The 60,948-nt window shown below is 31.8% G+C and overlaps 5 protein-coding genes across 6 annotated transcripts; 4 read left to right on the top strand and 1 right to left on the bottom strand.

Annotated features, from left to right (window-relative positions):
• The first annotated feature begins 8,787 nt into the window (after positions 1-8,787).
• LOC112417094 (probable disease resistance protein At4g27220) lies at positions 8,788-14,251 on the top strand. Its single transcript, XM_024771993.2, has 4 exons — positions 8,788-8,880; positions 10,065-12,907; positions 13,405-13,653; positions 13,731-14,251. Exons 2-4 carry the CDS (start codon positions 10,853-10,855, stop codon positions 14,211-14,213), a joined length of 2,787 nt encoding a protein of 928 aa, XP_024627761.1. The 5' UTR covers positions 8,788-8,880; positions 10,065-10,852; the 3' UTR covers positions 14,214-14,251.
• On the top strand, positions 14,221-17,902 carry LOC25485773 (uncharacterized). Its single transcript, XM_024771998.2, has 4 exons — positions 14,221-14,454; positions 14,754-15,563; positions 16,511-17,251; positions 17,487-17,902. Exons 2-4 carry the CDS (start codon positions 14,781-14,783, stop codon positions 17,862-17,864), a joined length of 1,902 nt encoding a protein of 633 aa, XP_024627766.1. The 5' UTR covers positions 14,221-14,454; positions 14,754-14,780; the 3' UTR covers positions 17,865-17,902.
• On the top strand, positions 17,894-22,992 carry LOC120580581 (uncharacterized). Of its 2 annotated transcripts, none has more exons than XM_039834528.1 (4): positions 17,894-18,086; positions 18,220-18,921; positions 19,013-19,837; positions 22,746-22,992. In XM_039834528.1, the coding sequence occupies exons 1-4, from the start codon at positions 17,922-17,924 to the stop codon at positions 22,767-22,769; spliced, it is 1,716 nt and encodes a 571-aa protein (XP_039690462.1). In that variant the 5' UTR covers positions 17,894-17,921; the 3' UTR covers positions 22,770-22,992. The 2 variants fall into 2 exon arrangements, with proteins under 2 accessions (XP_039690462.1, XP_039690463.1); XM_039834529.1 differs by lacking the exon at positions 22,746-22,992 and adding an exon at positions 21,260-21,321.
• Positions 22,993-26,634: 3,642 nt separating this feature from the next.
• On the bottom strand, positions 26,635-28,544 carry LOC25485771 (cytochrome P450 71D11). Its single transcript, XM_013611629.3, has 2 exons — positions 27,590-28,544; positions 26,635-27,458 (listed from the first exon to the last, which is right to left on the bottom strand). The coding sequence occupies exons 1-2, from the start codon at positions 28,484-28,486 to the stop codon at positions 26,841-26,843; spliced, it is 1,515 nt and encodes a 504-aa protein (XP_013467083.1). The 5' UTR covers positions 28,487-28,544; the 3' UTR covers positions 26,635-26,840.
• Positions 28,545-40,047: 11,503 nt separating this feature from the next.
• Positions 40,048-45,610, top strand: LOC11421197 (serine/threonine-protein kinase 38-like). The gene is made up of 14 exons (XM_039834542.1): positions 40,048-40,197; positions 40,823-41,059; positions 41,230-41,404; positions 41,553-41,636; positions 41,716-41,957; positions 42,174-42,396; positions 42,786-42,865; positions 42,950-43,034; positions 43,438-43,566; positions 43,641-43,754; positions 43,873-43,920; positions 44,477-44,561; positions 45,152-45,205; positions 45,449-45,610. Exons 2-14 carry the CDS (start codon positions 40,851-40,853, stop codon positions 45,502-45,504), a joined length of 1,584 nt encoding a protein of 527 aa, XP_039690476.1. The 5' UTR covers positions 40,048-40,197; positions 40,823-40,850; the 3' UTR covers positions 45,505-45,610.
• The last annotated feature ends 15,338 nt before the right edge of the window (positions 45,611-60,948 follow it).

Below are 60,948 nucleotides of genomic sequence, written 5' to 3'. Positions count from 1 at the left end.
ATAGTCATAGATTTCAAAATTCCGCCTTATCGATACATACAAATTTGCTTTCGCGATATAAGCACATAAAATTCTCAACAAGTGCGGTGCAAATATTTACTGTGTTTTACATATAAAAAAAATTAATAAAGACACTACATTGATGTTGATATTTTAGAAATAGTCTCAAGTTTTTAAAATTGTATTATATTGACTTTCTTACGTCGGCATATATAAACACATAAATGAGTATTTAACGGGTTTTTGTATATAAACATTTAATAGAAAAATACATTAATGTGATAATTTTCATTCAAAATCTTTAAACATTTTGCAACAGTATTAATGTAATTATTTTTTGGGAAATGTTAACTAGTGTCTGGGACACTAATTAAAAAATTATAAAAAGAAATATATTTTTGAAAATTGTGCAGGTTACATTGTAAAACTTGAAAAAAAATATTTCTTTTAATTCCAATTTAATTTTTTTTACCTTTTTTAGTTGCATAACTAGTGCTTCAAAGATTCTCCTTCCGTCCCATATTATAAGTAAAAAAAAATAATTTCATACTTATTAAAAAAATTAAAACATACATCCTATGTCTCAAAATACATGTCCAATTTTTACAATGTGCACTATTCACTTGACTTACTTTGACCATACTTTTTTAACTAATGTTAAATACAAATATTAGCATGTAAGATGTTGTTTGATTTGTCTCGATAAATATTTTCAAATATTAAATTTTTATAATTTTTTACTTTAGATAATTAAATATATTACGGTTAAAATTGTGCATTGGCATATGTGAAGTGGTTGACTTGGACATGCATTTTGAAACGGAAGGAATAGTAGTTTGTAACATAGTTTCTTGTTTATCCTTGAAATAAGTTTTATAGGAAGATGTAAAAACAATTTTCATTGATTGTTGATTACAGAGAAAATGAAAAGGAGAGCAAATTGAATGCAGTTTGCATTTAATTTTTCTTTGGAAAAAATGATTTTTTGAAATAACATAATTAAATATGATAAAAGTTGTTTTTTTCCTTATAATTTGGAACAAAGAATATGAGTTTTTTTTGCTTATAATTTGGGATGGAAGGAGTATTGGTTAACATGACCCTTATTTTTTACACTCTCCGTCCCTGTATGTAAGTCCCTTTTGTTTTTTTGGCTTAATTGCACTTTTGACCCCCTATTTTTTCAAAAGTTGCGATTTTGGCCCCCTAACTAATTAAAATACAAAACAGCCCCCTATATATTGGATCTTTGGCAGTTTTGGCCTCCAAAGCTACTTTTGACTTAGTCTTCGCTGACGTGGCACCTACAATGGTCGACACATGGCACCTCACTTAAGGGATGTGGGTGCCACGTTAGCGAAAACTAAGTCAAAAGTGGTCTTGGGGGCCAAAACTGCCAAAGATCCAATACATAGGGGACTGTTTTGTATTTTACTTAGTTAGGGGGCAAAAATCGCAACTTTTGAAAAGATAGGGGGCCAAAAGTGCAATTAAGCCTTGTTTTTTTTTCTTCCACATTTCTTAAGAAAAGTTGTTAGTGTACTTAATGTGTCTATTTTGTGTGTTAATATTACCAAATAACCATTTGTTTGTATGTGTATTAAATGTGACATTTCATATTTCAAGACAAGTTAGTAATATTAATTAAAGGTATGTTTAGAAAAAAATAATACATGCATCTAATAATTTGAAAAGGGGTTTATATTTAAAGTCAAATAGATGCGTAAATACAAGGATGTAGGGAGTATATAATTACAACAATCTTCAGACAGTTTTTTCCTAGTAGATGGATAAAAAGGAAAGTAGTCATTAAATACATATGATTTACTACTTCCGTCCCTAAATATAGGAGCCTTTTGCAAAAATTGCGGAGATTAAGAAAGTTGGTTGTGGTATTAGGAATTGGATCCTCTCCTTCAAAATTGTCTCCTTCTCTCTCCTTCCATAATTCTTAGTCATCTGATCAATCTAATGGTACACAAACTAAAAGACAGAAAACAAAAATAAATAATAAAAAAAACACTGAAATTAATTGGGTGGGATATTGCAACTCTGCGAGAAGCTTCTTCATCTTCCTTTCCAGGGTCTCAATTCCTCCATTTCTATGTTTTCTCATTTCTGCACTCTCATCACTACAAACTTTATAATCGTAAGTTCATAATAGCTTGAATTTGGGATTGGTCTTATTGTGTCTGTGAATTCCATCTTTGGATAGGATAAATGATTTAAACATAGCCAATCAAACTCATGATCCCCGTATTTTTGAGTAGTTTTTGTGAGTGGGAGGTGCAACTAAGGGATTGACAGACAAGTGACTAACATGCCTTCATCTTTGAAATTAATTGTTGTCAATTTACCTTTTTTTCTCTCTCGGATCTTCATTTTTGTTGCAATTGCATTTTTACAAAACAATGGCTTCGATGATTGGTGGAATCACATTCAGATTTCTAGAATTGTTGATAGACACTAGCGGCGGAGTTAAGATTTGGTTTGAGTTATTTCAGATTTAGGGGTTTCCAACAACCAACAAAAGAAACCCTTGAGTTATTTTGTCTTTTAATTTGTACACCGTTAGATTAATCCAATGACTAAGAATTGCCGAAGGAGAGAGAATGAGACAATTTTGAAGGAGAGGATCCGTTCCCTTTCAACATAATACTTATTGTTGATGACCGGTGCTAGTCACAAAAAAAAAAAAACAAGTTACACTCCAGAATGACTAATATACCCTTTAACTAAAATAAAAATTTCAAATTAACTAAATTTACATTAACGTAAATTGAACATAAGTAAACTTAATTTACATTAACCTAAATTGAACATAAGTAAACTTAATTTACATTAACCTAGATTGAACGTAAGTAAACTGAATTTACAAACTTAATTTACATTAACCTAGATTGAACGTAAGTAAACTGAATTTACATTAACCTAGATTGAACGTAAGTAAACTTAATTTACATTAACCTAGATTGAACGTAAGTAAACTGAATTTACACTAACCTCTTATATACATACGTAAACTAAATTTACATTAACCTAAATTGAACATAAGTAAACTGAATTTACACTAACCTAAATTGAACATACGTAAACTTGAATTTACATTAACCTACATACGTAAACTACACTAATCCCTTTTATATACATACACGTTGTAACACCCCGTTTCCCAAAATCAATTTAATTATAATTATAAAATCAGAGTTCCACATTAAACGGCATGTCACACTACAAAATATAAATTCTTAAATAGATTAAAACTATTTAACAACATCCTTCATTAAACTGCAGCGGAAAATTCTTTAAATTAAACTCCATTATCCAAAATAATCTTGGCATTAAGCCACAACATAAAATATTTCATCGTTCATAGGGCTACAACAACATTAACCAAAATTTGATACATAGAATGAATTTAAACAATGAAATCCCATCCCACGTATCAGAGCCCTAGACACTTGAGCCACCACCAACTACTCAGGATCACCTGCAAGTTACCCATAGGAAGGGCAACATTTTCAAGCAGAAGGGGTGAGATTCACAACAAAATATAGATAAAGAATACATCAATTGAATCTAACACCCTATCATAATTCATCCACATATTATTAATTTCATAACATCATTTTTGCATATTATTAATAATATTAATTCATACACCTCTCAACAATATATGCAACTTATCACCACTCCACTAAGACTCCTCTAAACTCCCATGCATGTGGTACCATAAATCAGGGCCGTGACCCACACCGCTGTCGAATGGTTAAAGCATTCTCAACAGGACATAAGTCCTCACCACTACACCACTTTGAGTAACTAGTACTCCACCACTTTGAACGACTAAGCATTCCAGAGCCGAAGCTCTCCCACTGTTATGTTAATGCAACTAATCCCCATAGAGTATATCTACATACCAACCAACCTAGACATATACATATATATGATTCACCAACCAACTTACACCTTTAAGGGAATTTCATTATATACAACATACATCAGTCAGCCTCCAGGGAAATATATATCAGCATACAAGCCATGCAATAATTCAACAAAATACACAATCCAAACAACAACAGAAATTAACCAACCAAATACTGGGCAGCTTGCCTCGCGAGCTCATCTACTCGCTATGGCGAGCTCAGAAAAACGGGTACTCGCCATGGCGAGTTGGAGGCGAACTCGAGGCGAACAGAAATATGGTGCTCTCGGGAAAAATGACATTTTTCTCACTCAAACCTCAATTCTAAGCTCCCTAATCATCTTTTACACTTAAAACTTGCTCTAGTCCTCTTAAAAATCATCTAAGTACACGAAACTACCCAAAATACGGCTTATAACAACTTTTTCAAAATCCAGATTTTCACAAGGCTACTCGCCATGGCGAGCTGTATCACTCGCGAGGCGAGCCATGAAGTTGTTCACTCGCTATGGCGAGCAATGGCTACTCGCGAGGCGAGCGATGAACTCCTGTACGGGCAGAATGCAGGTTTTTCCCAAAAATCCCATTTTTCCTCAAATCACTCCCCAAATTAGTTTACAGATATGCAATGAAAGGTTTTATGCACCCAGAACCCATTTCTACCCTCAATTCTATGATTCCTACACCCAAAACTCCTTAATCAACAAAACCTAATTTCTCCCAAATCCTCACATAAACCTGTTAGAACACAATCAACATTCAGAATCTATATAATTGCGGTAAACCTCACCCTTACCTTAGAATTGCAGAAAAAAATACAGCAGCAAATGATTCCTAAGCTTCTCTCCCTTGCACTAGCTTTTCTCCCAAAACTTGTATGTTTTCACGTAAAACGTTTTCTCTGTTTTTCTTCTCTCCTTAACTCCCAAAGTGTAACCTCCCCCACTCCTTAATTAGCAAATAACTCCCTACTAACTATACTAATTATTTCATAACCCCCAAATTCTAATTAATCCTATTATCCTCCTATTTTAATTATTTAATAAAATAATCATATAATAAATATATATACACCACATAAATCACCAAAAATCAAATAAAAGACACCACACAATTAAAAATAATTAAATAAAAATTAGAGTGTTACACACGTAAACTTAATTTACATTAACCTAGATTGAACGTAAGTAAACTGAATTTACAAACTTAATTTACATTAACCTAGATTGAACGTAAGTAAACTGAGTTTACATTAACCTAGATTGAACATAAGTAAACTTAATGAACATAAGTAAACTTAATTTACATTAATCTAGATTGAACATAAGTAAACTGAATTTACACTAACCTCTTATATACATACGTAAACTAAATTTACATTAACCTAAATTGAACATAACTAAACTTAATTTATATTAACCTAAATTGAACGTAAGTAAACTGAATTTACACTAACCTAAATTGAACATACGTAAACTTGAATTTACATTAACCTACATACGTAAACTACACTAATCACTTGTATATACATACACGTAAACTTAATTTACACTAACCTCTCACTTAAAATCAAATTGACAGGCATATCTCATACCAAAACAAACAATAAACAAATAGAAACTCATCGAAAATGAAATTCATGAAATTCACTAACCTTTATGAATATAGTACAGATCAATAACAAAGATGTTGATTCAGATATTGATTGCACATCTATGGTGATTTGTGGATGAAAGGGGGTAAGGGTTCAAAATGATCATAAAAGATGGGTTTTTAAAAATTTACATGAAGAGGGCAATTTTGGTATTATTGTAAAATTTTAAATAAATTTTGATGTAAGTTGTTTTTTTTTTGGTGTGACTAGCACCAGTCATTGTTGATTGAGGAAAAAGATGCAAAATAAATAAGGATAAGTTGGTAAAGAAATAATTAGTGTATTTAAAAATATCAAAGGGGTCTTATAAAAAGGGACATTTTTTTTCTTTCCAAAATGATCTTATAATTAGGGACTGAGTACTATACACTTCATAACTGTTTCCCTTTTTACAATTTTGTCACGATTTTCAATTTTAGAAAGATATAAATCAGAGAGGGTTTGAAGTTTGCACCTTTCTTGAAATAAAGTTGCTACGAACTTGCACCTAACAAAACACTACACAATAAATTATGTTTATGGGATCAATTAATATTCTCACCAAGAAAATTAACGCGTAGAGTACGAGTATAAAAATGAGAATTCAAAAATTGTCACAAAATTATTGTATTAATATCATTTATTATATTTTTAGCCATTGAAATATTCTCTTATGTTTAAAATAATTTAGAATAATTCTTTGTACCAAAAAAAAAAATTAAAATAATTCTAACAACACTCTTTTTAACACTATCTTTAATATTATTGACTCTCTTATTAATTTAAATTATTGTAGATCTACACTTTGAAAATTGACTCGACACAAAATGGTGGATAATCATTGATTTCATGAAATAAAAGAATGAATACTCTCTTTTTAACATTATCTCTAATACTCATTCGTTTATTGATTTAAATCATTGTAAATCTACATTTTGTAAATTGAGTTCACACAAAGTGATGGACATACATTGATTTTATGCAATAAAATATTAAGTACTAGAGAAAGTGTTAAAAATTGAGTGTCGTTAGCATTACTGTTTTATTTATTAATTTTGATTGGAATATAGTATCAATTAATATTAATATTATACTTCATCCGTCCCTATATATAAACATCATTTGCCTCTAATAAAAGGGTGTTTATTCATATCCAGAAGTCCTAGCTCAACTAGCAAAATGCCGAAATTGTTAGGCCAGATGCCATGATCAGGGTTCGAACCCCGGTACCTCCACTTATGTGTGTGAGTTTATAATGGCTTTACCATTTCGTCTATCTAAAAAAAAAAAAGATGTTTATACATAGGGACGAAGCGACCACGTGATCAACCGCTAGATTAATTAATTAATTAATTTTTCCTGTAGAATTTTTATTGGGTTAATACCACTTGCAGTTGCAGACGATAACAGTGCTCCACCGATTGAATTGAGTTATTATGTTTTCAGCTCATATCCAAATATCCCTTTGCTCATTGTCTTTCACTTTTCATTCTTGAATTAATCTCTTACTATTTTTTGTTTTATTAATTTTCTTTCAGTTTTTTGCTATTTCCCATTCCTATTACAATACAAAAAAAAAAAAAAACCAAAACTCAAAAATAGTGAACGAAAGTTATCTCAAATATATTCTTGTTCATTTCAAAGATTGGAGTTTCTTCGACAAGTGGTACGCATTAATTTGTTTTCCTTCACTTATAGATAGTAAAATTTTGCAATTTGTGATTAAAGTTTGTTTTAATACTTTGTTGTTGTTGTTCTTTGCAGATCATTTAGTTTTTTCATTTCAAAGCCAATTTGTATCAGTCTTCGTAATCCAGCAGGTAAGAGGTCCATGCTCTTCAAAAATTATGAATAGGTCTAATAATAATATACCAATTAAACTTAATATAATTAAATGTTATCGGGACTTAACTCAATTGGTAGAAATGTTGCATAATATATACATGAATCTATGTTTGAATCTGATCACCCTACATTTTTTTTGAGGTAAGTTTTTAATCTCTAGAATATTTGATAAAATATTTAGTTAGGATTTGTTTCGTATTAAATGTGTTGTGAGTTCATGTAAAATAAATGAATTTTAGTATTTTTAACGTAATTTTTTTATTTTATTGGGTGACGTAAATCAACAATTGAGGGTGTGTTAAAAAAGTGAGTCTTTGGTCTGAGTTGGGATTGTATCCATTTTTTTTTTTTTATTATATAGTTTCGAAAGTTTTGAAAATGTATTATATAAAATATTAGACCCATCAAATATAGAGGTGTAAGTGGTTTGGATAAAATTGACGAAACCGAAAGTTCAAACCGAACTAAATTGAAAATATATCCATCCTTATCTGGATTGGTTCAAAATCGAATCGAACCAATCAAAACCGATCTTGTCAATAACTAAATAATTGTGACCATGGAAATTAATTGGATTTAAGAGGGTTTGAAGTTGCAAAGTATAACTAACTAACAATAAGTCAATAACTATATTTATGGGAGTAGGTGTATTACGTACAAAGTACAACTAATTAAATTAATTTACTCCTCCGTCTCATTATACTATTTGTCTTTTAAAATTTGTATACGGTTTTAAAGAAAATAATTAGTTGAGTTGATATATCGTAATGGTAAAAAATATAATATTTATTAAAATATCCTTATTAATTGTAGTTAGTGAAGTAGTTAAGTGAAGTGAAATTCAATAAATATCTACTAAAATATCATTTTTTTTTGAAGAGACTAAATTAACCCATCCAAATTGACATCAGAGAGAATCGAATCTGAGATTTTGAGGAGGAGGATACTCCCAGGTCCTAAGCCAATTACCACTAGACCAACCTAAGTGGGGCAACTATAATTATTTTAAAGGGGCAATTATTTTGAGACAAATCCCTCAAAAAAAAGTTATTTTAAGACAAAGAAAAATTGGCAAAGAGATAATTAAAATGAGACCGATTGAATATTATGTTACTCTTCCTAAGCATGCATCTACTAAACAGTCTAGTCCAAATCCTAAAACCCACATCAGAGATTTTGAGCTGAAACAAAAAAGAGCTTTGCACATTGTCTTTTAGATTTGACACTAGTTTGTTTGTTTTTTTTATTTTTTATTTTTAAATAAACTAGTGTCAAATCCTAACACCAAAACTGAAAAATAGCGATGGAAATTTATCTCATATATTTTGCAATTTTTTTATTGAAGTTTGTTTTAATATTTTTTTGTTTTCGTTCTTTTCAAATCATTCAGTTTTAAAGGTTATCTCATATATTCTGTTCATTTCAATGGTTGGAGTATCTTCCTTCCAAAAAAAAAAGGTTGGAGTGTCTTGAACAAGTAAGTACGCATTTTTTGTTTGTTTTGAAAAGGCATTAATTTGTTCTTCTTCACTAATAGTTTGTAATTTAAGAGGGTTCATGTTCTTCAAACATGGCCATGGCCAACACGCCTAATGATCTTTCTTTTTTGTAATTTAATAATGTATTCTCGACGCGTAACCGTTGTAACTAAGTTTTTATACCAATTAACGAAAAACTCACATTAACAATTATAACAACGTTGCATGCCCAAACCTGAGTTCGAACTCGATCATTTTTCTTTTTTACTTACCGAATTTAGTATCTTTAACCATATTAATATCTTTCAAACATGGGTCCGCTACTTATTCTCTAGTCGACAATAATTCATCTAGTTTTTTTTGTTAGAGGGTTTGTCTACCTCTCAAACGGACTACTCTAGAAATCACATCTATGTGAGCTCTAAAGTCACATAGATTGTGGTTATCCAATCTATGTGACTACTAGAAAACATTTTCTTGATCTCTAAAATGAATTATATTTATCTCTCAAAAATAAAATGCTTAGGACAAAATATTGAGTTCAGAGTATTACAAAGGAACATAATTATCCAAGAACCCAAAAAAAACAATTAGCACATTGTACATGGGATAAAAACAACACCTTAAAACTTAATTCGGTTTTTTTTTATTTTTTATATAGATAAAAAGTAATTTAATCTTTTTATAAAAATACAAGTCTTAAATTTTTTATTGGTTACCCATGATTGTAATGAAATTCAATTAAACAGTCTACATTTTTTAATTCTAACCAAAGCATGTGTTAATCACCTGATTATTAATGAAATGCTATAAACATCTTTTATTCAAATAAAGAGAGTAATGTGTTAATGTCCTCACATTTCCAACACATTTCCAAATGTTACCCTTGTTCAGGGCCGTTCCTATGAAATTTGTGGTCCGATTCTCAAAATAAAGAGAGGCCCATAAGAAAAAACTCAATTTTTTTTTAAAGAGAAAACAATGTTTATAACGTTTGTTTTGTTTTATTTTTTACGAAAATAATTATAATTTTGTTGTTAGAGCTTTGTTATTTTATACTATAAGTTTGGGCCCCCAAATTTTGGAGGCCCGGTTATGTAGAGCTGCTTGCACCTCCCAGGATCCGGCCCTGTTGTTTCTTTTGCCCTCATCCATAAATAGTATCTTTTACTTTTACTTTCAGATTTTGACTCAAGTCATAAGGAAGAAGAGAAGAAAAGAAAATCAATGGAAATCTTAATTTCTGTTGTTGGAAAAATAGCAGAATATACAGTTGTGCCTATCGGACGTCTAGCAAGTTACTTAATATTCTACAAAGATAACTTCAAGACATTAAACAATCATGTTGGAGACCTTGAGGCTGCAAGAGAAAGAGTGAACCATTCAGTTGCAAGTGAAAGGGGAAATGGTAGAGAAATTGAAAAAGATGTTCTGAATTGGTTGGAGAAAGTGGACGGGGTCATTAAAGAGGCGAATCAGCTTCAAAACGATCCTCGCCGTCCCAATGGTGGGTGCTCAGCATTGTCGTTCCCTAACTTGGTTTTACGTCATCAACTAAGTAGGAATGCCACAAAAATTGCAACAGATGTTGTTCAAGTTCAAGGAAAAGGGATTTTTGATCAAGTTGGTTACCTTCCCCCTCTAGATGTAGTAGCCTCATTCCCAACAAGAGATGGTGAAAAGTATGACACAAGGGAGTCGCTTACGGAGGACATTGTGACGGCTTTAGCAGACCCTACTTCACGCAATATTGGGCTCTGTGGGTTGGGTGGGGTCGGCAAGACCACTCTAGTGGAGAAAGTTGCTCAAATAGCCAAGCAACGTAAGTTGTTCGATAATGTGGTTAAGACAGAAGTATCGAAAAATCCAGACATCAAATTAATTCAAGAGCAGATTGCAGATTTTTTGAATCTATAATTCAAAGAGACGACTATTCTTGGCAAAGCACAACGCCTAAGACAGAGAATCAAGATGGAGAAAAGTATCCTTATCATTCTAGATAATGTATGGACCAAACTTGATTTGAAAATAGTGGGGATTCCATTTGGTGATGAACATAAAGGTTGTAAATTGTTGATGACAAGTAGAGATCAAGATGTGTTGTTTCAAATGGATGTTCCAAAGGATTTCTCTTTCAAAGTTGAACTTATGAGTGAAAACGAGACATGGAGCTTGTTTCAATTTATGCTTGGGGATGTGGTCAATGATAGCAATTTGAAAGGTATACCATTTCAAGTTGCCCAAAAATGTGCAGGTTTGCCTCTCAGGGTAGTGACGGTAGCGGGTGCAATGAAAAATAAAAGGGATATCCGGTCTTGGAAAAATGCATTCAGACAATTACAAAGTAATGATCATACAGATCAGATGGATTCCGAAACTTATTCTGCTTTGGAATTAAGCTACAGCTCATTGCAAAGTGATGAAATGAGGGCTCTCTTCTTACTTTTTGCATCACTGCCAGGTAATGATATCGAATACTTTCTCCAAGTTGCAATGGGATTAGACATATTGAAGCATACAGTGGATGATGCAAGAAACAAACTTTACACAATAATCAAATCTTTGGAGGCGACTTGTCTTCTGCTTGAAGTTAAAACAGATGCAAAGATCCAAATGCATGACTTTGTTCGTGATTTTGCTATCTCCATAGCATGTAGGGACAAACATTTATTTATAAGAAAACAATTTGATGAGAAATGGCCAACCAAGGATTTTTTGAAAAGGTGCACGCAGATCGTTCTCGATAGGTGTTATATGCAAGAGCTTCCTGAAACGATTGATTGTCCAAACATTAAGCTTTTCTATTTTTGCAATAACAATCAATCTTTAGAAATCCCTGATACCTTTTTTGAGGGTATGAGAAGCCTTGTAGCGCTAGATTTAACGTCTTTGAACTTGTCATCATTACCCACATCATTTCGGTTTCTAACAGGCCTTCAAACATTGTGTTTGAATCATTGCATTTTGGAAAACATGGATGCAATAGAAGCTTTGCAAAATTTGGAAATTCTTCGCCTCTGGAAATCTTCAATGACAAAGTTGCCAAGAGAAATAGGGAAATTGACTCAATTGAGAATGCTTGATTTAAACCATTCAGGAATAGAAGTGGTCCCACCCAACATCATATCAAGTTTGACTAACTTGGAGGAGTTGTACATGGGAAATACCTCTATTAATTGGAAAGATGTGAATTCAACAGTTCAAAATGGAAATGCTAGCATTGCCGAGCTTCGAAAACTACCCAACTTGACAGCTTTAGAATTGCACATTCGCGAGACTTGGATGTTGCCAAGGGACTTGCAACTGGTGTTTGAGAAGCTGGAAAAATATAAAATAGCTATTGGAGATGTATGGGACTGGTCTGACATTAAGGATGGAACTTTAAAAACATTGATGCTCAAACTTGGTACAAACATACATTTGGAGCATGGAATTAAAGTATTGATTAAAGGTGTTGAGAATTTGTACCTGGATGATGTAGATGGAATTCAAAATGTGCTTTATCAACTAAATGGGGAAGGATTTCCGTTTCTGAAACATCTCCACGTCCAAAATAATGCAAATATGAAGCACATTGTTGACTTTAAAAATAAGAGGAATCAAATCCATGTGTCCTTTCCCATCTTGGAAACACTAGTACTTCACAGTCTTAAAAACTTGGAGCATATATGTCATGGTCAACCTTCAAATACTTCTTTTGGAAATCTCAGTGTTATCAAAGTAAAAAATTGTGTCCAATTAAAATATCTATTCTCCTCTGCAATGGTTAAAGAACTTTCCCACATTTCTAAGATTGAAGTTTGTCGGTGCAATTCTATGAAGGAGATAGTGTTCGGAGACAACAATTCAAGTGCAAATAATGATATCACCGATGAAAAAATTGAGTTTCTTCTACTGCGTTCTTTGACTTTAGAACATTTGCAGACACTTGATAATTTTTCCTCTTACTATTTGACACATTTGAGAAGTAAGCAAAAGTATCAAGGTCTAGAGCCTTACACTTCTACACCATTTTTCAATGCTCAGGTATGTTATTTTGTCTTCAGCTTCATTAGATACAAATGATGTATTTTTTAATTTTGTGAACAGACAAATTAATTAATGAATAAATTGGTACTTTTAGTGAAAAAACAATTGAGCAAAAATAACGTAAATGAGCAAGATTAATATTTGTTGTTCAAAAAACAATTATGCTTACTTATTTATTTTCTAACTACAAAACTATAGTGGATGTATATCGCCATTTCAAGAACTGATAAAAGTAATAACGATTACATCTTGCTCAAGATTTGCAATGTTAAAAGTTAGTTTTTATACTTTAGAAATGTTTAACTAGATTCTTGTATTTAAATATTTCATATTGTTTCATAGTTTTTACTTTTTCATTAAACTATTAGTTTTTCATATTCTTGTATATCAAATTGTATTACTCATCTCTGAAATTGTATTACTCTTATATTGCATATCACTCTTGTATTGTATAAGCCTTCAGTAATGATTTCTGTTTGTTTGGTTTTATGTAGGTTGAGTTTCCGAATTTGGATACCCTTAAATTGAGCTCACTTCTCAATTTGAATCAAGTTTGGCATGATAATCATCAATCTATGTGCAACTTGACTTGCTTGATTGTGGATAATTGTGTTGGATTGAAGTATTTATTCTCCTCTACTTTGGTTGAAAGTTTTATGAACCTTAAACACCTTGAAATAAGTAATTGTTCTATGATGGAGGAGATAATAGTTAAAGAAGATAGAAATAATGCAGTAAAAGAGGTATGGTAATTCTACTATCGGGAACTTGCAATTTAAATAATTATTTATACTAATAGTGGTTATTTACGAATTCATAGGTTCATTTCTTGAAATTAGAGAAAATCATATTGAAGGATATGGACAACTTGAAGACAGTATGGCATCACCAATTTAAAACATTGAAGATGTTGGAAGTGAACAATTGTAAGAAAATTGTGGTGGTTTTTCCTTCTTCAATGCAAAACACATATAATGAGCTTGAGATGTTGGAGGTTAGAAATTGTGCTTCAGTTGAAGAAATATTTGAACTGACTTTGAATGAAAATAACAGTGTAGAGGAAACATCACATTTGAAAGAGCTTATTATAATTGGATTGTGGAAGCTGAACAAGATATGGAGTGGAGATCCTCAAGGAATTCTTAGTTTTCAAAATCTAATAAATATACATCTAGTTAAGTGTATAAGCTTGGAGTATCTGTTACCACTCTCCGTAGCCATTCGTTGCTCACATCTCAAGGAACTTAGTCTAAAATATTGTGTAAACATGAAGGATTGTTGCAGCGGAGGAGAAAGAATCTAGAGCGAATGAAGCTCCCATATTTGAGTTTAATCAACTAAGTACTTTATTGCTTTGGGGCTCAGATAAACTCAATGGTTTCTATGTTGGAAATCATACTCTAGCATGCCCATCTTTGAGGAAAATTAATGTTACTGGTTGTATAAATTTGAATTTGTTCAGAACTCTGTCTACAAAAAACTCCAATTTTCGAGATGAAGAACAATCGGTTTCAACAAAGCAACCACTTTTCATTGCCGAAGAGGTATGCATATCATATAAATTTTAAATATCATAATTTTTACAGTAAGGGATTAGTGTTATTCATTTGAAATATCAAACAGTTATTATACTTATATTCAATTGAATGACTCTGGTTCATTCAACTCTAACAGTTGAATTAGATGGTGTAAACACAGTCACTGTCTATTGTCTTTTATCAATAAAAAATATTTATTTGTGATTTCTAAATTAAAAATGCAATTTTGTTTTTTTGGAGTACTAAAGTTTCACAAAGTAATAAAATGTGTAATTCTGTTACATTGTTGTTTAAATATTTTTTAGGTGATTCCAAACTTGGAGGAGTTGAGGATGGAACAGGCAAATGCTGACATGATATTGCAAACCCAAAACTCAAGTGCCCTCTTTAGCAGATTGACCTGTGTAGGCTTGACTAGCTATAAGATTGAAGGGGCTAGATTTCCTCATTGGTTTCTTGGAAATGTGCATACTCTTGAGTCACTAATTGTTGAGGTGAGTCACTTCAAGGAGATATTTCAAGATAAAGGAGAAATAAGTGAGAAGACTCATACACAAATAAAAAATCTGTCATTGAATGAATTACCTAAACTTCAACATATATGTGAGGAAGGATCCCAAATTGACCCAGTTCTTGAGTTCCTTGAATGCTTACTGGTTCGTAGTTGTTCTAGTTTGTCAAATTTGATGCCTTCCTCCGTCACCCTTAATCATCTCACTAAGTTAGAGGTAATGAAATGCGATCGGCTAAAATATTTAATCACAACTCATACAGCGCGAAGTTTGGGTAATCTCACAATGTTGAAAATAGAAGACTGCAGTTCACTTGAAGAAATAATTACTGGAGTAGAAAATGTTGACATTGCTTTTATAAGTTTACAAATTTTGAAACTGGAATGTTTGCCAAGCCTCGTCAAATTTTGCTCTAGTAAGTGTTTCATGAAGTTTCCATTGTTGGAGGAAGTAACTGTGAGGGAATGTCCTCGCATGAAGATTTTTTCAACGGGAAACACAAGTACACCAATTCTTCAAAAAGTTAAAATTGCAGAAAATGATGAAGAATGGGTATGGAAGGCAAACCTGAACGATACAATATACAACATGTTTGAAGTTAAGGTATGCTTGGTTCACTACTTTATTTCTCGTGTAACAATATCATGAATTGTGTTTCTAGTTTTCTGTTCTCTTTGGATGTATAAAGTTGATTTTTTATTTACGTTAGAAACTTTGTAGAAAAACAACTATTTGGAGATTTTAAAAGTATATCGCAAATACTGTAAAAAAATAAAAAGCAAAAGAGATACATAGTATCAAAAGAAAGAAAATCATATTTGTCAAAAAAATCATAGAAATGGACCCTGAAAACCAAATGATTGAGCTCAAGTGGTTACAAGGGCTCATTTCCTTTAGGAACCAAGTTATTCAGCTTTACCAAGGACGAACCGTTCGTGAGAAAATGAGCTCGATTCATGGGTGAAATATTTTTTGGCCAAGCCTCCCAGCTCATTTTCTTTAAGAACTGGAGGTTTAACACCAAAAAAAGAAATAGAACCTAAGGTTATAATGGAGCCCATATACCCAAAAAAAATGATGAACTTCAAGAGTTTGTCGTCTTTTTTGGATAGCAAAACGTACGTTCATATATGAACTTGACTACTAATTCTTAATAGCATAATTTTAGGCTTGTTAAAAAATATTGTTAAGAAACATGACATCCACGGAAAGAAGAGAAAAAGCTTAAAGTCATAAGATCAATGTAAAATTGGTACAAAATGATGAAAAGTATTTTTACATGAGGTGATTACATCCTATATATATAGAGCACTATACTAACAATCTACACACTAACAACCAACTACTAATATTTTTTTTGACTAGACTAATTTTAAAAGTTATCATTAGGGAAGATTATTATTATTATTATTATTATTATCCTTAATTTTAAAATGAATAGAATTGTTAAATTGAGTTTTACATTAATTAGTGTGTAAAAGACTATTTTGTAAGTGCATTATATTTTACTACTTTTGTTGAACTAACTCACAATACAATTGTTTTAACAGATCGGATTTGGTAGTTTCAAGCATTTAAAACTTTCTGATTATCCTGAGTTAAAAGAAATGTGGTATGGTCAACTTCAGCATAACACATTTAGGAGTTTGAAGTATCTAGTTGTTCATAAATGTGATTTTTTATCAGATGTGCTTTTTCATCCTAACTTGCTAGAAGTGTTGATGAATCTGGAAGAATTAGACGTTGAAGAATGTAATTCATTGGAGGCAGTTTTTGATTTGAAAGGTGAATTTGTCAAGGAAATTGTTGTGCAGAATTATAGTCAATTGAAGAAATTAAAACTATCTAATCTTCCAAAACTGAAACATGTATGGAAGGAGGACCCACATTACACTATGAGGTTTCAAAATTTAAGCTATGTATCTGTTGTGGAATGTGAAAGCTTGATAAGCCTCTTTCCACTCTCAGTGGGTAGAGATATGATGCAACTTCAAAGTCTTCGAGTAAGTAAGTGTGAGATTCAAGAAATTGTTGCCGAGGAGGAAGGAATTGATGAGATAGTTCAATTTATGTTTCCTCATTTAACATCCATTACACTTGATTGTTTGACCCAACTGAAGGCATTCTTTGTCGGGGTCCATTCCCTTCAATGTAAATCATTGAAAACAATCATCTTGTCTGGATGTCCGAAAATAGAGCTATTTAAGGCAGAAACTTTGAGACACCAAGAAAGTTTCAGAAATGATGAGCAAAATATCTCAACATATCAACCTCTTTTTGTGATCGAAGAAGTAAGGGTAGCGTCAAATATATATCATATTCTTCCTCTACATGCACAATTTTTTTTTTCTCTTTCTTTTCAATGTTTATATATTCAACATGTCTATTACGTTGGTTGATTGTTATTGATTGATAGTTTTATGTGATAATATTCTACTTAACACAAGGTAGAATGTTTTTAATTGTTTCAAAAACTGATAGGGGAAAATATATATATGTTTCTCAAGTATAATTTTGGTTTTGCAGGAGGTACTTACAAGTGTGGAGAGTACACCTCGATTTAGCCCGCGACTCAAAGAATTGAAATTATGGCAGTTGCACAAGCTTAAATATATATGTAAAGAAGGATTTCAAATGGATCCTTTTCTACATTTTATTGAAAGCATTGATGTTTACCAGTGTTCCAGTCTGATAAAGTTGGTTCCATCCTCAGTTACCTTTAGTTACATGACCTATTTGGAGGTAACAAGCTGCAATGGGTTGAAAAATTTGATAACACACTCAACAGCAAAGAGTCTTGTCAAACTCATAACAATGAAGATTACAATGTGTAATTGGCTTGAGGATATAGTGAACGGTAAAGAAGATGAGACAAACGAGATATCCTTTTGCAGTTTACAATAGATAGAACTAGTTTCTTTACAAAGGCTCTGTCGATTTTGCTCATGCCGATGCCCGATTATGTTTCCATTGCTGGAAGTTGTAGTTGTCAAAGAATGTCCTCGAATGGAACTTTTTTCATTAGGAGTTACCAACACAACAAATCTTCAAAACGTACAAACTGAGGAAGGAAATCATTGGGAGGGTGACCTCAATGGAACCATAAAGAAGATGTTTGATGAGAAGGTATGTTTTACTTTCATCCATTAATTTAATTTATTATATTTGGGTTACTTTAAGACTATTTATCTAGATCATGTTCATTTGGAAGGTGGAAGATTATTGTTTAAAAGCAATTTTTATTAATTTGAATAATCAGGTTGCATTTGGTGAATTCAAGTACTTAGCCTTATCTGACTATCCTGAGCTAAAGGATTTGTGGTATGGTCAACTTCATCATAGCGTGTTCTGCAATTTGAAACATCTTGTGGTAGAAAGATGTGATTTTTTATCACATGTACTTTTTCCATCAAATGTTCTTCAAGTGCTACTTGGATTGGAAGAACTAGAAGTAAAAGATTGTGATTCATTAGAAGCAGTGTTTGATGTGAAAGGTATGAAGTCACAAGAAATATTGATTAAACAGAAAACTCAGCTGAAAAGATTGACTTTGTCTAGCTTACCTAAATTGAAGCACATATGGAATGAGGATCCTCATGAAATTATCAGCTTTGGAAACTTATGCAAGGTGGATGCTTCTATGTGCCAAAGCTTGTTATATATCTTTCCATATTCACTATGCCTAGAACTTGGACATCTTGAAATGCTTGAGATAAATTCTTGCGGAGTGAAGGAAATTGTTGCAATGGAAGAAACTAGGTCAATGGAAATTAATTTTAATTTTCCCAAGTTAAAAATTATGGTACTATGTCTTTTGACAAATCTTAAGAGTTTCTATCAAGGAAAGCATACTTTAGATTGCCCTTCATTGAAGACTTTGAATGTATATCGTTGTGAAGCATTAAGAATGTTTTCTTTCAACAATTTAGACTTGCAACAAGCCCTGTTTTGTATTGAAAAGGTAAATCCCAACATACCTTGTTTTTCTTTATTTATGAGTGTAATAATACGCTAGTATTTATTTATTTTCATTTTGGATGCTTATTTTTCAGTTGAGCCCCAACCTAGATGAATTGGCAGTAAATGGCACAGATATGTTGGGAATATTGAATGGTTATTGTCAAGAAGACATCTTTCATAAAGTTGAACGTCTTCGTTTGCAATGCTTCGATGAAACTCCAACTATTCTCCTAAATGATTTCCATACAATATTTCCTAATCTTGAAACATTTCATGTTTGTAATGGTTCCTTTGAAATATTGTTCCCCACTAAAGGAACCACTTATCATCTCACTACGCAAATTTCAATGCAAATAAGAAATTTGTGGATTTTTGAATTGGAAAAGCTCGAGCACATATGGCAGGAAAACTTTCCACCGGATCATCCTCTGCTTCAACATCTTGAAGACTTTTATGTATCGAATTGTCCAAGTTTAATAAGCTTGGTACCATCATCAACATCTTTCACAAATTTAACCAAGTTGGAAGTGGAAAATTGCAAAGAACTGACCTATTTGATAACATCTTCAACAGCAAAAAGCTTAGTTCAACTCCAAACATTAAAAATAAAGAATTGTGAGAAGATGTTGGATGTCGTGAAGATTGACAATGAAAAAGAAAAGGAAAACATTGTATTTGAAAACTTGGAAAACTTGGAATTTACTTTGTTGCCAAGTTTGAGAAGCTTCTGCTATGGGAAACAAGCATTCATATTCCCATTTTTGCTCAGTTTCATTGTTATAGGATGTCCTCAAATGAAGATCTTCTCATTTGCACTCACAGTAGCACCGTACCTCACAACAATCAATGTGGGAGAAGAAAATATGCTATGGAAAGGTGATCTTAACACAACTATTGAACAAATGTTCATAGAAAAGGTACACAACGTCATTATTATTTATGAAAATTGTTTACTTTATTATTCACATAATTAAACAAGGCTCACAATATTAATTTGGTGCATGTTTGGACGATGACTTTAAAATTAATTATGGATTTACTTCAAAGTTCCAAGTTCCTGAAAAGAAAATTTAAATAGCTACAAACATCCTAATATCTACATTCATTAATTAGTTTTTTTGTTCATTCTACTTTATTTTCCCTATGCATGAAAGTTTAGCACTAAATGTTTGAGACCTAATTCGCAAAACAAAATGATTTTTTTTATTTTTTTTTGTGGTGGCCAGGGTTTGAACCTCGGACCTTACATATTTTTATGCATTGTTCATACCAACTGAACTAAGCTCACGAGAAAAAAAATAAAAAACTGAATATTTTTAGAAAACAAAATGATCTAATGAAAGGGCTTTAGCTCCTTTTCTATTAAAAAAAAAGTTTAATGAAACATACTTTTTTATTTTTTTTTTATTTTTTATATTTTAAAATTATAATGAAACATACTATGTCATAGAAATTGAGAAAGAGAGTGCCTTTTCTATACAAGTTACTACCTCCGTTCCTAATTATAAGACCCTTTTGAAAATTTTTTTGTCCCTTTTTATAAGACCTCTTTTCTATTTCCAACTACATTAATTATTTCTTTACATATATGCTCCTATTTATTATACATCTTTTTTTTCAATCAGTAATAAATAGAATGTTGAAAACATAAACCAACACTCTTTCTTAAAGGATAAAATTGTAAAAACAATAGTAATTACAAACATATTTAATACAAATATCCACTATCTTAATTCCCGTTATTTTTTCAAAAGGACCTTATAATTAGGGACAGAGATAGTACTTTTGTTTTATGGGAAATGTTAACTAGTGCTCCCGGGGACACTGATTAAGGAAGCCAAATGTAGTAATGTTACGTTGAAACTTGTACATTTAAGGTCTTGAAAGTATAAAAAGTGATATTTTTAATTTAAAACTTCCTCTTTTTAACTTCCTTAACCAGGTTAACATGACCCTTGTTTTATCTATAAAAAAAAACATATGGTATAATAATCAAACTGAATATTATTATTATTATTATTATTTTTTTTTATTATTATTATTATTATTATTATTATTACTACTACTACTATTATTATTATTATTATTATTATTATTATTATTTTAGAAAAATAAAACTATATAAATTGTTAAGTTATTCTTCAAAAAAAAGTTGTTACGTGATTTTAAAATTATGTTTCAGACTTTATCTTAAAATCAATTTACCATTTTCGATTTACGGTTGCAATTGATTTAAGTACTTCGAAATTAAAAGAGTGGATAGTGAACTTTTTGAGCAAACGTTACCAATAGGGGCTGATATATTTGTTAATTAATTAATGTTAACATTTTGTCAACAGGAAGTCCCACATTCTAATTAATATGTTGAATGAGACCATAATCTATCCTCACATTTGCAAGGTACCCAACACGAAATTCTTCTCTTTTCAAACATTTTATTTTTTTCACTAGTGAATTATTCTGAGTATCATTTAATTGTGGAGTGTTTTGTTTATTCTTGACTGAAATATTTTGGAACATATTTTGTTTATTTTTCCTTCTATTTTGAATCACCAGTTATTAAAATTATTAAGGTTGAAATATATTTTTAATTCCATTTTTTTTTTTGTAATAATATATATATATATATATATTTTTAATAATTTTGAGTCTTGTAAAAATAATAATTTGTTTTTTTATCAGAACTGATATCCTTTAGAACTTATTGCTTTAGAAGTTAGTTCTGTTTTCTTGTAAAAACAAAGTTATCACTTTTTGTTTAAAGGGAATGAGTTGATGTGCTAAGATATACCCTTCATATTGGGATGGAATTTTTTTTCTTATTTTTGGATATGTGATAAAATCTGCAATGGCCATGAGACAAATGGTTTATCAAGTATCTGCAGTCTGCAGATAAAATAAAATGATATTTTAATTACCCATTAGTTAGTTGATACAAATGCAAATATAATGGTATATGTATCAGCAGATATCTATTTCTTTTTGTAAATTAAAAAAAATTGTTAAGATACCCAATTATTTAAATAAATTACTTCTATATATTCCCATATATTACTTTTTTTTTTTTTGTTGTTTTATGAAAACTATTTTGTTGTAAAAGAAGAAATAACCTAAGTTAGCCAAATACAACAACATAACATAACATACATTCGAAGTTGACACACATGGAACAGATTGTATTCAAAAGGGGCACAACACCTATAGTGAAGTCTTGTCTTGCATTTGCTCTTATAGACATCTTTATATTGTGTAATTCCTACAAGACGTAACTTGCGTAAGCTCTCACTCAATCTTCTAGATATTGAATTTTTCTGAGTATGGTTAATCCTAAGTCTTAGATGACAATAAAACGAGGTATAGAATAGAGAGTAAGGGTAAAAACCCTAATTAAGAATTGGAGTTTTAAACAGGCATTACTAATTAAAATTGGTAACAACAAATAGACATAATATGGTTAAGATAAGGGTGATAATTGTTCGATTAAGTTATGTGTATAATAGTTAATATGACATATGGCAAGTATGATTCCCACATTGTCCGGAGTTGGCCAATTGAAAAACCGTATTTAGCCTTTTAATGAGTTAATTGTGATATTTGTTAAATGTGTAAATTAGAAGTGTTACAGGAATTGTGCATGCACGTGTCTTGTGATTAAATGTGTATTCATGTGAGTGATAATGTGTCCGTTGGAAGAAAACTTATGTCTTATGAAAGAATTGAATTGATGTTATTTATACGTGTTTGTCTTGTTTATTATTATACTTTATGAAACTTGATTACTCATCCTTTCGTGTATTTGTGTTTGACGATTGCGATGACGCACAGGCGCAAGAAACATGTGAGAAGTAGTGTCAAGAAGCTATTTATATTGATGTTTGGAAGACTTTCTTTTATTTTCTATTTATGTTGTTATTTGATTGGCTTGCATGTCAAGTACCTTGTATTGTAATTTTACTCGAGGGATTCTTTTACTATATTATCTATTTGTTTAATGGATCACTCTTTTTATTTCAAAAAATTAAATATCTATATTTGGACTAATGGTATGCATGTTATGCCTGTGTGCTAGTGTTTTGTGAAATCATTGTTAAAAGTTTCTATTGGAGATATTGCTTGGGTTTGGAATCAGCGGAACTATATAATTCAAAACAATCTAAATTTTAGGTGGGGCATCTACACCATGTTTTCCGAATACACCCATCCCTGCATCTAATGATAATATATTACATAAATGTCAAAATTAAGAGAAAAACGCAACAATAGAGAATGCCATGGAAAGACAAAACATTAGGACATAAAAGGCCTAACCCGTCCAAATTTCTTTACAGTAGTATAAGAAAGATGTAGTATGTATATATTGTCTTCGTTCTTTTTTAAGTTTCATTTTTCATAAAATAATTGATCCTTTATAATTGTCGTTTTCAAATTTCAAAGTAGCATTAAATTTTACTTTTTCAAAATTACCTCTTCTTATTTATTGCAGAGATAAATAAGTGAGTTGAGATGATAAATAAATAAAGTTAAACCAGGAAATAGGCAAGTTTGTTTGTGAAAAGTGTAACACCCTTAAACCCCACATACGATATTTAATAATGAAATCAACGATTAATCACAAAGGTTCAAGATGTTACTTCATCATTAATCCAAAACAATCATAATCCATTATAATTCATAAACAGTTGCAGCGGAATCTCAACATAAAACAACATAAAGACATGATTCTCAAAATCCCATATACTTCCTCATAAGAACTCAAGGGTTCCTCAAAACATAAATCCAACGGATAAAATAAATCCCCGACACCTAATCAGAGCATTACTACTAAGACTCTAAAAGCATAAGCAAAGAAGAAGGATGGGCATCACGCCGTCCTCGAAAACTCACGTCGACCAAGCGTCCTCAACCTGCACGTCTACACCATGGAAATGCAATCAACCAAAAAATTCACTGGAGGGTAAGATATACATTCACCATAAAGAGGATATGAACTCACACATAATCTTTAAGATTCAAGTATAAATACACATATTTACATTTCATCTCATTAAGTGTAAAATTCAAAAATAATTTATTTGATTAAGTTAGATTGTCAGAAGTTTCTTTCAGTTGTGATTTAACATTAGAAGTCTATTGTTTGTGTGCTTGAGCATTTGTAATCTTTAGTGATTATAGTAAAAATTCCATGGAAATACAACGGGACTAGACTACTCTCGATTTTTGAGAGGAATTAGTATAAATTTATTTCTCTCTCACACACACACAAATGTTCATCTCGTACTCATTATTTTTTTTCCTTTTCAATTTTATTTGATTCAAAAATTGTGTAATTGAGAATAAATATTTGTGGGGAAGAACATTTCACTGGGTCAACTCTTATTTGCGATGTTTATTGCCTTGAGAAAATTGCTTTGACAACATTTTCAACTTGCTTCCAGTTTTACAGTTTCCTTAAGTAAATGAATCCCATTTTTAGTAAGCTCTTGAGTTTAACATGTCTTGAATAAATTGGCGATCGGGTTTCTTTCTAAAAAGTCGTTCAATCATCATCGTTAGATCTTTAAAAAAGTTTGACTTAATTATAACTATTTCTAAAATCATTTACATGATTGATCATAATTTGTGGACAGTGACTATTGATATCGTTGGTACGGTTACGTTCCAAGTTTTTTAATATATTGGTTTTGTTGTATGATAAAGAGGATGAATCAGCTAAGGCTTCTTCTCATCATCAACCTGTAAGAGGGAGCTTCTTAAGTCTCTTGCCTCCACAAATGGAAACTCCAAAGAAAAATGAATCACAATGATCTAAAACTAATATCTTACAGGTTTTCTAGTAGGCTATGACCAAATGCTGATAACTTCTGATTGGTTTTCTTTTTGGTACATTCTTTGTTAGTTTGATTTTATAGTTTTTGAAAACCAAGGTTCTGAAAACTTCTGGTTTTGGATAGCTGGTTTTTTTGTTGGCTTACTGGGATATTTATTGTTTAGAGAAATCATTTAAGGTGTATATTCTTTAATTCACCTAAAATTTATTGTAACTGCTATTGGTGAAGTGCTGATAAAATTCTGCAATTCACATACCTTCATAGTATTCTTTCCCCTTTGGTATATATAGAGGTTGTTTATTTGTTTGTAGGCTAATACTCTCTCCTGTCTGTTTTCCCCTTTGGTATATTACCCCTAAAAGAATTTTAGCCGTTTTCTCCTTATATTGTTTTTTACTTAATCATCTGGTTCTCAAGGAAAAGAGACCTTGATAATCTAGAGTTCAGCGAGAATTAAGTAGAATCTGACTAAGAATTATTCCATTTAGGGTTCAAACTTTTCTCCCTTCGCTATAAATTTGTCAAGCAAAATAAGCAATTTTCATCAATAATAAATCTGCAATATAAGTAAGAACCTCATCACAATTTTTCCTTTATGAGATTTCTGTAAAATGAAAAGTTCAGAATATTATTTCTGAATTACAATGTCTTCCAAAGGCCTCTACCCTTTATTTTCATGACTTTTAGTCCAAGATTAAGGGTTTGTTTTAGATTTTTCAAAAAGTCATTTTTGATGTTCTACTTATGTTTAAAGATTGACTCTCTCTTTCACTGCGCTAACTTCGAGTCCTCTCTAGTCTAGCCAAAACTAATGCATGAAAGCGGCGAATGAAAGCGATATAAAGATCAGTCCAATTGAAATCTTCTTCTTCGACTTTGTTCCTTTTCTTGCCTCGTTATAAAGTTGCTGATTTGTTGGGGTTGTAGTAGGCCGACCTTGGGATCCTATTCATTGTCCCCATCATAGATACTTCTTTGTTCTTTCAAAGTCTTCTTCTTGCATAGAATAACGCAACTGTTGTTGCAAAAACCGGGATTTTAGTAATAGGCGGCATCCCCGCTTAGTTTTGAGTAGGTGGAACCATTCTGTTTTGGTTCTTCTCCACATTCATACCGGGTGATCCAGGAATTAGGCTTTTCTCAATAATTACTTTCTTGAAAAATGATTTATGTTGACAATGAAATAATATTTTGGTTATCTTTTGAAGAAAAGCATTTCTAATAGAAGGGAGAGAAAAACATAACTTATGGCGTCTATACTTTTCAACTAGAATGATTTTTTGCTTTTGTTTAAATCTACCATAAGAAGCTCCAAATTTTACATGCTTATCTGCAAACTCATTACCTTCACAAATGATATGTTGAGTAGAACACGCCAAGGTAGAGTCCCTAAACTAGGAATTTTGCTTTTTTAGTCCCTAAAGCATTTCGGTTTGCAAATTTCGAACGACTTTTTTGTGTGTTTATAAGCCATTCGAGAGATATTTCCCAAACGTTGTTTATAGGCTTAAATAAATAGAGAACCAATACGGCAAAGTAGAGTTAGTAAAAATAACAACATTTCTAGCTCTACTAGTATCGTATACATATGTCATTATTTTATAATAATCAATAAATCTGATCAGAATTCCTAAAAAAAAAAATCCTTAAAAAAAGACTAATCTTTCACCAACCACCCCATCCCTAATTCGAACACCTCCGGCACCAAAAACTGAAGCAATGGGTCCAACACCTTCATTGTTCACACATGCGCCATATACATGAAAAACGTAAATGTTTACTCATTGATTTACTTACCATCGTGGATGCTCTAAGGACCAAATTATTAGTCCCAACACGTATGAATGACCTTATATAAGTTCTTAAGAGGGGAAAAAGAAAGGGCGTATAAGTGAAAGAACAATCATTTTCACGTTTTCTTTGTTCAATTATTACAAAAGTATATATTCATATGCTGTTTATTCCCAACCCTAATAAACCCAACAAAGATAAACAAAGTTTTATTTGAAAAGTAAATGTGAAATAACAAATTTAGAAAGTCCTTAGCTCTACTACAATCCAACAAAGTTTTCTTTTGCTTGCATGGTTTATCTTACCATATAGGAAGAGGAGCAGTAGGTATCAAGTACAAGTCATCTTTTCTTTTGACGGTCGCTCCAAATTGCTCGGTCATGTCTAAGTCCTCACCTTTCGTTCCATCGGGAAGCCTCCAATCAAAGTGATACAACAACAATGCAAGTGCCAACTCAACATTTACCAAACCAAATGTTATGCCCGGGCATATTCTTCTTCCAGAACCAAAAGGAATGTACTCAAAATTATTCCCTTTATAGTCAATAGAGCTACCAATGAATCTCTCTGGATAAAACCTCTCTGGTTCAGTCCAATACTTTGGATCTCTTCCAATCGCCCATGCATTGACTATCACCTTGCTTTTGGTTGGTATATGATAACCATCAATCTCACATGCTTGTTCACATTCTCTTGGAAGTAAAAGAGGAGCTGGAGGGTGTAACCTTAAGGTCTCTTTCACAACTGACTTCAAATAAGTGAGCTCATTAATATAGTTCTCACCAACAATTCCTTTTGTGTTGAACATTTCTCTTACTTCATCTTGTGCTTTCTTCATCACTCTTTCATCCCTTACCAACTCTGCCATTGCCCAAACTATGGTGGTACTCGATGTATCTCCTCCAGCACCAAACATGTCCTGAAAAGTAAAATGCATGTGGCTAATGAGACATGAAAACACTATGTTTCGATGTGGATAATAATAATAATAATAATAATAAGTATCTAACATTCATCTAAATTATACTTCAAGGGGTTTATTATCCTTACTAGGAGTACAGCCTTGATGTTGTTGTCAGTTAAGCATATATCTTTTTCATTATCATTGCGACGTTGGTATTTTAGAAGAACGTCAACCAAATCTTCTTCTGCTTCTTCTTGGCATTCTTTTGCTTTTGAATTTGCTTCTTTATGTTCAATGATGATGTTTTCTAGTATTCGATCAATACGTCTATGCAACCTCTCAAGTTTAGGCCTCAAACCGGAAACAAGTTGAATCCATTTAGATGAAGGAAACAGTTCACCTATGTCAAAACCTCCAGCAATTGATTCTCCCTTCCCCAAAGACGCGAACTCTTCTTGGTCTTTGCATTTGTTTCCAAATGCAGCCCTTGAAAGGATAGCAAATGTCGATGAAACTACAAGTTCAGTGAGGTTGATGGATGACCCTTGCTTCGAACCAATCCTTTTGATGAGATTGGTAAACACTTCTTCTCTTATTGGATGGAATGAACTCACATGTTTTTGCGATAAAAGCTCCATTGTGCATATTTTTCGTAAATGTCTCCAATAATTTCCATAAGGTGAAAAACCAATATTTGTGAATCCATATGATAGTATTTCAATGGCCAAAATTTTAGGCCTAGATGCAAATATTACATCATGGGTTTTAAGTACCTCCTTAGCATAGTCTGGTGAGGAAACAACAATGGCAAAGATCTCTCCTAGTTGTAGTTGCATTAAGGGTCCATGTATTTTGGCCAAGTCTCTTAATTTTTGATGTGGTGTAGAGGTAACTAGATGATGTATGTGTCCTATAATAGGTAGCTTCCATGGTCCTGGGGGTAGGTTTGGAGATGAGCCTTTTTTCTTGAGATTCTTCCTTATTTTCAGTGCTACAAGCATGAAGAGGAAAAAGGATAGTAAGGCAAATATTTTGGAATCCATGGAGAAAGGTGTAGTATAAATGTCAAGGTTCACAAAGATAAAACGAAATAGAAGGATTTGAGATTACATGAGATGTGGAAAAACCAACTAAATGTGTATTATAATTTATAATAAGTGTGTGTTTGGTTCATCGGTATTGAAGAGAATTGATTTTGATAGAGTTGAGTTTGACAGAATTGATTTTGGTTAAAAGTGAGTTGGATGTGAATTGATTTATGTTTGGATACAATAAAGTAAAAAGTGATTTTTATAAATTCATGTTGTTTGGATAGTTTGGATCAAAATTGATTTTGAATGCATAATTACCAAAATGGGTATTAATATCTATTTTATTTGGGGTATCAATATCTATTTAAAATTGGATTTCATTTCTATTTTCTTAAATTATTCAAATTTTTGTTACATCATCAATTTAATTATTGAAGATTAGTAAATTTTTTTTTATTTTTAAAATGCATATTAATTTGAGCTAGGTATATTATATCAATTTTTTACACATATTAATTAACAAATTTTGGCTAAAAAAAATTAACAAATGTTGTTAAACAGTTTTTTCTTAGAAAATAATCTGCCAAAAGTTTAACAGGCTTGCATAAGAAGGAGAAATTAAAGGGCCATTAGAACCCAACTCCATTTTGTGAAAAGAAAAAAAAAATACAAACCAAATTCCATCTTCTTCTCAAACCCAGAGAGAGAATGTTGAAGTTTGCAGTTCAACATGAAGGCTGAAGCAGAAACATGAAAATAAATTGAGAAACCGAAGAAAAAAAAAAGTCATCACTTTGGCTGTGTTATTTTCAACTTTGTAGGAAAATGAAAAAGAAGAGCAAGGTTAATTTGGGAAAGCACATCAACCATAAAAAATTAAATTCCTTAATTCCTTAATTGCTTTTAGTAAACGTGGGTTTGGGGGTAGAAGCACGTTCAGGTGAATCAATTTTTTCAGTTACCCAAACACTAAAAAAAAAAGGCAAAACCGCGTTTCACTTTTCCAAACTCCCGTTTGAGCCTAGAAAACGGGTTACCAAACAAGTACTAACTAGCCACGACTCTAATGCTTTAATGCTGATAAATTATGAACGATTTTTTAACTTTATAAAATTTTGATTTTGATTAAAAGTATTAATATTAGATGTTTGTGAATTTCAAATTATAATAAACTTAACAAACTATATTTATCCTTTTCAATGACACAATTGGTATAATAAATATAATATAAGTTCTCATATTTTTAATGACACAAACAATATAATATTATTATAAGAAAATTTGTTCAATGAGATAACTAGAATAATGAAAAAACCGGTCCAAAATTCTATATTTTCTTTATATAGTATACATACAAGCTTAAATACTTTTTTGATCCCTTATCGCTATTGCGAGGTTCGTATTGATCTCCTAACAAAAAAGATGCATATTGATCCTTTAATTGATTAAAAGGTAACAAATTAGTGATTATCATTCATTTTGTTAGTCAAAGTCAACATTTAGGACACATGGTGTTGATGTAGACACTCAATCAAAGTGACATGTGCCACAACTCTCAAATGTTGACTTTAACCAACAAAATGGATGTAATGACTAAATTATTACCATTTACTCAAATTATATGATAAATATGTACATTTTTTTTGGTTAGAAGATCAATATGAACCTCACAATAAAGATAATAGATAAAAAATGCGTTTAAGCCTTTATAGAACTATTATGTTAGTTTTAAATAATTTAAATTCTTATTTAACCATCAACAAAAGATGAATTAATTAGTTATGCTGAGTTGACACCAATCAAAATCATTTATTTGTCTTCTATTATTTATGTTACCCATGCTCTATTATCCATGAATGATTTTGATCGTTACCAACTCAACATGAATAACTCTACCATCTTATTTGTCAAAAAAACTCTAACCACCATATTGAAGGATAATGTAGTTTTCACCTTTGAATACTGATTATTGCACCAAATAATTAAGTCACCAACTCCTAATTGATAATAATATTTTGGGCATGACCTGCCTCAGAATGAGGGCAATCCTTAATTTTTAGTTAATGGTACAACAAGAATTTTCTTCATCGTACTAATACCAAACTAAATAAATTTGCGGGTCATTTTCCCAATTACATTTAAATTTTCTACCTATCCTATACAACTATTTTAAACATACAATACCATCCACTAGACTGCACCACAAGCTGAGACATACCCCTCCATATAGGGGTGTTAACGGTGTTGTTTGGTTTAGTGTTGATGTTAAAAGTAATTCAAACTGCAAGATAAAAAAATATGTAGTTTAGTTTGGTTTGATTGATTTTTAAAATAAATCCGAATCAAACTAAATTAAATCATTGCAATTTGGGTTGGATTGATTCATGCAGTTTTTTTTAGACAACACAATTTTTTGTTTTCAACATTTAAATCAAATTAAAAAGATAAAACACAACATATTTTCAACAATGTCTCCAGCAATGTTTTAAATTTCATCAAATATTACAATTTCATTTTTATCCAACAATGTTCCATGCTAGATAGACCATAAAAACGTGGACAAAAAGTAAAAGTAACACATAAATACATTTTTAAAATAAAAAGCAAAGAAGAAACTTAACAAGAAAAAAAAAAGTCATTTTATAAAAGTTTCCAATTGACTTTCAATGAGTATTGATGTAGGTGAATATATTTAATTAGTGTTTTTCTTATGTTGCGGTTTGATTAAGTTGGAAATATAAAAACCACAATTCGAACCAAACCATGTAGTTGAGTAAAAATATGATCCAAATACATTTGAACCAAATGCGATTTTTTGTGATTTCAGGTTGAGTTGGTTCGGTTTGCAGTTTTTCTATTGGATTGGTTCGATTTTGAACACCCCTAGTAAATTATGAGATTACATGAGATGGGGATAAAACCAACTAGTAATGTGTATTATAATTTATACTAACAAGCCACAACTCTTTTTATTGCGCTTAAAGCTAATAAATTATGAACGACATTTTTTTTTAAATTTTTTATTTTAATTAAAAGTATAAATATTAATTGTCTGTGAATTTCAAATTATAAGAAACTTAACAAACAATATTTATCCTTTTCAATGACACAAATAGTAAAACAAATATAATATTAATTCTTATATTTTTTTATGACACCAACAATATAACATTATTATAATTTTTTTTTTCAAGGGGATAATTAAAATAATGAAAACACCAGTCCAAAATTCTATATTTTCTTTATGGGAAATGATAACTTGTGCCCTTAGGGCACATGTTAAGATTCTAATAATAGAAATTTTATATTGGAGTTTGTGTGTATTTATTGTTCAAAATGTTTAATATTAATTTTTTTAATTAAATTCTTACCATTAATGGAATGAAATTAATGCTTAATATGTACCCTTAAGGTACAAGTTAACGTGACCCTTTCTTTATATATAGAATACATATAAGCTGAAATACTTCTTTAGTCCCTTATCTCTATTGTGAGGTTCATAATGGTCTCCTAAAAAGAAAAGATGCATATTGATCCTTTAATTGCTTAAATGGTAGCAAATTAGCCCTTACCATACATTTTGTTAGTCAAAACCAACATTTGGCACACATGGTGTTGATGTAGACACTCAATTAAAGTGACATGTGTCACAACTCTCAAATGTTAACTTTAACTAACATAATGGATGTAATGACTAAATTATTACCATTTACTCAAACTAAATGATAAATATGTATATATTTATAGTTAGGTTATGAATAAGAACCTCACAATAGAGATAAAAAAAAAAGTGTTTAAGCTTTTATAGTACTATTATACCAGTTTTAAATATTTCAAATTCTTATTTAACCATCAACAAAAGATGGACAAATTTACTTATGTCGAGTTGACACCAATCAAAATCATTCATTTGTCTTTTAATATTTATGTTACCCCTTATTGAAGCATAATGTAGTTTTCACCTTTAAATATTGATTATTGCACTAAATAATTGAGTTACTAACTCCTAATTGATACTAATATTCTAGGCATGACTTGCCTCATAATGAGGGCAATCCTTAATTTTTAGTTAATGATACAACAAGAATTTTCTTCGTCGTACTATAATACCAAACTAAATAAATTAATGGGTCATTTTTCAAATTACATTTAACCTTTCTCCCTGCCTATACAACTATTTTAAATGTACAATGCCATCCACTAGACTACATCACAAGCTAAGACATACCCTTCAATATTAGGGTGTCAATGGTGCTGCTTGGTTTAGTTTTGAGGCTAGAAATCATTTAAATTGTAAGACAAAATAGCTTGCGGTTTTGTTTAGTTCGATTGACTTTTAAAATAAATGGAATCAAATCAAATCAATGCGATTTAGGTTGGATCGGTTGGTGCATTTTTTTTAGACAACACAATTTTTTGTTTCCAACATTAAAATCAAGTTAAAAAGGTAAATCACAACATATTTTCAGCAATGTTTCTAACAATGTTTTAAATTTTAGGATTAATGGTGCTTTACCCCCCTGTAATATAGGTCATTTTTGGTTTTCCCTCTGTAAAATATTTTTTTTGATTTACCCCCCTGTAAAATATATATTTTTTGGAATACCCCCTTAATAGGTTATAAAAAAACGACTTTATTTTTATTTTTTTTCAGAATTTTTTCGTTTTTTTATGAGCTATTAGGGGGGTATTCCAAAAAAAATAAATTTACAGGGGGGGTAAATCAAAAAAAATATTTTATCCTTGTGCATGCTATCTCAAGCTACGCAGTAGACAATTATCAAATATATATGCAGGTATTTTAATCAAGACTTCTTTGTAATCATTCTAAGCATTTATGAGTAAATATCCAACTGGGGTATAACAGGAAACTATTTTTTTTTTTGGCAAGATGCCAAGAATGTTTGATTGTTTTGGTTGGACACTATGATCCTTTTTGATTGGAGAATCAATCGTGGACTTATGAAGTTACAATTTAGCTACTGTTCTAATGTTGATAAAGAAATTATTGATCAAGTACAAATTTTCATTTGCAAGTTTATGATTAGATTTTGCATGTATTTTGTTATAAGTTATTTTCTAACAAATATATGGTGTGATATATATATATATATATATATATATATATATATATATATTACTTAAATATATCTTATGAAGTGGAACCAATATGTTCTCAAAATATATTACTTATGCATCACTCTCTCATTGAGGATTGGAAACTTTTCCAGCTTACAATATTTATAAGGCTACACTTGCTTTTGTTATAATTCTTCATACCAAGGTTTTTCTTTGGAGGATGTTTTGAAAAATTGTATTTGATCTCATAGGCAGAGTCTTTGCAATGACCATTTAAAAATGTTGCAAACAAGCTTTTGGGGATGTTTTGTAAATGTTATAATTTTTTTATTTTAGGAAATATTTACTAACTGTTGTAAGCTTTGACAATGTTGAAAAACGGTGCCCCAGGTTCATTAAAACGTCCCCTATTCCCATAGTTTTGGCAACTCTTATGAATAATGTTCCCAGAGAGAGAGAAAAGTGTTGCCTTAGAAAATAGGCAACACTCATATACCGGAAGCTTGAAAAACATCCCCTCGTATAGGAAACGTTTTTCATAGTTATGACAACACTTTCCAATTGTTGCCAGAGACAATAAATGCTGTATATATATATATATATATAGTTGGATTGTCAGTGGTTTGGATTTGATTCATCGGTGTAAATGTTGTGTATTTTGACGTGAGTATCCTTTTTGCCATGACTTCCTTCAGTAGACGACCCATTGGTGTTTCTCAAAACACAGAGTATTTTATGATTGAAAGACTTGGTGCCAGTATATACTGTCCATGTTATAATATAAAAAATATATCAATCCCACTGGGATTGGGGAGCTATAGCTCTCTGTAGCTTTCTAGTAGAAAACTTGTTTGCAATAAAATGAAATAAATCATTTGTTATAACACGAAAAATAAAAGTTACAAGTTTGGGAAAACAGTTAAAAAGATATTAAAATTCTCAAAGTAAAAAGCGTGGTTTAAACAAAGCTCGGTTATGACAGAGCTTTACTACGATCTACAGAGGTATAAATTTCTATTACTTCCTGGAAACTTGGTGGCCACTGGGAATGTTGTGCACTCAACCTTCATGTTAAGCCCAGGCAGACTACATGTCAGAGTACAATCACGTAATCTTAACATGCAATGTTTGCCAGGTTAGGTCATTAACATTTCCTACTAAAGTGTTATTTTGCTGATGAGCCTTTGGTATATGACAAGTGTCCTAGTTAGATATTGGTGCCTAAATCCTCTTCCATGATCTAGTACTCGTGCAAAGTAGTCTCTCTTGATCCCTTCACCTTTTCACAAACATATTCCATTCCCATACTTTGTCGGTCTCAAGGAACTATAACACTAGAAGTAAAAGAGATCAAGTTTTACGTTTAAATATTTTGAGTTAAATTAGTATGTTTGATAGAAGCACGAAGACAACTTTATAAATCGTGAGTAAAGAGTATCATAACCTCACCATGTCTAAACCACAAGAAGGGGTTTAGCTCATGGTGAGCTGAACCTTGAAGATGAAGATGAAATAAAACATAAATGAAAATATGAAAAGCTAAATTAATAGATTGAGTAGATCTAGTACAAGATTACAATCCTTGAAGGAGAGTGTTGAGCTAAAAGCATGACCAAGTAATCTAACTCTAATTCTCTAAAAACTAAAACTCATGTTCATCTATGAAGAAAAGAGATGGAGTGAGAACTCCAAAGCTGCTAACCCTAGGTAGAACTTGGCCTCTCCAATTCACTATCAAATTTTCAGACTCATGGCACCAACATGTGGTTGACCTTTTATAGTACAAGGCCAACCTCTACAAGTTGTACCCTTTGGTAATTTCTCTATGAGCTGTCCTTATCTTATCCTACCTAATCCATGCATATTCTCTATAATTCCTCGTACTCCAATCATTGGCGCACACTCATAATTCTTACTCCTTAAGAAATGACAATTTGTCCCATGGGTTCATACTAGTTGTACGACCTGACTAGCGATCCAGAATGCTGCATATTTCCATATCTTCAACAAAGCAATCCTAATCCATGCTGGACCTTCCCATATCTCCAGAGCCATTCCTCATCATGTATAATCAAACATCCACAACAATCATTACTAGTTCAAAATGATTAATTAACACTAAAAACTACTTAAAGCTATAAAATCCTAGAAAGCCACTGATTAGATGCTTTAGGCAATGCATTCATTAAATTTATTGTTCATTATGTGGGATAAATGTAATGTGATAACCAACTATTTTTTAGTTATCGTCCATATATATAGCAGGGGAGTTTAACACTTATAAGGTCGAAATAGAAAGATTTTTCTATGTATGTTTTGAAGTGGGTCTTACCCAGCCTACTGTTGGAAAATCCCTTGTATGGAAATCCCTTGTATGATTACAAAGAATACTCCTTTCAAGTGGTTCATTGTGATCCAACAAAATTAGTAGGGTCAAATTGTTCAATGTGTGTAGGCTGAAGGAGAATGAAGGTTTAGGGGTAAAAGATCTCCAAATAATGAACATTTCTTTAATAACTAAGTAGATATGGAGTTTACTTCAAGGTGGTGAACCACCAATTTGGAAGAAAGTGCTAATGTCTAGATATGGTACTCGAATAACATCTTGTGTGGATATCCATAGTACCTTGGGGCTGATAATTCAATAAAGTTGGTGGAGAGATCTTTGTGGGAAGGCAAGAGTTCGGTAAATGGTGTTGATTGATTTGAACAAGGATGTAAAATGGTGATTGGGAATGGTGACTCAAAAGTTGATTTTTGGGATGTTCCATGGCGTGGAAGCGAACCTCTTCGGTTGGTATTTCCAAGGTTGAACTCAATATCATTACAACAAGACACCCTAGTATCCAATATGGGAGGCAAGTGAGTGGAAGTGGAATTTTTTGTGGAGGCGTCATCATTTCTTTCTATGGGAAGAGGAATACTTGTAAATCTAAACAATTTACTAATAGTTGTTTTTTTGTGGCCTAGATGTGATTCGTGGAAGTGGGATTACTCGGATGGCGGGTTTTTCACCATTCACTCATGTTTAGGCGGCTGTGTTTGGTGCCCCTTAGTGGTTGAATTGAAGGACCACCTATTTTGCGTTGTAATTTTGCAAGGGGGGTTTGGTTTTCCATTTTTGGGTGGTTTGGTGTGTCTACGACCATACCTAGAGATGTGTTCGCACTTCTAGAAGTGTTTTTGGGACAATTTTGGAAGGGGTAAGGTTTGGAGGGACTACTATTGGTATTACATTCAACCATTTGGGCAATTTGGTGTGCAAGAAACTCACCCCTCTTTTCTTATAAGGAACTTTCGGGGGAAGAGCTGGTTGATGATATTAAATGTGCCTCTTGAAAGAGTTTTTTGGCTAAATGTCCTTCGAATGCGTGTATGTATTATGAATGGTTTCACAACCCTATTGATTGTATTATAAGGCAGTGTTGTTGTAAATAGTTTGGGGCCAAGTGCATATTTTGGTGTATTTTTGGGATTTGGCAAAGTACCGCTTGTACTTTATCCTATACTTGCGTGTAGTACTATTTGTACTTGGTCCATTGAAGTAATTCATGAATATACTTTTGCTAATAAAAAAAATATATTTAAATTACAAGATTATAATTTAAAAAAGAATTACAAAAGATAAATATGAATTTTTACAATGACAAAGGGCAAAAGTGCATTTAACCTTATTTTATATATATTTTCTTTCCACCAAACCTTATTTTATATGATATGCTATTTTATTTCACAAATACTTATTTTTTGAAGGGTAGCAAAATCATTAATCTCAAATAGTAGAATTCAAATAAATGATTTTCATTGGTCCTTTCGAGAAATGATTTTTAATTGATGCTAACTCAATCCTTTATAAAAAAAAAATTTGATGCCAACTCAATACGAGTATTTTACCCACAGTTTATTGATGAATATAAATAAGAATTTGTTCTGTCTTTATAATTATGATTATGAGATAGTTGAGAACAAGCCTGTCCAAAACGGACTACTATCTTTATATATAATATAGAATAGTCTATCAATTTCTTTTTTTTTTTTTGGGTCAGTCTATCAAATTTTATGGTCGAAAAATTTGATAAACTGATAAAAAAAAATTGAAATTTGATAAGTGGATTGATAAGTGGTAAAGATAGTAGATTGATAAGTTTAAAAAAATTGAAATTGAAAGCAATGACTCAGCGTAATTTTTTATTTTATTTAATAGCATCATTATTTTATGGTTTAAATGTGTCATTGGTCCTACACTTTTATCAGATTTTGGCATTGGTCCCTGCACTTTTTTTTGTTTGACATTGGTCCCTGCACTTTGTAAAAATATTGGCATTGGTCCCTCTGTTAACTTTCTGTTAAAAAAGTGTAGGGACCAATGCCAAAATCTGTCTTTTTTGGGTCTAGTACTAAAGACATATTTAAACCTTATTTTATTTATCAATTAACATTTGTCTTTAAACTTTTCAAATCAAAACCATCCTCAAAAAAGCAAAACCCAATACCAAAACCGCGTCTAAAATGAAATTTGTCCATAGTATATAATCTCACATTTTTTTTAATATTTAAATTTATCCTTATCTATTTGTTACATGTGTTATTTGAATTGAAAATTGAGGATATTTTTGGAAAGAGAAAAAGGCAGCCTAAAAGAACTGAAAGAGGTTATTTTCTTTATATATAATATAGAATAAATGAGGCAGTTGAGAACAAGCCTACCCAAAACGGACTACTTTCTTTATATATAGTACTAGCAATGACTCCGCGTAAAAAAACTTTTTATTTAATAACATCATTATTTTTATTTATTAATTAAATTTGTCTTTAAACATTTCAATGCAAAACCATCCTAAAAAAAAAACAAACCAAAACCAGCGTCTTAAATGAAATTTGTCCATAGTATATAATCTCATATTTTTTTAATATTTAAATTTATCCTTATTTATTACATGTGTTATTTAAATTGAAAATTGAGGATATTCTTGGAAAGAGAAAAAACCAACCTACAAAAATTGAAAGAGGTTATTTTCTTTATATATAATATAGAATAAATGAGGCAGTTGAGAACAAGCCTGCCCAAAACGGACTACTTTCTTTATATTAGTACTATGACACCGCGTAAAAAAAACATTTTATTTAATAACATCATTATTTTTATTTATTAATTAACATTTGTCTTTAAACATTTCAAAGCAAAACCATCCTAAAAAAAACAAACCAAAACCCAATACTAAAACCAGCGTCTTTAATGAAATATGTCCATAGTATATAATCTCACATTTTTCATCACATCTATCATCGTCATCACATCACAACAATATATATAACCTTCTTCATCTCTTTCATTAGACTTTACTTTCAAAGACATACAACACCATCACACTCCTTGAGTTTCATCAGAACTTTCAGATTCATCATAATTCAAGGTTTATACAACACCCTTCTGCTTATTTTATTTAAACTAGGACAATATTTGTTTTTCTAATGATAAATCTTAGTATGATAATGTTTAGCATTACACTCCTTGAGTTTCAGCAAAACTTTCAGATTTATCATAATTCAAGGTTTATACAACACTCTTTTGCTTCTTTTATTTAAACTAGTACAATATTTATTTTTAATAACAAATGTTAGTATGTTAATTGTTATGTTAGTTTTTTTCTCTTCGTTAGGGCTGGAACCTTGAACGTCCAACTGACCAACCTTTAGCTCAAAACAGTTGAGCTACCCAACCCTGACTAATACAAGACTTGTACATTTGCATGATTATACCAAATTTTACTTGATAATTTAGGTCAACATTATATTAAGGTAAAAAAATATATAATAAACTTTTTTTTTTCTTTCAAAATTTATAATAAAATGTTATTAAAATATAAGTGAAGTCATTGTACACTTTCATATAAAATATTGATTTCATTTTTTTCATTCATCAATGACAAACAATGTTTATTTTTTATTTTTTATATGTCAAACATCTTTTTTTGTTTAGCAATAAAGAAATTTCATTAAGAAAATGGGAAAAGTACAAGAAGTACTAGACCCAAAAAATGTGATGAAGTACATTTAGTACTCGCCCGTTCAAGAGCTGACTAGGACAAAGCCAAGTAATCTATTCAAGATTGTATTTTTTTGTGTTAGTGATAAATATTTGTCCTACGTTTTTTTTTATATTTACAGCGACAACTATTTATCTTTATTTTGTGTGTCAATGACAAAAATTTATTCTACGATTTTTTTAATATTTATCAATTACAAATATTTATGCCGTATTTTCTTATGTATTAGTGACATGCATTTGTCCTTTTGTTTTTCATACAAGGGTAAAAGAAAAGAGAGTAAAAGTGAATGAAAAAATCAAATAAAGAAAAGATGAGCACCGATTTGAAGTACATGGGCAATTGTTTTTTTAACTCAACTTCTTACTTTTTATAAGAGTGTAAAAGAGAGAGGAAGTAAAAGAAAGAAAGAAAGAAAGAGACATAAATTAAGAAAATAGGGAGAAGTAAAGGAATTAGGGAAAAACAAAAAAGACAGCTTGAGAAAAATAAGGAAGAGAAAGAAAGCAGTGTGAAAAACAATTAAGAAGGGGAGAGATTTAGATTGATGAGGTGACAGCTTTTATGATTAGCAAGACTAATTTCGGATTTTCACGTGTACGTTGTTTTCTTAAATATATAGTTGATTTATAGTTTTCTGTTACTGTTGCTTGATCAGTTTTGACTTGGATTTTGATGTGTTTTTATTTTTTTTTATTTTTTTTAAATGAGGTATAATTGCTAAGAAGAGTTATTTTGATGCACACCGTGAACTGTTGAATTTCAGTGTGCTGGATAGGTTGGTTTTTAGGGTTTTAATTCCATTGTTTTAGTTTTTGTGTGATTTGGTAGAACTCTAGATGTTTTGAATTGCATTTTTTTAATTGTATTTTTTTAGTTGTCTGAACTGCATACGAGTGGTTCATCTGTTTTGAATTGAAAATCTAGGGTTTTAAATTGGAATGTGATTGCAGACACATCAAAAACCATGGTTTTTTTTATTGTTCTGAAAACAACCTTGTTTTTTAAGCATTGTTAGTGTGGAAACTTGGAATTGAAGCTTTTACAATCTTGTTGCAGTAGAAAACAATTAACAAATGAGCCTTTCATTTTCTTTTCTTTGTTTACTTTTTTATTAGTGTTATCAATTTGTTAAAGTTTTGCTTCAGATCAGCTAATAACTGTTTATATGCTGCTTAAATTTTGCTGATTAGTTGCCATTTATTTTTCTCTGAAACAACAGTACCTCAAATTTGAAGTAGACCTTTAAAATGGAAACTGCAAGGCGCTGGTTTAGAAAGCGTTGGTTAAAAAAGAAGGAAGCTACAAGCACGTCAAATGATCATCAGTGTTTGGCGCTGGACTTAGTAAATGAGGAACCACCTTCAAATGAAACTAAACTGAAGGTTGAAGCTGCGAAGCATTTCGTAGAAAGTTATTATAAGAACCAGAAGCAGAACCAGCAGGAGAGGAAAGAAAGGTAACTTATAATTGGGTCATGACTACAAATTTACAATCCAATCTAATTTTATTGAAATAAATGATTTCCTTTATGGTTTCTTCTGTAGCATTATACATTACATGCAAACAATGGCTGCAAATGGAAATTGTTTAAGTCTGTAATAATTTCTAATTCGTTCTTCTTTTCAGACGTAATATCCTAGAAAACAAATTGGCCGATGCTGAAGTATCCAAGGAAGACAAGAAAAACTTGCTTAAGAATTTTGAGGAAATGGAGACAGAAATCATGCGCCGTCAGAGACTTAAGATGGGTGCTGATGACTTTGAGCCACTGACTATGATTGGGAAGGGTGCATTTGGAGAGGTATACAAGTAAAATGGTTTTTTATTGCATTACCGCTTTATGGAGTAATTTTAATGTCAACGTCTGTAACTTGAAAATTTTAATGTTTCTCATAAATATATTTTATCAGATTAATCCGTTACGAGTTTGCAATTTCATCTTTTGATAGGTTAGAATCTGTCGGGAGAAGACAACTGGTCAGGTATATGCCATGAAGAAGCTTCAGAAATCAGAGATGCTTCGAAGAGGACAGGTATTGGAATTATCGCAGTGTTAGATTGAGTAAATATTATTTTCTTTTACTTATCATGTGCTTTTATGTTTTTAATTAGGTTGAATATGTCAAATCTGAAAGGAACCTTCTTGCAGAAGTTGATAGCAATTGCATTGTAAAACTTTATTGTTCCTTTCAAGATGACGAGTATTTATATCTCATAATGGAGTATCTACCCGGTGGAGATATGATGACGTTGCTGATGCGGAGAGAAGTACTGACTGAAAATGAAGCTAAGTTCTATATCGGGGAGACTGTGCTAGCCATAGAGTCTATTCATAAACATAATTATATTCATAGGTGCGCTTAATCTGTAATCACTATAGTTTTGCGAAATGCTATTTAATATAAGATTGTAGTTTAACAGGGTTATGACAAACTGTTGTTTTCACCGATCCACGATTGACAACACTGTAGCGTACTTAACTTTACGACATGGATCTTGAACACAGATCATTCAGAGGTATTCATGTTAATCAAGAAATATTTGATATTCTAATTAGTTTCATTTTACAGAGATATCAAGCCCGACAACTTGCTTCTGGATAGAAATGGTCACGTGAAATTATCAGATTTTGGATTATGTAAGCCGCTAGACTGCAGTAACCTTCAGGAAAAAGACTTATCTGATGGAGTTAACAGAAGTGGTGTCCTTCAAAGTGATGAACTTACTTTATCTCCCAACCAATCACAACAGCAGCAACTGGAGCATTGGCGGAAAAATCACAGCAGAATGCTGGTAAGTCTCTCAAATAAATGTATTTATAAATAAGCATGATTTTTTTTTTTTGAAATATCAAACTTTATTATAAAACGGCAAGACTCACAAAGCGCATGATTACGTTATCCATAGCGGCTTACACCCTTTCTTCAGTTATTATAAAAATTAAGTCATTGTTCTTTAGTCATGTTTGAACTTTGGTTCTTTTGTCATCTTTAATAAGTTATCTGTTACCTTATTTGGTTAGTAACTTAGAGTGTAGCATCATTTACATCATATATCAATTTGGGTTATTGCTCTATATATTTTCTCCTATGGAGTCTATTCTCTCTTTTGATTGTACGGCTGCTCTACTTAGATTTATCATTACTGACATTTTAAGCTTTTCTATCTTTGTAATATTGCAGGCCTATTCTACGGTTGGAACACCTGATTATATTGCTCCAGAAGTTATTCTGAAGAGAGGATATGGCGTGGAATGTGACTGGTATAATAGTATATGTTTTCTACTGCTTTTTTTTTTTGTTACTCATTTCTTCAATATATTCTGATTTCATCTCAATGCTTCCAGGTGGTCTCTTGGAGCCATAATGTATGAAATGCTTGTAGGGTATCCACCATTTCATTCAGACGATCCAAGGACAACGTGTAGAAAGGTAATGTCCAGACTTTTGATCACTTCTTGATCGATTGAATGCAAAATTTATTGGAATGGTATTGTTTTCTTTCTTGAGTGTTAAGGTCGTAGAATTCCTATTATAAGCATATTGTAGTCTACTATTTCTAGTTCATACTTGTGGACGTATTTTCCCAACATGCACATCATGCGTGTCACACCGTTTCCTTTGGTGGCTGGCAGTTAATCCTACGAGATGATTTAAGATACACTAAGATTGAAAACTGATCCTAAGAGATAAACCAATATATTTTCAGATATTTTTTCAACACTATTAATAACAATAACGTGAAAATGTTGATCGCTTGCATGGCTTCGTTATATTGTATCAATTTTGGTTTATGTTGCTAATGATACTATTCTATTTCACCTTCAATTTGCAGATAGCACATTGGAAAACTTACTTAAAATTTCCAAAAGATAAACTATCACCAGAGGCAAAGGATCTTATTTGTCGTCTCCTATGTAATGTGAAGCAGAGGCTAGGAGCTAAAGGAGCTGATGAAATAAAGGTATTGTGTTTTGTTTTCTTTTAACCTCCGTGAATACTGTTGCATTATAACATGGTTGGAGATTTTATTTTCAGGCTCACCCATGGTTCAAAGTAGTTGAATGGGAGAAATTGTACCAAATGAGAGCTCCTTTTATTCCTAAGGTCAATGATGAATTGGATACTCGAAATTTCGATAAATTTGAAGAGGTATTTTATCTTCTTTTTTTTTATTTTTTTTTTATTTTTTTATAATTGATATAGAAAGTTGATAAATTTTTGTCTTGAAATTAAATAATAACATGCTCTATTTAATGATACCGTGTAGGAGGACCAGAAAACTGAACCTTCGCCTAAGGCAGGTCCGTGGAGAAAGGTTAGTTTTTGTTTTTCAAAATTTTGTATATAGTTTGGTCTACAAGAGTGCTCTAATTATAATGCTCGCTTATACCACTGATGTAGACCCGGCTATTAGTTTTCTGAATTCTTTAAGGTTTTCAATCTCGTAATTAAGATTTTTTATTTGTATTATATAAATCAATCTCTTGCAAATGCATTTCTCTGGCAACATAAGGCTTTCAATAATACACCGACAATGAGTCCGACTCTTTTGTTGTTGTAGCACCGGATATTTATTGTTTATGGATTTTATTCTATTTTGGATCATCTTATTCCTACTTTGAATGGTAAAGCTTATTAGTGTGTTTAACTATGTCGGGGTTGAAAAGATACATTGTTATATTTTAGCTGTAATGGAATTTACTTTGGATGAAACTGGAATATAACAGAAGTTTTGTTAACAGTGACATTGATTACCATCACCTCTTGATTTGAAAATCATCTACGTCGGTGTTTACAAACTTTAATTGTTTATATGGTTTGTCTGTTGAAGTCTAGATTTCATGCTAAGTTGTGTCATTCATTTGCTGTAGATGCTTCAATCTAAAGATATTAACTTTGTTGGTTACACATACAAGAATTATGAAATGGTGGATGCAAATGCAATACCTGGATTTGGTATGTTCATCTCTCTCTCTCTCTCTCTCTCTCTCTCTCACTCTTGCAAGTGTGTTTGTATAATTGATTTAACACTTTCATCTTGTAGTTCTTCTTTTCTGTTTTTTTTTTTTTTTTTTTCCATCAATTCTATTTATTCGAAATTGTTTAATTGAGGATAAATATTTTCCCAAAGAACATCTCATTGGTTCAATTCTTAGCTGATATGTTTATTTGCCATGAGAAAAAATCGTTCGACTTGCTTCTTATTTTACAGTTTCCTGAAGTAAATGCCGAATAATGTCCATTTTTAGTAAGCCTTTAATTTAGCACGTCTTGAATAAATTTGTGGACGCATTTCTCTCCAAAAAGTTGTTCATCCTGGCACGTTTCATATGAAATATTATTGTACAGAAGTGCTTCTATGAGAAACAAGCCTTGGTAACTACTTTTGGATGTTGATGCATCGAGTAGTTTTGATTTCAATATACTGTGATTTTTTTGAAATTTTGCATACATGAACTTTTTCATTTTTATTAAGTCTACCTGTGATAATACATTCATCATCGCAATGTTCTTTACAAGTAATTTCGGTTTGTTTACTTTATCAGTTGAACTGAAGCAGAAGCCAAAACCTCAAAGGCCATCTATCAACTCGTTATTTGGTAAGAATTTCCTTCCTGTTTTCCTATTCTTTATTCTTTATTAGCTTCCTCTCTTCTATCCAATAAAAATATGGATTCAATCGATATACAATGTCAATGTAAAGATTTTTTACAACGTCAATCAATCATAATCGTCATATCATTAAAACTGTTTGACTTTAATCATAACTATTTATAACATCATTTATCTGATTTATTGCAAGTTCTATTTTTTTAATAAATTATTTTTGTTGTATGATACAGAGGATGAATCAGCCGAGGCTTCTTCTCATCAACCGGCTAGAGAGAGAGAAATATGAATCACAATGATCCAAATTAATATATCTTACAGGTTTTCTAGTAGGCTATGACCAAATGCTGATGACTTCTGTTGTATAGTACATTCTTTGTTTGTTTGGTTTTTTTTTTTTTTATAGTTTTTGTAAACAAAGGTTCTGAAAACTTCATATTATGGATAGCTTGTTTTTTTTTTTTTTGTTGGCTTGCTGGGATATTTATGGTTTAGAGAAATCTTTTAAGGTGTAAATTCTTTAATTGACCTTTTATGAAGCTACAATTTATTCAATATAGTTTCATTAATTGTAACTGCTATTGGCGAAGTGTGATAAAAATCTACAATTCACATATTTTTATTATGTTGTGCTATATATATATATATAGATTGGTTATTGGTTTGTACTTATAGGACATACTCTCCTAAATAGTTTCAACTTACAAGCCCCATACATTACCCCTCAAATCCTGCTTTTGAATTTTAGCCATTTTGTCCTTCTATGATTTTTTTTTTTTACTAGTTCTCATGGAAAAAGACCTTGATAATATGGAGTTTAGTCGAAAAACAAGCAAAATCTAACTAAAAATTGTTTCATTTTAGAGTTCAAACTTTCCTCCCTTCATTATTATAATTTTGTATATAACTTTTATTGAAGCAAAATTAAGCAATTTCAGTGATAATAAATCTGCAATATAAATAAGAACTTCATCACAATTAAGGAACTTTAATTGATTACTTATATCCACATTAATTGATTATAAAATCAAATTTCCAAGATCACCTAAAGAATTATTATCCACATTAATGTTGATAACACTCCTACCATGACGGGGCCAAGAAACCTTACGAGGAGGGCGGTGAACGGAATGCTAGGTAAGAGCATGAAGAACAAGATCAACCCGACAACAAATGTTATTTAGTAGCTTCCATAACGGCAAATTTAGGGCTATAAAAAACTCCATTGTTTCTGAAGTGCCAAAGCTTGTCGTAAAAAAACCGTCTACAAGCTTGTCACAAACTTTAATCATAGAGTTCCAAATACAAGACAATCGTGGGACACTAAAACAAGTAAGAATAGAGGCATTGAACATGTACTTATTGGAAATAAGATTGACCCAAAGCTTGTACTGATTTTGCAACGTATCCCATACATGTTTCCCAAGATGATATTAGCAAGTCTCGCCTTTATTCTTAGCCAAATTCACATTCTCCCAATTAATCCAATGGCAAGTCTTCCCCCTCCATAAAAAGGACCAGACCAGATACTGGTGTCAATCTTGTTGAAAACACACTTAGTAGAGAGCCATAAAATTTTCATGGTGTAAATATGCATGCAAGATATCCCATATTTAGAAAGAGAAACACGATCTAAAATATAATCAAACTTTGATTTATGAATTCTTCCCTTGAGCATGGGGAGTTTGAGGTATTTTCCAAGATGAAGAGTATGCTTGATATGAACAATAGATAAGAACTTTAAATTGTGAATATCAATGAGCAATTCTGAGGATGAGCGAAAGGTCTGTAACACTTGAAGAGGAGGCAATTGTTTGCAAAGAATAGATGACTGATGGCTTGTTCGTTCTTTGAAATATCTAGATGCCAATTCTTAGCACAAACTTTCTCTTGAAAGTATTAGCCTCTCCATACAAAGCAGAGAACAAAGAGATAGGGAAACATATTATCTCCTTGTCTCAAAACTCCTTGTTGGCTTCTCCTTTCACTTCCATTCTCAAAGATAATACAACTCATAAGATTAATAATAGAAGGATGAAATCCAAATGCCGAAGAGTAAATGCAGAAATTTCAATTCAATCTATTGTTGACATTCTCATAGTTAAATTTAAACATGAGGCACCCTTTATTACCTTTTTTCTTATGCATGTGGTGGAAAAAGTCGTGAGCATTGATATCTCTTAAGTTTTGATATTGGGCCTAACTCATCCTTATAAAACTTTCTTGTAAGGCGAGGTTTGCCTCCACTTAGAAACATTTCTTCAGGCCATCTCTCATCCAATGTGAAGCTATCAAGAATATCATTATATGAAGTTTACCAACAGGAAATAAAGCTACTCTAAAGTTAACCAAGTAAATTGGATCGGATTCTTGTAACAAGAACTTTAAATATAACCTTTAAATAAAGCCACTCTAACCTTTCATATGTGAATTTGATGATCAAGCTCAGAGTCAATAAAGTCAGAGAGGAAAACATTAGACACCAACTGCCAAACAAAATAAGAAACCATATGCCAGTAAATCTTGAAGAAGATAGGTCATAAGTCATTCGGACCAGAGGCTTTATAGGAATCTATAAAAAAATATCTTTCACTTCTTCCGTTGGCTTAAGAATATTATTGAAAATTGGCTAAAAATTTGGAGATGAGTTTCCCGGAAAAATCATGGCACGATTTAGTGCAATTGCAACATGATTTGATGCAACTATTTTTTCATGATTTTAAATCATCAAAAACCGTGGCACGATTTGTCGAAAATCATGGCACGATTTTGTCTGCAGCTGACAACAATACAATGTTTGAATTTCAAATCGTGGTGCAAACGCGACACAATTTTGTCTTGGTTTGGACAATGTATAAGTTTTCATTCATCATTTTTCGTGTAATCTTATCAAATCAATGGAGGAAACTTTACGGGAACTTATAGGCTATGGACTGAGTTTCTTTCGGTAAGACTTATAGATTGAAAAACAATTCATAAACATCTTGGGTAGTGAGATCTCATTAGAGAAATGATCAAAATGCTTTCTCTATTGTTTTTTCTTAGGATTCATTGTGGGTTTGAGTGATTGAAAAATGGGTAGACATTATGATTTGTTTCTCTGTGATCTTGGGATCTTATAACATGTAATCTTACATTATTTTCAACATATTTTAAGAGGAGTTTTACATAAGTTGCTTATGATTTAAGGTTCAAGAGGCTTGTAAGGACATTCGAAGCTGGGGAAATTATATCTCAAGTCTGAAACTAGTTTGGAGGAAGAAAACATTCAAAAAGATGAAGAAAAAGGAAAAAAATTGCACTAAAAGCAGAAGCCACACTGCCCGAGTGTGCTGCCATGTGCCTCGAGTATGCTACCACGCACTCCAGGTGTTTAAAACACTGCTGAAAAGCACCGTTTTTAGTACACACAAACGAGTGTGCCAACCCACGCGTGGGACACATGCAATTATGATAAAATTAATACAGCTTTTGTCTTTGTTTTCTATGCGGGTTTGGGGAAAAAGCCGAGTTTTTCAACCCAGACCTAGCTAGAAACTTGCTTATAAATACAAGAGTTCTCATGCATTAGTATTCATTCAGAAGTAGGAGGTTAAAGAGGAAGGCAAACGCTAGGAGTATCAAAGGAGGAGTCTCTTGTAACACCCTGTTTTCCCAACTTAAAAATTTCATAAATATTTATCAAAGTAAACAACATATAACGGAATGCTATACTTCTAAAATATAATAAATGAGATAGTTAACTAATTATCTTTCCAAAAATCATTAACATATTATTCCAAACTTTGCAGCGGATTAAATTCATTAAGATAAGTCTTTGGCACGCAGTGTAACACCCTATTTCTATTAAAGCAATTAAACATGCGAATAATTCATATATTCAAGAAATAGTCGCTACTTTCACCAAATCAAAGAAAAACAAAAGCAAATCAACGGTCAACATGCATGTATATAAAACCTCATCAGTCGCAGCGGATACAAATCTCATACATCAAACATACATGTCATGTGATCTCAAAAAAAAATGCATAAGCATAAAATCTCCAAGTCCGACACATGGACAAAATCTCAAAGTATAAAAATAATCCACAAGATCTAGAGCTAACAACAAAATCCTAAATCAGAGCCAACTCTACTCTAAGACCCGATAGCGGAGAAAGCTCCCACTATCCACCAACATCAGGAACTCACCAAGCTACTAATCCTGCACAACGTCTACTCACCCATACAGGCAAGTAGGCGGTCCATAACAGATCCACTGGGGGTAAGTATTACATTATCATAATCCAAATAACAGTTAACATGGATATTTCAATTTAACCATCATGCACTTGATCAATAATAATCACACATTAATACTTACATCACACCCCGATATCTCACATCAATATTCATCAATCATATGAACAATTATCAATTTACAATTATTCATTCACAATCACCAATCACATTTATCATGAATAATCATTAATCACATTTCATGAACAATCACCAATTACATGTATCATGAACAAGTATCAATTCACAGTTATTCATACACAATCACCAATCATATACATCATGAACAATCACCGATCATATACATCATGAACAATCACCAATCATAAGCCATGAACAATCATTAATCATATTTCATGAACAATTATCAATTCACAAATATTCATTCACAATCTCCAATCACATTTCCAAATAAGACTCATGTCATGATATGCACTTATTGACACATAAATGCATGTGGTACCAAATCTCCAAAAGGTCGTCACCTCCGATGATAAAACACATCGTATGTAAGGGGTCACTCCTTACATAATCTCCGAAGTAAAAGAGCCGAACTCTTTTACAACAACATCGACTATGATGCATGGACATGTATAAGGACTCGATAATGCGACAACAATCACAATTTCAAACTCAATATATAGGACAACACCCAATTATATTGAATATCTCCACAACATTGCATTATCAAGGAAACATGCCCACACACAATCAAATCATAGTATTCACCATCACACATCAACATGATTATCAATAATCAACAATGTCATTCAACATCAACTATCACATATAGTTTCACCATTCAAGCATTCCTTACATTCTAAGTAAGATAGCATACACATCTCATGATAAAAATCATATTCAATACAATCATTCATTCATACAACTTCACTTAGTCATGCAAGAATAATCTCAATAACTCACAAGACAATTTGTTAAAGAAACATTTCCGACAAAAATCCAAATCATGTGGCAAACGGCCAACATTGATCCTTTTCAAAGTTAGGCAACTTATTTAAGTTTGAAATCCTACAATTCAATCTTAATCAATCATGTAGTCAAGGACTTCAGCCACTTACAAACTATTAGAAATTAGTTCAAAGGATAGCTTAAGTTCGTATGAGAAATTCTAAGACAAAACAACATTTAGCTCAAAACCCGTTTTCACCGATTCAACTTCGCCCAAAATATTTCTTAAACCATCAACACATTCACATTCCCAAATACATAAAATGCATACTCAATTATTCACTCTAAGTACTTCATTAGACCCGATATCAAGTTTGGAAAAGTTCCACGGCTCAAAGAAAAAGTTATGATAAGTTTTCACAAAAATCCACATGACCCATGTGTAGTAATTTAATCATATCTCAAGTTCTAAAAATCATTTGGACATCAAACCCAAGCCATTAGAAAACTAACAAAATTGTCTACAACTTTCATGTTTACACGAAAAACCAATTCAAAACGGAAATAGGTGAAAAATGTGAATGTTTTCCAGATTTTCCTGACAGAAAATCGGTGGCCGATTTTCGTCAAACCAAAACTGAAAAATCAGCTCAGAAATCGGTGGCCGATTTTGGCAAATCGGTGGCCGATTTTGGGCTTCACAGCAGTTCAAAAATCAGCTTAACAATGCATTTTTCACTCAAAAATCACTCTTAAATCACTAGATTTAAATACAAGACTCCCAAATTAAATCAAACATTATCCATAATCATAACACTTGTAAATAACACTTATACCACTTCAAATCATCAAGTTCACATCCAAAATCATAATCAACCCATTTTCACCAAAACACCAACAACAATCCATTTCTCAACAACAAATCATGAATCATGCAAACCCAAGTCATGCATCATCATCAACAATATGACTAAACAAACAACAACCATTGATCATGAAACATATCACAATTCATCAACAACCATGCATAATTCACCAATTGAGCATAATTTACAAACTACCCATTTTCATACATCATGAACTTGCAATTTCATCATCAACAATTCATTTAACATCAAATTAACATATTCAAACATATCTCTACAACATAAGCACGAATTTCAAAGATTGGGTTCATGATAATCACTTATTCCCATAATCAATTATGCATAGAACAAGAGAAAAAGAATTAACCAAATGATTATGATAAAGACTAACCCCCTTACCTTTGAAGATGATTAACCCTAACTCTTGCTTCAATTCAGCTCCTAGACTTATCCCAATTGATTCCTCAAGCTATTCCCTTTAATTCCTTGTTCTTCTCTTCACCTCTTTCTCTCTTTACCTCTCTCTCTCTCTAGAAAGGTATTTTGTGAAGTGAATGAATGATATCTTCTATGACAACCCTAATGTTATCTCCCTTAATGGGCTCAATTCTAAATTCTAATGGGTCTAACCCATTCTAACATAATTCTAAAAAGTTTTTATACACTCAACGGTAATTACTAACAACGGTAAAATATAACCAACGATCACTAACGGTAAAAACTGATCACTACACTGTTAGCTTAGTAAAATAAGGGTTCTCACTAAAATTACCAAAATACCCCTAAGTTCAAAATGACTAAAATACCCTTCTAACACGGAAACCCATGAAAATGCACCCAATGATGATTAACCACACATAAACATATAAAACACACAATAAAAGTAATTAAATTAAATCTAGCTAAAAATCGGGTTGTTACACGCAGGCCTTATTAAAACATAAACAATACGTAAAGGAATAGAAAATAGCCACAAAAGATCCCATCCCGTTACGTATCAGAGCATCCTAAGACTCAGTGAGGAATAAGTCACTCACGACAGCAACAGCAACAACCTACTAACGATCACCTGCAAGTTACTCATAGGAAGAGCAACATTTCCAAACAGAAGGGGTAAGATTTTACAAAACAATTATATTAAGCATATAATTCAACAATTATATTTAATCAACATCAAATCATCTTAACATTCATTATATATAATAATATATCATTTAGCACTTCAATCATAGTTTGTATAAACAATTACAACTTCACAACTTATCAATCATAAACATCTTTGACTCGACAAATGTGACTCCAACTCGATTATGCAACTTAGACCTCTTATATGCATGTGGTACCAATACGGAGCATCAAGCCCCTATCGCTATTTGAGTATCAATATACTCCAGAGCATAAAGCCCCTATCGCTATTTGAGTATCAATATACTCCAGAGCATCAAGCCCATATCGCTATTTGAGTATCAATATACTCTAGAGCATCAAGCCCCTATCGCTGAAATGCTAATGCATGGACTCGACTTCTTAATCTTATATAATCCAATAATTTGGACTTCATCATCTTAATCAACTTGGACCGACTCATGCAGCTTAGTTAAATAACAACAGCGACACAGCAGTATACAAAAACAACATGACATAATAATATTAAATGCAAGTCAATCAACGTCTTAATTACTCACAAATAATTCAATCAATGCACATACAATTATATCACAATATAACAACATCAGATGGTAATCAACATCTTAAGACATCATATATACATATAACACTTCATCAACCATGGACAATATCGTATTCGCAAGATATACATACATATACTAATTCATCAATCATATTCAATTATTCACTGTGACCTACGTGCAGTTATTTGACCATAACTCAAGTTGTATAAATTCTTTTGAAGTCAAACCAACGGCATTAGAAAACTAACATCCATACCTACAACTTTCGTGCTTACACCTAAGACCAATTCTGTACCAATCAATACCAGTTTTCATTTCAAATTCGGACAAAGTTGTGCTGAAATTCATAAAAATTCACTGTGACAATTCACTGTGACCTACGTGCAGTAATTTGATCATAACTCAAGTTCTATAAATAGTTTTGAGGTCAGACCAACGACATTAGAAAGCTAACATTCATACCTACAACTTTCGTGTATACACCTAAGACCAATTCTGTACCAATCAATACCAGTTTTTATTTCAAATTCGGGATAGAGATGAAAAGAAAAAATCAGAAAAAGCAACCTATATTATTCAACTTCACTTTCATTCAAAATCATCACAATCATCACTCTTAACCCTAATTCTCAAATTCTCAAAAACTAAACCTACAACATGTTAAATAATCATCAGAATTACAGACTTAATAGAATTAAATGCTAGTCTCACCCTTACCTTAATAATCAAAATCGCAGCTTCGTAGGTCTTTCTCCCTTCTCTTGGCTTTTTCTCCCTTTTCTCCAAAATTGATCATACGTTCCGTTTTTCTAAACTAGGTCTCTTCTATTTATAATCTTTTATATCACTAACCACTTTTCTTAATTCTACTTAAGCCCACTAAACTTCTTTAATTTCTAATTCAGCCCCCCAAGTCTACTTATTCTATTATTTAATCATTATTCTAATAAATAAGAAAATAAAACCACTTAATAAAATATCAACATACCACATAATCAAATAAATCATATAATTCGACTCTATCTCATTAAAATAATTAAATAAACAAATATAGGCTACTAATATATAGATATCAACACATAACAAAATATCACTTATCAAATAAGTTAATTAAATTCTAGAAGAACAGACTCTAAACTCAAATAAATAAAACAAATAATTCAAAGAGGGCGTTACATCTCTCCTCAACCTTTGTTCTTAGAGTATTTTTTTTTCTTTTGTAATTTGTTTGTAGTTGCCATGAGTAATTAAACCTTAATTGGTAAGGGTTATAAGATGAACATCTATTTGTTTGTTGGATAAAATTAATTCAAGTTTTTTATTTAGTTATGTTTTGAGATCTATTTAATTTTTATATGCAAAAGCTTAATGCTTTTACGAATTTTACGAAATGTGGCATACCTAGATTCTCTGACTGGTCATAGAAATAAAAGGTTACATAAGATATTTGTGGTCTACTTTTCCGAATGTTGAATATAAACTTTATTCTTTCCTCTTAGTAAGATAGGGTTAAGCCTATTCATTTAATCTACTAATGATAAGTAAGAGTATATGCTAAACTTCTAAGATTCATAGGCTTATGTGGCTCCTTTAGGAATACAAACTTCGTTTATGTTTCAATTACCTATGAGAGAGTAAGTCTCCACCTAATAACCATCAGATCGCATATGGATCCCTATAGGCTTGACGACTTTGTTCGCCATATCGCACGTATGACCTTAGGTGACTAGCAGGAGCAACTTACATCTAGAGGGACCTTAAATTCCCCAAACTAATCTCTTAAATAAGAACCCTTATCTCATAACTGTTAACTGTTTGTGTTAATCCAACATGGGAATAAATGGGATGTAAAGAATCTTAATGGCTGCTAAAATCTACAATAAAAATCTTTTTTTTTTTACAATAAACTCATATGCTTTGCGCAATCAAATCAAACTTTAAAACTCCCCCCATATTCATTGTTTTTTAATTTACTCTTTTGATCAATTTAGCTAATTGCCTAGTTGAAATGACAATCCATGTGGAGATGATTTTAGTTACTACTTTATTACCTGAAAACGATTTGGCACACTTGTCAAATTTAGTCATCAGAATATAATTTCTTATAACCTCTTGGTGTCGTTCATATCATAATGGATTGGAGAGATGTTATCTCCCTCCGGTTTAGGACATATTGGTCCGAACTAGGTAAACAAATATTGATGTGTTTCTTTTTCTTTACTCTCTTATCTTTGTTTCTTTGGTTATGATTGTGGTTTTGATTCACACTTAGATATCTGTATGTTTTTGTAGTTATTTCTTGAAGATACTTTAATTTGATTGCTACTTCCTTTTTACTCCACACATCTAAGTTTATTGTTATGATTTAAGTTTGAATTCACGACAGTTGGCACCCAATGCAGAACAAAGGGGGTAAATTGGTCAAGTGAGTATCATGAGTTCAAAGGGAGACATCAAAAAATTTCACCGAAAGCAATAATTTTGGGTTGTAGAAGTTTTAGATGCAAGCAGTTTTGACACGTTAAAATTGTGGAAGCATTATAGGGTGTCTCGACACAAGCAGAGAAGCAAGAGATGGTAGATAAAGCAAAAATTTCTATTGTGATATGTCTCGAATATAAGCTTTTTCTGGATTTCGCTAGGGAAGCTATCGCAACATTGATGTGGGAAAAGTTGGAGTCATTTTACAAGACAAATATTTGGCTAATAGAAAGTTTAGGAAACAATAACTATACTTATTTAGGATCGATGGTGGATAGCTCTTGTCTCTTATCCGAACATTGCGTTATAAAGAAACTTTCCATACACGTTGCATTATAAACATTATTCTCTTACATTGGTGAGATAGATGACATAGAGCTATCTGTTTGTAGAACTAATAAGGTATAAGAAAGGGTGTGTGATGTACTTCTAAGATTCATAGACGAAGTTGGAGCCTTTAGATGACAATTTAAGAATCTCAATTCTTTTATGTTTCAATTAACGCTGAGAGAGTAAGGTCCCACTCTAACAACCTTACCTAGGCATACGGACCCTATGGGAGTGACAACGCTACCCGTAGAGTGTGTATAACATAGTAACACAATAAAAAGAGTGGACAGACGGACGCATAGTGCCTGTCTGAATGCTAGTATATGTAGAATAGTATGGTGGTGAACTTCCTAAGCATAGCAATAGCAATAACTAGGCATGTCTTAAGCACATAATACAAATATAATGTTCCATCTCAATGAACTCATACAAAATTTCTGCATGATTGCATTCTTTTCAATATATTAAATCGTTGAAAATTATATCTACCTTCAACTTTTGTCCTGAACAATTCCATATAAAATATTATCATGAACTCAAGGCAATCACATCTTTTCCAAAATAAACAAGGCATAATGTTGCTCCATTAGCAATTTGAGTTAAAAAGACATCGATATAGAATTTAGAAAACAAAAAAAGTAATCAAATTGCAGACATGAATAAATACTAAGCAAATGCCATCCAATGCATTGTACTATGACATTAATAGGAGTTTGTAGGATCTTTTATGAATAAGAACAAAACGACAAGCTTAAAGTTGCATAAACTACTCTATTTTAAACATAGCATGTCCATGTATGACTCTTTTCTTTTTAATGGAAAATTATATTAAAAAGACTGTTGCTGGAGTTTTCCCCTCCCCCTTACATTCCTTCTACGGTAAGGACCTCTTGCAACCTTTACAAATCGATCAAACTTTGTAGAAATCACTTTCCGCTTCTTATTTCGGTTTGTTACTGTTTGTACACCCCTTCTTTTATGCCTCATTTTGTTCTTCACTGGCTTGAGGACTGTTGCTACACATTGTTGGATTATGGAAGCTTTATAGTCTCTGGCCAGCTGTGCCACTTCTACATCAGTGAGTCTTTTAACACTCATGTTTTCTAACTGTAATTTTATGGCATCTTTGCTAGAAAACAAATCACCTTCCTTTGCCCATTTTGAGCTCCCTCCTTTTATAAGATTTACTCTATGGAACCCTACTCTTTCTTCCATACTACACTGCTGGCCCAACACCTCTTCACTTATTATACTTTTTCCTTTGTTTTTCCCAACTGTTTGGCTTTGATACTCCTCTTCTTCTCGAGGAGTCATATCATTCTTTGCCGTCACAGTCTCGCATGACAAATCAACAAGGTCCCTAATTTTGAGATAGTGTGCTGCCTGAAAAACCAGTGAAGCCAATTTATATGACAATATAAAAAACCAGAAAAGATCAAAGAAAATATAACAGTTTACAGATTACACCGAAACAATAATACCGCAAACTAGAGATAACGTAGCATAGCATAGTCTATAAAAGCTGGCAAACACATCCAAACTATTTCAGATAAATTTCCTAAACCTCCTTGCTTAATTTTTTTTTTTGATGGAATAAACAAGTTTGTTGTTATGGTGCAAGTTTTAAGGGTTTGAACCCTACACCACCTTGCTTAAAGTTTCTTTATGGTCCCCTTGTTCACCAACCTAGCTAACTACTTGCGACGTTCAATTATGCAATTATACTCGGGGTATCCAAGTTTGATCCAAACTATAACAATATTTGACTAATTTTATTTAGCTTATGACCAAACTATGATTTTTCAATATTCTTTTTTATTTCTTTATTTTATTTTGTTATGACCAAAAGACACTAATTGTTCGTAATTAATATCATGATGAGTAAGTACCAGAATCTAAATTACTTCAACCATTCGAGTTAGTATATTGATTCTATCTCAGTATAAATTTCACATTGCAAACAGAATCTAAATTTTAACTCCAAAATACTTAAACTATATCATCATCATAATGTTAGGTGTAAAATTTTAACTCTAAAATACTTAAACTATATCATCATGCTGTTACATGTAAAGAAATAAGTATGAGAGAAGCTAAAATAACTAACCAAGACTATAGCAAACAATGTACGGTGATCAACTTTGATGAACTCTTGATCCCAAATACGGAGACTTTTTTCATTATCTCTAGCATCTTCATGCTTCTTTACATACTCTTTGATCTTCAACAGAGTTTTTCTAGATATCTCTTCTTCAAAACTGATCTCAAAATTATTGCCCTGGCCGCCGCCGAAGTGGCATACACTAATGCATCCTCTGCTGGATATATTTTTTTCTATCAATTTTTGGACAGTCGAAGATGCATACACCAAAGCATCTTCAAGCTCCAACACAACGCCGTCACAACACTTCACCTTCATACTTCTTCAATCACAATTAGGGTTCGATTCTTATTAAAAAAATAAACTGAAAGGTTTCTTGTGATGGGGTTTTTGTGTGGAAAAAACTTTTTCCCTATGGAAAATTCTCTTACTATGACTATATATTTCTAAAATATATATTTAAATATAAACCAAATCTTAAAAATATTATGAATAGAAATATAAATTATAAATTTTAATGTTATCTTAATAATACTTATTTTTTGAAAGAATCTTAATAATATTTTATTTTAAAACTAAAATATATTTAAATCTAAAATCTTCAAAAAAGATATTTAGGCATTTATTTTCCTATTTTACCCCCATTAAATTTACCATTAAAACTAATAGGAGTATTTGTTTTGCGCACACTCTCTCTCTTTTTAATAAACTAGTGTATACACATCCAAAAAAAATAATAAACTAGTGTATTTCCTTGTTTACATACATGAGATTTGTTCGGGTTATATATACAATATCTTTTATAAAATTTATATATCTAATAAATAATAAAAGAAAAAAATATTACTCACATTATAACCCATAATTTGTTAAATTAACTCTTAAAACATCTACTTCTACCAAAACAAAAAAAGAATTAACGTCTACCTAAAAAAAATCAGTCCTAGCTGTACAAGTTGAAATAATAATGGTCCTCATGAGCTTAGCTCAGTTGGTATGGACGATGCATAATATATGCAAGATCCAGGATTCAAACCTCGGCCACCACAAAAAAATGTTGAAATAGTAATCAAGAACATGTGTTAGAATAAATAGAATAGACACAAACACAACACAAACACTCTCCTTCCTCTCTGTTCTCTCGCCGTCGTATCCAGCTCATCTCTCTAAATCCCAATCACGCCGGTGGTGGTGGTTGGCGATGCGATGATGGTGGTGGGTATGCCATTCGCATCGTAGCTCTCCCCTGTTCTCTCGACGGTGGTTCGTCGGTGGTACAGGTTTTAGGCGTGGTTTATTTTGGTCTGTTGGTAGCGCCGACGATTTGGGTTCACTCAAATCGTGCCGCCGTGACTGGGTTTGAGGTTCTGTCATATACATCTATTTGGTTTGGACGGTTGCTGCAGATTTAGGTTTGTCTTTCGCAGGTTCGGTTTCTCTGTTCTCTGCTGGTTTTCACGATTCAGTTTTGCATCTACCACGTCAAAGGATTGGACTGCTTTGGGTTGTTGCCGTTTTTTAAAAATTTGATTCGGTCTCGTGATCGATTTTGGATTATGGGGCTAGAAATGGCCATTAATTTGTGTGGTTTGTCACAGTAAATTGTGGATGTGCAATATTCGTCACCGTATTGGCGGTCAAGTTCATATGCCATCCTCAATGTGCCTCGGCTGTGTTTGTATGTTCGCTTGATATGGGCCAGAAATGGTAATTAATCAGTTGGTGCGCGTGAATTCGTTAATTACCGTGTTGGCGGTCGAATCCACCCCTATTTTCAAGCATTTGTCTGTAATATTGTATGGACTCGAAAGATTCGTCAATGCTTGTTGTCTTTATTGCAGGGAGTTGATGGTACGTGATCCAATTTCGTGTTGACGATCGGTTCATTCGCCAAATTTTAGACCCGAGCTCAATTGTTAGAAATCTTTAGGGTTGGATCCACTTTGTGGATTTTTTATTTTTTATTTTTTGGTTTTGCCCGTTAGGGTTGTTGACTGGGTCAGGTTTTATGCCCCCCAACTTTTCCTGTAATTATTTCCTTTTTTTAATAATATATATGAGCAATTGACAACAGATTAGAGTAGGGTCCCAACTTAGTTGGACACTATTCTTTTTTATGTCATTTTGCTCTTGGCCTATCCAAAAAAAATAAATAGAATAGACACATATATTTTTTCGTATATAAAATTGATTAAATAAATAATTTAATTTCAATAAAATAATTATTTAAAATTGCCATTATCAATTGAAAAACTCAAGAAATAAATTATCTATTTAAAAAATTTAGTTGTAAAAAATTATGTGTGCATCAGATGCTCACAAGTATCAGGGCATGCCTCAAGCTCGAAGAGCGTTTACATAGGTAGTTAGAGATCATCCACCAAAGATGCCATCACATGGACAACTCAAATTGATCTCGCGACCTTACGTGTGAGTCAACTCTTTACCAACAGTCAGCCTTCATTGGGAATTATCTATTAAAATTGATATAAACTACATTGAGTTTAATATAATTCAAACTGAAGCAGAGAATCCTTACTAGTAATCCTTGCCTCAATGTGTCATGTGATCCTTAGATGTCTTGTGTGTTGTTGTACTTCATTTTTGTGTGAAAAGATCCTTCCTTGAGATGCTTGATTCGATTGATGGTTCATTGATTCGTATCAAGTATTCTTTACGACTTGTTTTCATATGTCTCACATTGTTTGATTTGATTCATGATTTCCTGAATTGTATCACTATTGAATTGATACAAATTGTAGTGATCCATATCATTGTTTATATATGGACCTTATTCTTTGCCTGTGTGATTCGATTCAAAGTTTTATGATTCGTATCAACCTTCATCTGAGCTCATTTGAATCGATTCACATATAGGTTGATTCATATCAATATGCATTGTTCTGATTTCCTAAATCCAGGTGTCTGAATCCATTCAACCTTTAGTGATTTGATTCACTCAATTGTTTTTGGGCAAATTTTGTACTTCCCACTCATTTCTATATATAGTATCATCCTCACAACTCCCAAATCACTAAATCATTTGAATCTATTCTCCCTAGAGTCTCCGAACCTCG

This window comes from Medicago truncatula, chromosome 1 (genome assembly GCF_003473485.1).
Source record: "Medicago truncatula cultivar Jemalong A17 chromosome 1, MtrunA17r5.0-ANR, whole genome shotgun sequence".
Taxonomy (NCBI): domain Eukaryota; kingdom Viridiplantae; phylum Streptophyta; class Magnoliopsida; order Fabales; family Fabaceae; genus Medicago; species Medicago truncatula.
Note: the sequence above shows the minus strand (reverse complement) of the source record. Positions and strands in the feature narration are given on the sequence as shown.

Excerpts from the sequence above, each read along its gene's own strand:
- LOC112417094 (XM_024771993.2), top strand. The coding sequence starts at position 10,853 with ATGGAGAAAAGTATCCTTATCATTCTAGATAATGTATGGACCAAACTT. Across the intron at positions 12,908-13,404 it reads CACCATTTTTCAATGCTCAG|GTTGAGTTTCCGAATTTGGA; the intron begins GTATGTTATTTT and ends GGTTTTATGTAG. Across the intron at positions 13,654-13,730 it reads GAAATAATGCAGTAAAAGAG|GTTCATTTCTTGAAATTAGA; the intron begins GTATGGTAATTC and ends ACGAATTCATAG.
- LOC25485773 (XM_024771998.2), top strand. The coding sequence starts at position 14,781 with ATGGAACAGGCAAATGCTGACATGATATTGCAAACCCAAAACTCAAGT. Across the intron at positions 15,564-16,510 it reads ACAACATGTTTGAAGTTAAG|ATCGGATTTGGTAGTTTCAA; the intron begins GTATGCTTGGTT and ends TTGTTTTAACAG. Across the intron at positions 17,252-17,486 it reads CTCTTTTTGTGATCGAAGAA|GAGGTACTTACAAGTGTGGA; the intron begins GTAAGGGTAGCG and ends TTGGTTTTGCAG.
- LOC120580581 (XM_039834528.1), top strand. The coding sequence starts at position 17,922 with ATGTTTCCATTGCTGGAAGTTGTAGTTGTCAAAGAATGTCCTCGAATG. Across the intron at positions 18,087-18,219 it reads AGAAGATGTTTGATGAGAAG|GTTGCATTTGGTGAATTCAA; the intron begins GTATGTTTTACT and ends TTGAATAATCAG. Across the intron at positions 19,838-22,745 it reads AACAAATGTTCATAGAAAAG|GCGCAAGAAACATGTGAGAA; the intron begins GTACACAACGTC and ends GATGACGCACAG.
- LOC25485771 (XM_013611629.3), bottom strand. The coding sequence starts at position 28,486 with ATGGATTCCAAAATATTTGCCTTACTATCCTTTTTCCTCTTCATGCTT. Across the intron at positions 27,459-27,589 it reads ACATCAAGGCTGTACTCCTA|GACATGTTTGGTGCTGGAGG; the intron begins GTAAGGATAATA and ends TTTACTTTTCAG.
- LOC11421197 (XM_039834542.1), top strand. The coding sequence starts at position 40,851 with ATGGAAACTGCAAGGCGCTGGTTTAGAAAGCGTTGGTTAAAAAAGAAG. Across the intron at positions 41,405-41,552 it reads GGAAGGGTGCATTTGGAGAG|GTTAGAATCTGTCGGGAGAA; the intron begins GTATACAAGTAA and ends ATCTTTTGATAG. Across the intron at positions 45,206-45,448 it reads ATCTATCAACTCGTTATTTG|AGGATGAATCAGCCGAGGCT; the intron begins GTAAGAATTTCC and ends TGTATGATACAG.